This window comes from Athene noctua, unplaced genomic scaffold (genome assembly GCF_965140245.1).
Source record: "Athene noctua unplaced genomic scaffold, bAthNoc1.hap1.1 HAP1_HAP1_scaffold_45, whole genome shotgun sequence".
Taxonomy (NCBI): domain Eukaryota; kingdom Metazoa; phylum Chordata; class Aves; order Strigiformes; family Strigidae; genus Athene; species Athene noctua.
The window spans coordinates 457,130-528,455 of NW_027437541.1; the positions used below are offsets into that span (position 1 = coordinate 457,130).

Sequence of the window (71,326 nt, forward strand, 5' to 3'; positions counted from 1 at the left end):
GACTCCAGGGCAGTGAGAAACAAGCACACGGAATCAAACGCAGCCTGACCTACCCCTACCGACCACAGACTGCTCCTCGGTGTCACCGCTCCGGGCGCTTGGGAAGGACATTTGCGTGTCCGCCCCTCGGTTCACTGCCGCAGGTTCAGGATACACCGGCTGGAAGGGGAAAGGGGAAGGGCACGCACTTCCCTTTGCTCAGGCAGCCCCGCAAAACCGGCCCCGCAGGTCAGGTACTTGTAGAAGCCTTTTCAGCATCCAACTGTCAGCCTCCTCAGGGAAAAAAGCGGTGGTTTTGAGAGGAATGACAGAATTCTCCCTGGCACAGTAACCCGATCAGAACACTCAGGGCGCGCCGCATTCCCCCGTTCGGGCCGGACACGTACCCCGACCCCAGCGCAGAGCCCCGCCGGGGCAGCCCGCAGCCAGCCCCGCCGCCGGGAGGGGGCCGGGTCCCCACCGCGCGGAGCCCGCACCCAGAACCGCTCCGGGCCCCGGGCCGCACACCCGGGGCCGAGCCCAGAGCCCCCAGCCGCGCCCCGCCTGCCCCTGGCCGAGGCCGGGCACCTCTGGAGAGGAGCTTTCCGCGGCGGGGGCAGGGTCCGCCCGGGGCCCCGCCCGGCCCCGCCGGGGCTGCGCGGGAAAAGCCCCTCGGGCGGACGCGCCGCCGCCCGCGCCTCTCCTCCGGGGCGCGGACCCGCGGCTGCCGGCGGCGGGATCGTCCGACCCCGCTCCCCGCCAGCGGCACTGGCAGGCGGCGCTCGCCGGAGCAGGAGCCGCGGGAAACTCTCCTGGGCGGCCGCTGCCCCGCCGGGCCCTCGGCGCGGGGAGCCCGGCGCTGGGGGAGCCTTTGCAGCGGGGCCGGGCCGAGCCCGCCGAAGGGCCCCGCCAGCAGCCCTGTCCTGGCTCCCGCCGGGGGACGCTCCCGGGCCCGGGCCGCCCTCCGCTCCGAGCGGGGCGAGAGGAGAGAGCCGTCACCCTCCGGTCAGCTCCTCCTCACCGGGGTGGTCCCGAGGAGCCGGACAGGCGTCGCCGGACTAACGGTGGGACTGGGAGATCTTCAAGGTCCCTTCCAGCCTGGGTGATTCTGTGACTCCGGCGGGTACCGGGAGCCCTTCGCACAGGCGGTTAATGGCGGCGGGGTTTGAGCACTCGCCGCAGCTCACTGCCGTGGGGATCGTGGGCCGACAGAGTCCGTCACAAGCCGGGCTCTAACGCCACCGAAAGACCCTGGGCTTCTCCGCACCGTGGCGTTTAGATGACAGTGCCCTGCTGACATCCCAGCCTGCAGAAGGTTTAAGGTAAAACCATAATGCTTCTGTAAAGTTGAAGGTGTCTTTGGAAAAAAGCTTGCTTCCCGACTGCCTTGATGTCTTGTCATACCAGAGCCTTTCTCTGAGATTGGCACGTACATCGCTTCTGTACTTTTCTGGGTCTGTAGTGCTTTTGTTTAAAAAAAAAATTTTTTTTCTCTTGCAAGATACTTTGAAGAAACACAAACTGAACTTTTGTCCTGAAGTTTCAACAAGCTAACAAAGCCAACATTTGCTGTTCAGACACAAAGGTACTTTCAGCAGGACAGACTTACCTAACCGAATAAAACACCGTCATAGTGTGGAAATATAAAAATTACTATTTATTTGTTGAATATTTGCGTGACAGTACTTGTGCTAACATTTCAAAGTCTTTGAAAATCAGATGCTTCTGTAAGAAGTTGTGGTGGTAAAGCCAAAAAAGAAAAAAGTTTTCAAGCAGATTTCTTGAGAGATTTTTTTTAAACCTCTGGTCATGCTTTTTATATTTGCAGGAGTTCATTATGGCTTTTAACACTTTATGATCCTCACAGCACTACTGTGATCCTAGAATCGGGAAGAGCTGTTGTTTGTATGTTGCTTCCTGTGCTTTTCTCTCAAGTTGATACCATCTATTTGGTGTGAGGAAAACACCGGCCTTTATTTTTTCCATTCTAGATGGCTAATTATCCCATTTAAAAAAAAAAAAATCTGTTTCTGCTGCGTGCTTTGGTGTTGCAAGGCTGGCTGTGTTTGCCTACAGATGGGATGGAAGGTTTTTCACGGGGAGGTGATGCCTTTCTTTAAATCATCTACAACTTTTAGGAGGAAATTAACAGCTCTCCAAGCACAGAAGATTTTCCTCAGGTGCAATTCTAATGTTAAGTGGAAATGAAGACCAGTCAAGCTTATCTTGAATCTTATGCTTCAATCACGTAAACTATTGAGGAGAAAAGGCAGGGGGTGCCTGAGATACAAGGGCTGTTAGCGATGGTTGAAGTGAGATGGTCAGGTGGTGAGTTTATACTCCTGACTAGAGCTCAAATAGAGAGGATTTTTTTTTTTTTTTTTTCTGGAGAAGGGACAGTTCTGAAGTGCCATGAGAGCAGTAGTTCAGCAGAAACACTGTTGAACTTTTTCTCGAGTTTGAATTCTAGTTTCTGGTATTATCTTTCTTTATTTGAGAGTGTTTCTTGAAGGACAGAACTGAGAGGACAGATTGTGCTGGCTACTCTGTGAGTAATATGTTTGCATAGAAAACAAGGTTCTTTTGGTTTTTTTCGCCAGCTATTTACGTAAAATTCTGTCTAAGATGTCACTGCTGTGTTCCACCTCCATTGTTTCCACAATATTATGTGTAGCAGTGGTTAAAACCTATTATGTTTCAGAATGTGTAAGATTTGGGAGGATTTTTTCAAGGTAATGCTTTCCTCTGCTGTGTGTATTAACTTTAAAACAGTTCTGTGTAGTGTCTGGCTTATAGAAAAGCCCAATAACCAATTAAATACTGTTAGTTGGGCCTCTCTTTTTTGGTGTGCATATGTGCTATCCAGATAGCATATTGAAAAAGTGAAATCTGTGTTCTTAGAATCATATAGGGTGGGGGAGTGTTTTGGGTTTGTTTGCTTAGTGTTGTAAACTGCCGGTATGTTCTAAAGGAATATTTCTAATATAAATGAGGTGATACCTGAGTATTTCTAGTCTGTTAGAGGGTATCACTGATTTTATGGAGATGTGCTTTATAAATATATATACATCAGCTCTGTGTTCTCATATGTTATGTTCCGTGCATCTTGTATTTTAAGCTCGTCTGTAGAGTTAATGGTAGGGTGATATGTTTTAGAAAACACTTAGAGCGTGTGTTTGATAAACTTGTAAAATTCAACAGTCTAAATGTTTATTCTTGGCTAAAAGTAATTGTTTATGTACTCGCTGTGGACTTTGCTGTCGCTGTTTCTTACCTTTTTCAGGTGCTGCCCCTGTATGCCACAGGGGATACTTGCTTGTAAATGCCTGTCCCTTTTCAGTAGAAGATGGCAATCTTGTCCTATTTTTCCTCTCTTACAAACTCTTCCTGTCTATTCAGAGTGGGCTAAGGAGCTTTCTGCTCAGTGCACAATTCCTGTAAGTTGTTTAGGCTAATCTTCTAAATGTAAGTCTTTGCTGTGTCAATTTTTGGCTCGCTAAGTCACTAGAAGTGTCTGATCATGTGGCTGTGAGGTCAGAAATACTGACCCAAGGGAAGAATTGTGAGGAGAGAGGAGGAGGAGATGATTTCTTTCAATATCCCCAAGGTAAATCCTGTACCTTGTACAGACCAGATCCTTCTCTCTTACTTAAAGTGTATCTCCATAGAGTAGTTCTGTGGCAATTAAATTGGTCTAACCCAGGCCGAGGGGATTTTTCTCCTTTGGCTGAGCGTCTGTGCTGACTTGGTGCTGAGCTAGACGGGTTTCCTGACTGTTGGAGTATGTGCAGGCTCCTAACGCTGCTGGAGATGCAGGGAGAAGCAGAGCCACAGACACAGCTGTGGAGGGGAGAGGTGGGATGAGAGACAGCAGTCTGGATTTACATTGGTTTACAGTGCACCCAGACACTTGCATCCTTTTCCAGTATATCAATTAGTTTAAGAAAGCTTCTAATCTCTGTCTACAGTTTCTCCGCTGTTATTCTCCTCCTGCAGTTGTGAAATGTGTACAGCTGGGTGTGCGTGTCTGCCTGTCCCAGCTGTACGCAGGCCCCTGTAACCGCGTCGGTGAATGCGAATCCTGGTGAAGTACTTGGAGCTGCTATATTGGCGAGATAGCTTGAAGGTTTTCTGATGGGGCCAATACGACTATTAGCTCTGTAGGATCAGCTCTTACCCATAGAGGGATGCACATTAATATTACCGCAGGTAAATATTTTGATGATGCCTGTGTCACAGGCTGAACTGTATTTTAGGGGTATGGGGAAGATTATATGCTCAGATCTGGGCTTTAACACCCGTCCCATCTATCAGCTGACCTTCTGGCACTGTTGGTTGTGTTTGTTTGAGATAGTTCCTTTACTAAGTGGGGTGTCTCCGAGGGGCTGATATTTATGAGGGAGTGTGTTGCTGGAGTCATACAACAACGCTAACAGTAAGCAATGTGCTGCTGTGAATGGAAAAAGTGTGATATTTTAGTCTGTCGTTTTCTTACCGTGTAGCTTTTTCTCAGATGAATTGTGTTGCAAGCTTTTAAAAAGAAAAACTTCATCCGGAAGGATTTTTATCGTACTGTATTTGGCAAGGTGCTTCATGACTCTTGTTAGAATGTTAGAATATTAAAATGTAATGATTAAAGGAGAGTGAAGCTTTAAACAGATTTTTGAAGGCAGTTTTGAGGAACTTTTTGTATATGCATGAGAAGTCATGTACCAGCTATTGTACCTGAACCTTTCTGCATCAATATACAAAATCTACTGAAAGGTGAAAAACTGCTGCAGAGCAAATATTGGTGTGATATTCAAATATTATCCCCAGAACAGAGAAAAACTTGTCAAAATTATTTTCATCAGACTTCGGATTTTTCTTACAGATGTGGAGGATCTTATCTGTGTAAGGTACCCTGTTTCACTGGAGAGATTTTTGTCAGCAATAATTTGTATATATGCATGTAGGCCCTGAAGAATATCAGCTAACAATAACCTGAAATTCCGTACTGGAAAGCTGCCTTTTGTAGTCAGTGTTCTCAGGATTTACCGATACATCGCATTGTGTGGGCAGGTATATGGTAGGAGATAACAGTGAACAGCAGAAGGTGGGGTTGCTGTAGACAGGTTTCAGGTGGGTGGATTTAAACAAATAGTGGTTGGAGGGTTTTTTAGTTGGTTGCTTGTGGTTTTGTTTTCTTCCTTTTATCTTTGAATCTCATCAGTTTACTTAAGGGACATAATTCTATAGAATGTTGGTATTGGTAACCTAACAAGCTGCTCAGAAAAGCGAATGCATAAGCCATTCATATTTTAAGTTGGTCCAGACTGTCGCTGCTGGAACACTAAGCTTGCCTCGGGGGGCATGACTGGCACTGTGGTGCTCTGTCTGTCTCTGGCTGGCTGCTGATGGCTCTTAGCTCCTGCGGCCACTTGCAGGGGGCTCCTGGCTTCCCTGCAGTCACCTGGTAGGATTTCAAGTGGCCACTGCATGCTGAGCCAGCAAAACAGTACCTCTGCTCTGCTGCTTTCCCCGGGAGGTCTTGAATGTTTGTGCCCCTCCCTTAGTGGAAAATCCGTCACAGCTCATCACCGGGGCAACGCCACCAAAAGACTCGAGAGAAACTTGCACGGGCTTGTAGGGCAGGTACAGTATCATCAGGAGGCGGACAGGTTTCACTTCAAACTGAAGCTAAGGTTAATGATGGTGTTACCAGCTTCTAAAGCAGGTTAGTTAATGGGAACTAGCTGCAGGTTTGCTGGAGCAGCGCTAATCTGGCTGCTCGCAATGAAGTGTCTGTCTCTGATCATTTTCTCTCGGCAGGCTGAAAAATAGCCCCAGTATGAGTGCTTAGTCTACAATCCCGTTGATTTTGCTTTAGGTTTGTCTTTAGCTGTTGGAGATTAATGAATCAAAATGGTGTCTGAGTTTACAACCAGTTCTCATCACTTAGCAGTGTAATTTCTAGCTGTTCTCTCCTTGGCTCCCCTGAGCCCATCAGCTGAAGGACTCTGCTCTTCTGCCCTGGGGGAGTGGGGTGCAGCCTTCAGCGTCTAGGAACTAGTGAGATGATAGCAGAGGGTGTTGAAGCCTTTTTTGCTTTTCCAACTGTGTAAGTACTATTACTGTGTATTTGTTGGAACCATGTCCAAATCTGCCAGTGGCCTTTCCCCTTGTCTTGTTTTTGCCCATATCACAGTCTTCCCTGAGCTCAGAAGAGGAGCCTCCCTTGATTCCACCAGCAGCCATCAGACACAGTGACAGTATGTCGGAGATATTCACTGATGTGGAAGTGCAGACAGCGCCTTAGATGCTTGATAGCAAACCACAAGCAAAGGCTCTGCTTGGGAAGGTCTGTGTGTGCTGGCGTTTGGATAAGCAGCTGCCATATGGATCACAGGTTTCTTCAGTTTCTTGGGGTTTCACTCGAAGGGGAAAGCTAAGGTGGTAAGTTTGAGTGTCTCTCTGAAGTGTTCCTCTCCTGTAGACAGCCTAGATATTTTGGTTCTGTAAAGGTTTGATTTGAACTCTGGTTCCTCCAGAGGTTTTACACACAGAAAATTCTTTGCCACTGCAGTTTACCCTTAAGGTGTTTCCTTTGGGGGAAGAAGGTTGAGTGGAAAGTGCACTTGTTCTAGAGAAACAGTGTTCAATTAAAAGAACAGTGATCTCTGCTAGCTAACACCTGAAGAAGGAAAAAACCTTTTGTGGTAGGTGTTGGTTTAGAAGTCTCTTGGGTCAGAAATAGTTGCCGGGCAGGTATTGCCCAAATTTAATGGGATATGCCTCCTGTAGTAGTTTTGTTTTTTTTTTTTTTTTTTTAATACTGCCTTCATTTTATAGGTAATATTTGTTTTATAGGAAGTGTTGAAGAGGGGGAACTTGTTAATGTTTAAAAAGGGGTTTTCTCTGACCTGAATGGTAGTTTCTACAGATGAATGTGTTGTATCTTTTTTTATGAATAGCTTTAAACAGAGAGCAGAAACGATTACTTTTTTCTTGATAGAGGAAGAGAATTAACCTGTTTAGTTTTATTTTGGGTGTGGACCCAACTCCTTGGACAGCTGCTGTTGTGTAGCACTGGTATTTGTTCTGGTTTGAAAGTGGCTGTAAGACTGCTTGTGGGCATTAAAGCCTGATCCTAATACCCCCGATGCGCTCTCTCTTCTCATGCTGAGGAGTCTTTGCCATTAATTGATTGATTTTGTGCAGAGACTGCGTCTAGTTCTATTGCTTGCAGGGAAACTCTAAAGAGAGGAATGGATACTGATAATTGCTGGAACACCTCAATGCTGTGTGAGAGCTGGGAGAAGTGTTCCTATCCATTGACTTTGTAGTAAGACCTTGCTGAAGTTTTTGCTCGCCTTTTTACACGACAGCACGATGCTCAGCTTCATGCAGAAACTTAGCATCTGTCAAAAAACAGTCAGTTTGAATTGTCAACTTGGGCCCAGGGCAGGGAGCTCTCAGCTGGCCAGCTTTATGTAGCTGGTCTCCTGTGCTTGAGGAGGCAGAGGCTCACCCCTTCAGCTGGCAAGGCGCTAGGGAGGTTGTGTAGGTGTGCTTGTTTTTAACCTGTTCTTGATAGTGCCCATTGTTTGAAGGGAAACAAAATAAAACAAATAATTCTGCTCTAACATAAAACACAAGTGAAAGATCCTGATCCTTTTAATAATTGTTCCTTTGATGGCCGTGTGGCTAGGCAGTGCATCCCAACATGGATAAGCATTGTCTGGGTGGAGCTCTTGTGGAGACCTGCTGTCTGTTTGTTCACAGTCACTATTTTCCCATAGTCTGTGTGTTCCCATAGTCCTTACACTGAAAAGGGGAGGGAGAAATCGAAAGGTAAAGACACTCTCCTGATGTTCTCTGTATGCTTGCTTCCATTCTGGTCTTCCCATCTGATATTTCTATATTTGTGCTGTTCTTCCTGGGTAACTATGAAGGGGCAACTCGCAGGGGATACATGAGCTCTATTACAGAATGACAAAGGGGATGAGAGCTTTGAAATATGATACAGTGTGACATAAAGACTGTTTTGGCTTTTCCACTGTATCTATATCTTCAAATTTAGAGGAAAAAATGCTTAAAATTAACTAAAGCCTACCCCCATATTCTGAAGCAAAAATGTAATTTAGAGTAGTTGGAAAGGAGCTGTAAAAGAAGAGTACAGTCATTGCCTGATCTCATCTTCTTTTAGAGAGCTTTGTGATTTTTGACACCTGTACCCAGCCTGGTGTGTTGTTCATGGGGCTTCTTTGTTGTAGTTGATAAAGTAAGCCATAAATAATTGTTCTTTTCTGTTTGAACAGTTGCCCAGTCAGGGAATTGGCATGTGCAAGGTAAGCAAGGAATAGTGCTGACTTTCTCATAAACAAGTCGTTTGGTTTTGTGTTTTTGTTGTTTTTCTTTCTTAAAAAAACCCCACCTAACTAAAAGAGAAGATGAAGCATAGGAGAATGACAAGTAATGGGCTGAAAACTTTGGAAAAGATGAGCATTACAGAACAATTATGTCGCTTATGTGAGTATCCTTTCGGCCTTCTCGCCTATCAGTGTTTGTCCATGTGGTAATGCATAGCCATTTTTGCCTTGACGACTGGCAGACAAACGTATGGGACAGAATCAATATCCCATACGAAAGTGCTTCCAGTGATGTTAAAATTGTTCTAACGCATCTGTGATGTATTCTGTCAGCTACAGGTAAAACTTGAGTGAGAGAATAGAAAGCAAGAGTGAGAGCAACAAAAATGAACAGTGGAGAAGACGAGCGTGGTGTTCATGCAACTGCTTGTAAGTCAGGCAGTTGAGGGGCTGCCTTCGGGAATGTACTGCCTGGGGTGGGTGTTCCAGGGTGTGGGGAAACACGGACAGGTTTTGAGCGGCTGAATACAGGGTCTATTCTCAGGTACATCAAGTCTACTAAAACACAAAGGGCTTCCAGGTGGTATAAATGTAATTTACTCCTTTTTAAAGTTTTCTTTATGCTGTGAGAAAAGAAGAAAATGTCAATAGTGCAAATAAGCAACAGTCTGTGGGAGATCACAGTTCTTACTGTATATCTAGCAGTCACATTTATGACTTTATTGTACTTTCACCCACCTGGTTTGTCTTAAATAATGTATATTTGGTCTTTTTCTATTAATAAATTTCATTTTAGTCTGAAAGATCTTCTTTTGCTTGCTGTCTGCAGCAGTGTAATGAAAGGGAGGTGTTCAGAGGGAAGACTGCTGTGAAGATTTCAGATGTACTGTGATACTGTCTTCTGAGATGATTGAAAATTGATGCAGTAGGAATTTATTGCCAGACAAGTTTTCCATCTGTGAAGCTCTTGTTTAATCGATGATAACTAGATACGGTAATCCCTTTCTGGGATGGCTCCGTCCACTCTTTGAAGAGAAGTTTCTAGGCAGTGTTCTTAGCTATTTTGTATGGGAATATTTAATTATTTCAGATATTTAGGAAATAATACTACTTTCTTCAAGGTTGCTTTTAATTATGCTCTCATCTGCCAAACTTCAGGAATATTTTATCCTAGTGTGAAACCAGGGACAAGCATGAGCTCAAAAAGTCCTTCTTTAAGGCTCAGCATTACATGATTTGCTGTATCACCTGAGCAAATGACCAGCACTTAAAGAGGTGAAATAGTTACACAGCTAAAATCATACACATCTTGAGAAATAAAAGTATTCTGGTCATTTCAACATGGCCATGAAAATAGTGTGCCATCTTAAGATAACTGAGAGAACAGAAAACCGGGTGAGGAAAAAAAACCCCACGTCCAGTTACAACTGTTGGGGGGAAGTGGAGGGAATGGTGGTCTATGTGTGCCTGTGAATTTGCCAGGCAGTCCCCATAACTGCAAGTATGCTTTTTGTTAAACTCCTGATTCCTTCCCTTGGTGGATGACCAGCAGGTTCTTAATGTTTCTGGGAACTGTTGCATAATGTATACGGGTAATGACACTGAATGTGCTCTGCAGTCTGGAGAAACACAATTTGTTGCAACGATCGTAGAAAGCAGGGGGTGCAGTTGAGCAGAAATTTTGTGAATCATCATCATCAGGTTGAGTTAGGTTTTGGTGACAGGTATACTGTGTCTGTGTCGCTTCAGCGGGGTGCTGCTGAAATGCAGGCTCTTGTATAAACTTGATGCTTATGCAGGGCTTTCTAGTGGGCACGAGATCTTTCTACATGTGCCACCCTGTATGAAGTGGACTCTGCTGTGTCATTCTACATTCTCTCACCTTTCTTTTGCATGTGGTCCTCCTGGCTATGCCATATATTTTGAGGTCAGCTGCCTGAGGAGCACAGTAAGAGAAGAGCTCAGCTCTGAAGCTCAGGGCTGTGATCTTGTAGCAGCAAAACTGCAGTGATCTTGCTGCTGTGAGAATTGTTCTCGATGCGGCATCCACGTGTGCAGCAGTATCTATGAATTGTTTGCTTTGGCTTTAGGGTTTTTTCAATGCTCATGATTTCTTGAGGAAAAAAACCCAGGAAGTAACATTAATTTTTTGAAACATAATGTGACTAGGCGTTTAGATGTTTATGAGATGTGTGATCTGCACCCCTAGTTAGTGGTGCCTGCAGGAAGAACCTACTGGCCAAATACTTGGTTCCTAACTGTGCTGTGCAAATCTTGTTGTCATGTAATGGTCCGAGGTAGAATGCTGCTTCTGAGCGAAGGTCCCTCTGAAAGGCTGGGTCTAAAGTGATAACGTAGACACGGATCTGGAACTGTTACTCTGCAGCATAATAGTTGTACTCTCAGGTGCCTCAAATACCACATACAACAGTAGCATGTTTCTATCGTTATTTTCACCTGTAAGAAAAACAGACTGGGAAAAGCAAAGGAAGTTTAAATGATCTAAACTCTTTCCAGACTGGAAAGATGAAAGGAGACTCCCAGCATGGGAACACCTCTTTTCAAAGACTGTTTCCTTGAGGAGAAGGTGCAGGAGGGAACAGAAATGCCTTTTGGAAACGGTGTAGGATGAGGGGAGAAGTAGGGTGATATCATCACTGTATTTCAAGAGACAAAAAATAACTATTTAGCGATTTTTGAATAGAAGTTGTTCTTCTCCCCCGAGTTGGACATGAAGAAGCATAACAAGCCTCCTGCAGCCTTTTCTCTTAATTTAAAGGCATTGCAGAACCCTGCAGCGAGGCTTTGGCCCTGGAGAGCTGGAATAAAGCGCTGGCTACTGAAGGTTTGCTCTGAGGCCTTGTTCGAGCCCGTTCCTGTGACTGCACTGACCCCTAGTGACTGCAGAGACAGTCAAATAATTTAGAGATTCAGTTGTTTTAAAAAATAAATATATATCTTTACAGAACGTCTTGCTTTACAAGGGAGCTTTTATCAGCAAATGTCTTCATTAGGAGGAAATTGTCAAAATCTTTCTATTTAAGCAATCTCTAAATTCTCAGGGAAGTTTTATCCAGTTTTTATTTTACAACAACCAATTTTTTTCTCATTTGGGTGTTGACTTGAGATGGGTTGTGCTACCTTAATAAATAGCTTCATTAAAATATCAGTGCTGCTAAGATGCTGGGGGTTAATGGTTTAAATTTAGCCGTGTAAGTTTGTTCAGGAATGCTGGATCTCAGGCTGGAAGCTTTGCAAACGTGTAGTACAGTACAGGTGACACCACTGTTAATTTGTTTGCGATTTGATATGATGCACCTACAGCAGATGTCTGATGACCATCTGGAAAACATTAGTATATTTTAACAGGTGTAAGGGGAGAACAAGAAATCATTTCTTTCCCTTGGGCCTTTCAGCTCAGCAGCCGACGATGTACATGCATATGTAATGCCAAGGCAAGTTCAGCTCTTCTTCAGTAGCCCTCTGCCTCTGATGTTTGGATTGTTATCTCAGGACTCATTTTCAAGTAGTGTGAGTTTCAACGAGTGTGAGGGATTTGTCATGCAGTGAGTATGTGAAAAAACAGATACACAATCGTTAGGGCCCCACTGCATGAAATGTACGATATCTTAAATTTTCTTTGACTCCGCTTTGGGGCTCTAATGACAGAGACAATCAGACAGAAGAGCATTAAGAAATATAATAGGGGATGCACCCATGATCTGGAAACCATGCACGTGTCTTGAATATTTTTGTGGATCTTAGTGCTGTTGAGGCTGACAAAACGAAATCTTAGATAAGGATTTGATGACACAACGATCCATGTCTGTTCCTCTGATTTCAGTCAAGAGTAGTTAACACCTCACAGGAACTGCTAATATCTCATTGACCAATGTATTGATTGTCCAGTGGTGAGGTATTGGTTAGTACCTATGACTTCCCGGACTGAGCAATTGATGACTCAAGAGAACAGGATTTGTAATTTCTCTCCAGGAAGCTCTAGTGCAGAGGCAGGAGATAATGTACTGAGGTTGTGATTCCACAACCCAGGACGAGCCAAGTATCGTGCCCCATGGCCATGTCCTTCTCCTGCTGCTTTTCTCTCTCTTAGCTGGGCCTCTCGCGCAGCCCGATCCTGTGCTGGGCATGTCGGCACGTAAAGATGCTGGAAAGTTATTTCCTTTGGGCTTTGGCTTGTTGGGGTGGCTTTTCGGGGTAGGGTGGTGGGTGCAATTGCATCAGGAGGCGCTAGTTCTTCATGATCTCGGTTTGGAAAGGCACTGGGCTTGTATAAAGCGTCTTTTCAGATGCTGGTTTTCTGAGATGCCATTTAAAAGGAAAGGAGGACAGTGTAGCTCATGCTACAGCCATTCAGACGCTGGGAGCCCCAAGTTGTGCGGCAGCGAATGGGCCTGCGACTCTGGCCCAGCAGCCCCTGCACCTCCCGTCGGTGGAAAAGTCACCCCATTTTGGTCCTTTGAGCTCTTAGAGGGTTTTCCCAAAGAAGCCAGCTCGATTTCCTCATTTCCACTGTCAGACAAAAGGGATGTTCACCTGAGAACTTGTTGCTGCTCTCATAGATAAGGGCTAGGCCAGGCCTTGTCTAACTGGGCACAGTATCCCTCTGCGTGAGATTTTAAATTGCCTCAGGCAGACAGCATAGAAGGTGTTGCCGTGAGGCGTCGGGTCCTGCAGTTGGAAACGGCGATGTCTAATTAGAGGGGAGGAAACATTTTCAAGATGCTTAGTCCTTGATTTCCAAAAAGTGTTTCTTGTCTGTTTTTTGACATGTTCTAACTCTCAGCTAACCCAGATGCTCTAGATTTTTCTATTCTTCTCTCAGATAAGGAAAGCGAGACCTAACTGCATGCATGTTTACAATCACTATAGCCTCTATAAATTTCACAGGATCCCAGAATCATTCAGGTTGAAAAAACCCCTTGGGGTCATCGAGTCCAACCCTCAGCCCCACTATGGTGCAAAGTTCTCCCCTGCACCACAGCCCCCAGCGTCTCATCGGAACGACCCTTCAACCCCTCCAGGGATGGTGACTCCAGCCCTGCCCTGGGCAGCCTCTTCCACTGTCTGAGCACTCTTTCTGGGAAACCTGTTCTCCAAACGTCCAGTGTAAACCTCCCTGTTGCAGTTGAAAGCCATTCCCTCTTGTTCTATGGCTCATGACCAGTGAGAAGGGACCAGCACCAGCCTCTGTACAGTGTCCTTTCAGGGAGTTGCAGAGAGTGCTGAGGTCTGCCCTCAGCCTTCTCCTCCTCAAAGTAAACAGTCCCCATTAAATTACTAAATAGAAAAAAAAGGACATCATGACCCCCTGAGGTTTCTGCAAGATATTCTCTGTAAAGTAGGGTAGAGAGCTGTATGAGAGCTGTATTTCTGGGAGAAGGATAGAATTATTTCAGCTCAAAGGCACCCTGGAATGCCCATGTTCTAAACAGTCACAATGAAGAAGAAGCTCCAAGGAGGAAAAACACTTGGACATTCCCAGTTACAAGTGCCACCCGGATAAGTGCTGGATCCCAGTGCTACAGAAAGGAGTCTGAAGGGCTCTCCCCCCAAACTGATGATGTTCTAAGAATGACCAAAGGTCCGGTAAACGCGAAAAGGGAAAACGCCTGCGACAAAGCTAGACGTCACATCTAGGTAACAGCTGGGCGTGAGGTTGGTTTCTTCAGAAGGCAAAATTAAAGTATCCTCCTCCTCAGCCTTCCTCTCACTTTGATCTTGGTCTTTCCCCCATCTTTGCTCCTTTAGTTCAAGATGTGTGTAAAGCCTCTTTCAGTTCATTCGGGGAGTTTTGTTGTGAAGCTCGTTTGGTTCATAACACAGTTCTGCTGCCCTGCTCAGATGTCAGAATCTCAAGAGGAAACTCAGACTGAGCCCCCAAACGTCTGGCAGAGAGCTAAAGGGTCTAGAAATCTGGCTTTGGCACCAAACCAGCTACTTTGTAGAACGCATCGCTCTTGTTGTTTACATGAAAAGTTCTCTGAAACTGCTAAGTGAAGCCAACTTATTTATTCGTTTTAGGAATTATGCATTATTATTACTTATCATAGTCTGTAAAAATAATGTCATCTGTCAGATTTTCCTAACAAATTTAAACGTAGTCCATCTATTGAAGGCTGTTGGGAATGTTCTTGTGTACACATGATTTTTCAGACTTTGTAAGATAATCATCTTCGGATTTTCTACTTGCTAATTCCCTTGTTCTTGTAAATTGAAGTCCTCGCTGCTTCTTTTTCCCGTGTGGAGGCTGGCGGTCTCCTTTTCTATGGACTTGCACATCGTCTTGGCTCTGCGGTCAAAAGAGAGAGACAGAACATTATGTGCGTAATTTCCTAGAATAAAACAACATGCTCTCTCAGAAACCTTTTCAGAAGGACACTTTCAACACTTGTAGAAGCAAGAGGAAGGGAAATAATTTCATCCTAATCTAATTGACCCTCGTTTCCAAAGGTTCCGTTCTTTTTCCTCTAAAACCTTCCCAAGCAGATGCTTGAGAAGCGTGTGGTGGTTGCACAAAGCAAGCAGAAATGGTGGCAAGGCTGGCGAGGGATTCCCGAAGGTGGGTTGAGGTGCTTTGCATCCCTGTGGTGCCTCAGCAGGATCTGCATCTCCGACCGGAGTCAGAATGGCCTAATGCTGCGTGTGGAAGTGCCCTGAGTCAGCTCGGGGCAGCGCTGACAGCGGGGCCGTCCGGGGGGGTCTGAAACAGAGGTGGGCAGGGACCTGGTGCTTTTACTGGAAGGAGGGAATTGTATCAAGCAGTTACCTGAAGGGTGGTTTTCAAGGGAGAGCTCGTTTTTCCATCGGGATTTCTTTTCCTCCCAGCTGTTGAGTTAGAGGCTCCTGATGCAGATTTGTCTGTAGAAAACACACAGACATTGTTTCTTAATGACAGCTGCAATGGCAGGAAAGACTCTCTGAGCCTGAGAGGTGAATTCAGTAGGGGGTGAGCTGACGGACCAAGGAGTGCATGGGGTGAATCCCACACCACCTCTGAAATAGCAGCTCGTATTCAATGCAGACTCCCTCTGTGGTCGTTTAAAGATCATCTGTAACCTCGTGGCGTTCCCAGGGGGCTCACGGGACCTTCCCAGTGGGGCGATCCCGCCGTGGACATCCTTGACCCGAACAAAGGGGATGTTCCTGTGTTGAAAATCTGCCCCAAGGCATCAATTGCTTTTAGATGAAAGGAGTGCCTAAGCCAATCTCCTGTTTTATCCCTGCTTGTGACGGAAGCACCGGGCGCAAGGCAGCTTTGTGTTTTTGTGCCGGGCAGTTGGTTTTGCATCCGAGTACGCTGCCTAAGGACTAACCCTGTTCTGTAAAAGGGGCTTAAAAATGAATATTATTAATACTCCGGTGTTGTGTTAATTCCATCTTAATTCCATTAATTCAAACTGTTGATTCCACAGTAATCCTAAAGTTGTCAGGGTGTACGCTCCATGTAAGTATTACCGTAGTTTTGCACTTGGCTCCCAGGTCTTGTCTTTGTGTGGAGCTGATTCTTTTGCTCGGGGCCTTTTAGACCATGTGACTCGGGCCCTGCTGAAGAGAAAGGTAACAAAAATGCTGATGGTTGCTCTTAGGACAAAAATGCTGATCGAGAAAGCAAAAGACGTACATTCAGGGTTCCATCCAAAAGAGATTGCCAGAAAGATACAAGACCGGGAATCCCCCCTGTAGGCTTCTTGTCAAGTTTATGACCTAGCAGGTGCTATCAAGAGGACAGTCGAGTGTTTCACAGGTGGAAAAGAGGTGAAGGGAAAGATCACCCTGAATGAATGGCAGGAAGAACGAATTCAATCCTCTGTCCAGCATAAATCATATGAACAAAGTGAACATGAATCGCAAAAATGTATGCTACCCTTAAATTGATAGCAGGAGTTTGCTGACGAGATAAAAGAGGCTGTAAAAAGTGGGGATCGGTATATTTGTGCCCCGTGGCCCATCCCTGCATCTGACGCTGTTTGTGGGGCAGAGGACTGCTTTCTGCTCGGAAGGTGCTAAATTAGTGTTCGTGCCTATTGTGTCTGACAAATTGCAAAGCTTTCTAAAGCTTCACCTTTCTGTCTGTGGATCCTGCGGCAGTCTGTTGGTGAACGTGATGCCGGATCAAATTTACTCCTGCCCATATTCAGGCATAAATAAGTGAGTTTTCACCTGCAGGGACCGATGGAAAGCAGCACAATCCAGACAGGCACATTTGAGGCATTTTAAGAGATCAGTGTAAGCAGGAGCCCACCTGTAGCTTCACTGAACTTTGGCGCTGGCTTGGCAGCGAAGGCAGGGGAGACGATGTACGCAGATAGTGGTGGTCCTGCAGAGTTGAAAGAAGACTTTCTTCTCATTTCTGTACAGACATAAAGATGAGAAGAATCAGTTTGACTGCCCTCCCTTTAACCTCTTTGCTGGTAACTTGGTTTTACTCTGGGGTTTGAAGCATGAATTCCTCAAAGTGAAAAAGCAAACAAAACTGTTGCACTGTTCTTCAAGAACTGACATCCTGGCTGGAAAACAAGATGAAAAAATTGTTCTTTGCGGGTAGCCCAGTCCAAAAGCATTGTTATGTTATTTACCCCATGATGCTCAGCAGTGAGAATGGCAGTGCCGTTCCCTGTGCTTACCCACAAGCAGGTAAACCCTTCTTTCTCTTGCCTTTCCAGGTGATGGCAATACAATTCCCACCACACTGAATAGAAAAAAGAGAAGGAGGGCCTTCAGGAAACACAGTAGCGATTGAGAATATTGGCAGCACAGACGGCAGAGCCTTTGAAAATGGAGGGAATCTCCTTTGGCACTGGCTCCCAGCTCTGGGAGCTCGTGATTAGTTTAGTGCAATTGCCGTTAACCTCTCATGTTGTCTGCTTCTTTCTCTTTGGTTAGTTCTTTGGATCCCGCCGAGTGTAACTCGCGCACCTGGCGCGTGACTGCCGTGCTCTCTGATGAAACACCATCATGCCCAGGTTAAAGAAGACCACGGCTTCAAAGGAAGGCACCAGCCTCAGCCACCTGTTGGTTCTTTGGCTTCTCGCTTTTCAGGAATGGTATTTATGCATCCTACCCGATGGAATATGTGGCGGATTGAAAGGTGTGTGTGTCATCCTTGTACCTACAACCTCAAGAGAACTCACTTGAAGAGATGCTCTGGGGAAGCACCTCTCTCCTTTTCTCTGACTGCATCTCATTAGAAATACAAAAAAAGAAGATTTTGTCCCTGACACTAATGTGATTTTTGCCCCCCCCCCCCAATTGAAAGTAGCAGGTGATATTTCTGTGTAGCAATTTCTGATGACTGATCTACTGGTGAGTCCGGTGTGTTTTAATAGTCAGAGCATAATGCTCCCTCCTCAAATGGAATTATACTCCAGTATAAGATCTAATACAGATTTTTTTTTTTTTTTCCAGTCATGCCACTTGCTCAGGAATGAAGGAGAAACAAAATACAGGAGGTAAATATTTCTGAATTGGTATTTCTTTGTCCTGCCTCCTGTTGGATAAAGCCTAGCCTTCCAACCAAAATGGAACTATCTCTTAGAAGGCACTTGAAGGGGGGATTTATTTAATCTGAGTTTAGTTAGAGAAAAGCTTGATGTGTGGCTGCGTTTCAGCATCTAGAGACCCAAGACAGCCAGCAGAGAGCACAGAGCACCTCTGGGAAAGGGACTCGTCTGCCCTTTCTTTGGCACTGTCTGACGATGCAATAAAGAGCCCCGTAAGAGTGCCTGCACGGCCTGATGGGGAATGGAAACGGCCTTCCTACCTTAGGGCGGCTAAAACTAGGCTACACAAATCTTGATCCTGAAGAAAAACTCGATGCAAGACCTAAGTAGTGTATCTCCGGAAAGTACACATAGGGTTAATAGCCCATTTCTACCTTTTCCACCTACACTCCATACAGTGACAGGAGAGAGAGAGAGATGGGGGGGGAAATTCCTGTCTTTTATCGACACTAAATCTAAAAAGTGGGGAGGAGGGGCAAACTCTGTGATAGCTTCTCCCTGTAACAGTAATTTAAAAAGTGGTAACTATTGTGCAAGAAGTTGAAAAGTACTTGCCTTTCTGCAAGTCTGGGTGGGTGGCTTCCACGGGGGACAGCTCTTTTTCCTGAGGCGAAGACACGGTTGTTGTTGAGGGGTGTTCGTGAGGGGGCTGAATCCTGTAATACTCTCCTAAACACAGCCCAGGAGGGAAAAAAAAAAACCAACAAAGTTCACTCTCTTGTCAGAAGTGCTGTTTAGGCAAGAGTGACTAAGTTTGTATTTACCAGATTTATAGCATATTTCCTTTATTGCCCTTTCCTCTTCGATCTCTTCAGCAGTCTTGGGCACCCAGTCAGGAACATCTGTAGGAAATATTTTCCAAGGGTTACTAGACAGCTCTACAAAGACCTTTGGCAATTGGTAATAACCAGCCACCATAAGGAATTTCACTTTGGTCAGAGCCCTTCTTTCTTCCTGACTGCAGGCTCTGCTTCTGGCCAGAAAATGGATTCCTTGCTATGAGGTATTTGCAAGCGCAGTGGACTTGCAGTCACGACACCTATTAAGAAGCGTTTGTTGATGTAAACTGATTCAAAGCCATCTTCAGTACTCATGATCCTTCTTTCCCCCCCCCAAAGGAAATGTTGTGATGAAACATGTCAGCGGGGAGTGCTTGTCAGAAACCCTCTGCGCAGAGTTCCTCTCCTGCAGTGTCTGCCAGCGGAGCTGGCGAAGGGCGTGCTCCTTGGCTGTCTCAGGTAAGGCTGCTAAGATGCGCAAAGCCCCGCGTCTTGTATTGTTGAGGTTCCTGTGGGTTCCTGGGACTGAACACGAGTTAGGAAGCATGAGCAGGCAGCCCTGCCAGGCAGCCTGCAGGGCAGGGGAAAGTGAAGAGCAGCTTGGGGCTGCCTGAGAAGGAGCACAGCGGTTTGCGGAGCGCGCATGTGAGAGTAGGTCGTGCTCCCGCTCTCTGGGAACGTGCAATTCGTCCCTTCCCTGTGAATCTGGCATCTCTGAGTGAGATACATCCAACAGTTTAACTACATTTTAAAAACCGAAAAACTAAATCTCTCTCTGTGCGTATAGAAACATAGACACAGACATTCAGTTTCTGTGGAGAGTGTTGTATGGATTCTCTTTGCTGGATTTAAGGATAACTTTCTGCAATAACATGAGGCTGCCTACAGAGTTGAGGAAAGCAGTTGAAGGAATTATTTAAGTGGAAGTCAGAGCACTGTCTTTTGTGAACAAACCTGTGACTTCAGCTCTATTTAATGGGAAAAAGAGGAATTATCCTGCTGTTGAACTGTACAGCCAGGCATTACCTGGGAGTTAGGGAATGTTGCCTCGCTCCCACCTGGTGACTACCGGTTCCAATAACTTGGGGATTAGCTGGAAACTATTTCAAAAACCTGTCAACAACTCTTTTCTACAATTGTAACGGTTATTCGAGTAAATGAGCTGGGAGGTGTCAACCCCACCCCCCCCACCCCCCCCTTCTACTTCCTTGTAAAAGAAAGAAAAAACTTGTTTACAGTTCTCCTCCTCTTCCTCGTCATCTTCGTCATCCTGGAGGTTTATGATGAGCGGTGGGTGAATTGGCAGTCGAGTGTTGTGTTGATTTCTGTGGGGTTGCTGACGAGGGCCTGGATGCAGAATCCCTTGGTGGGCAGCCTGTTGCAGTGGGGCATCTGCAGAAAAGAACATGGTGTTTCTTTTGTTAGGAGGGAACTAGGATATCAAATGAGGGTTGAGAGCAGCAGGTACAGTTCTGAAACCCTTCTGACACTGAAGGCCTCATTACACAGAGAGGTTGTGCCTTCTAGGGAAAAGCCTTCTGCGGAGGTTGGCAAAAGAACATCTTCCAGCTGCAGGAAGCAGGGAAAAACACAGGTGCCGGCTCCTGCGAACGGAGGGATGAGGCCCTGCTGAACGAAGGCTTTTGAGAAGAGGAACGTTTGGATCATTCTGCAGTCTCTGAGAAAGGCTGGGTATCTCTTCCAGCTGGGGGAGGGATGAATTTCTGTCAGTAACCTTCTTTCTTCCAGTGCCTTTGCAGTTATTGACAACCAGGGAACCCTGTGATTAGTGGTACCCGGGCTGCAGGGAGTCCATGAGTTTAGGACCCCACCTGTGAGAATATTTGAAACAGGCTGAAGAACAGGCAGGCCTGTCTCCCTGCCCGTGGCATCAGTTCTGAAGCATTTAGCAGCGCTAAGCACAGGTTTACCCATTTGTAGCTTGGAGACCTTTCCTTTCTATCAGCATTTTCTGAATCACACCTCTCTTTCCTGAGTACAACGTGTTGATTTTGAGAAAGACCATGAAGTTCCTGAAGGTAATTTACACTGAATCAGAGGAAACTCATCAAAGATACTCTTTTCCTTAGAAATGTCTGTCTACCCGTGATGTTGGCAGCAGCGTGTGGGTGAGATGCAACCCATTTTCCTAACACTCCTGCAGATCAGATTGGTTGTATCTCATGCAAGAGAAGGTAAGATAGAGCACTTTGACTTGATGGAGCCTTTGTCGGTGTCCAGGCTAGGGTATCATTAGCTCCGGGGACTGTAAGGCAAATCCACCTTGACTGAGTTGAAGGAGATTACGGGAGCACAAGGCGCCTGCTTCTGACTGGAGGTCTTTCTGGGCTTCTCTTCCGACACCTGTCTCCAGCTCTGGAGAGGAGGTCCCAGAACAACTCTCTTTTAGTCTGCTTGTTTGTGCTTCTGTGGCAAATCATGCTGACTTGCCTTCAGGCCTGCTCCCGCCCAGTTTCTGACATCTGTCTTGGTTCCCCGCCCTGGACTCTTCCCCTGTTCCAGGTTCCAGCTGCCTACCAGGACTGCCAGTAGGCAAGAGCTCCTCTTAGAAGAGACTGAGGGAAACTTGTGAGGGTGTTCTTTTCCATCACTACTCTGATGACATTGGTACTGCCTTGCAAACTGTGACTGTATTTCAGTAGCCCGCGTCCAGTGTTCAAGCCTGAAAAACGCTTTCAGAGCGCTGAACTGGACATCCGTCTGCACACAGAGGACTGTCATCTGACGTTATCTATACAAGGGGTGTCTCATCCGTGTGACGTGTTGTGCTCCATCCACAGCTATTGCTACTGGTGGCCCTGCCAACCTACCCCCCCGCCACACACGCTACTTTTCGTTTCTCTCAAACGATTACCTGCCTACTGGCCATTTTCACTGCTGGAGAGATTTCATCTAGCCAATGCCCCAGTAAAGCAACGTTTTTACTGCGTGGATCTCAGCAACCTAAAGTGCCCCTTCACCTTTCACGTAACTGGCAGCTATGAAGATTCGTAACGTGGCAGCTAAAAAACCCAATGTGGCGACCCCATTCAAACGCCAGGGCAATTCCCTGCCTTGCCTTGGCCTTGCTGCGATAGCAGATCTTACCTGACTGATTTGCCAGGGTGCATTTCTTGACCTTACTCTAGGTTATGGAAGCACTGGAAGGACATTTTTGCGTATTTTTCCTTAGTCGAGTGAACAAATGGTTGGTAAGGTATTTTTACTCACTGTTAGTGGGTGGCAAAAAAAGTCCGTTGATACATCGAGGTTTGCTGTGATGGAAAGCACAGCTGATCCTCAGGCAGCCTCGGGGTTGTTTTTCCCAGAAACAGGAGATGTTGTGGTACTTTTGCTGCAGGAGAAAAAGAGTTTTCAGGTGTTGTAAATGGCACAATAAAAATGGCCTAAATGGTTTAGTACGTGGTGTACTGAGCTTCATCCCAGCTGAGAGCTGAAAATGCCAGGTTGAGGGTTAATTCTGAATGCGTTTCTGTGTCGTTTTTTGAAGGAAAGCAAAGTCCCCCTTGAAGATCCTTGTGTATTTGAAGGTAAGTTTCACTCGGGTGCAGGCATTAACACTGGGTCTAGGAGCAGCATCTCCAAATCCGGCCACTTTTGGACTGTAGCCAGCACAAGCGGGCCATGCCCTGAGACAGGCTGGGGTCTGGGGCCAAAGCCCGTCTCCCAGGCCTGAACGCCCCAATCCCTGATGCTGAAGCGGATGTAATAACCAAGAGCCCTACACCCACCCTTGGGTTTTTACTCGGTGGAATAGAACAGTACGTCTTTGGAGGACGGACCCGTTTTGAAGGTCTTTCTTTTAAGGAAGTGACTTTACGGGGATCCAGGCAGTTGCTGTGAGCAGAAGCTATAACCATGCCAGGTTTTTTTCAGAATCAGTGTCATGTCACTTCGTTAAGAAAGCGCTGGGTGATCTTTATGCACGATTTTTAACTTTTACGTCTTCCTTGAGTATCTGAACCCAGCTCACAGGAGGAATTGTCTGTAGTTTAGGTAATCTTAGCTCTTAGCACTTGCAAAAATCAGCAGTTTGATCTACAGGTGCTGCCGTGACCCAGAGAGAGGGACATACCAACTTCAGACTTGAGATAGTAAGGCTCCCTTTCAGCACGGTCTATCAAGAGAATCAAGGTTACAAAGCCCTGTAAAATCTCCAGCATTTACCTGTGCATAGGGGGGATGAAAACGGAAGTAGGGGTCATTCCCAAGTGCTCCCATTTTCACCTCTTAGGCTGCTTCTCCTCTGTGCTGCTAACGGCAGGCAATCTTATCCTGAAATCAGTAGTTCCTCTCAAAAACTGGACCTTTGGAAGCTGGTCTCTGCTTCTTTCTTGAAACAGAAACTCCAGCCAGCAGTGAAAGAGGCTTGAAGGGAGGAGGTGGTACCCTCTGCAGGCTTGTGGAACCAGCCAAGGCAGTTGCTAGGGGCTTTAGAATGTTACCCTCCAGCGGTTGCCAAGGGCACCTCCAGCGCGTGCCGTTAGCACCATGGCGCTCTGTAACCTGTCCAGCTTGAATCCCTTCCTTTTTCTCCCTTGCTCCCCAGTAAAGTCGGAAAATCGGAGCCTTTCAGAGAGTCTCCCGTTCTGGTGTTTCTTTAACGTCAAAGGGAACAAACCCATTTGGCGGGGCTTAAATAGTGTCCAACTTCTTGCTGTAGGAACTCACAGTGTCTTGGAAACAAATCTTTGATACCACAAAGTATTATTATTACATGTATTATTTGTCTCTTTTCTTAACCCAAATCCTTGCACCCAGTGTTTCTCTTACTCTCCCTCCCTCTCTCTTTGTATTGAGAATGTTGCTGTTCCCTGTTAGTACAGGGTTAGCTGTTAGCTGCTTCCACTGTTGGGGTGCAGAGCTGCTTCTTGCTTCTGCGATGTCCACTGGCAGGGCTAAAGCAGAAAGAAGAGCGTACACCTGTGTCCCTAACGAACACCAGTGGTCCCGTTCAGGTCCTAGGCTGCCCCTGCACAAAAAGTATCGAGGGGGGGGGAAATGGAGTTTTAGCGTGGGAACAGGGTGAGGCATCCTGTTCTCCTCAGGCCGTGGGGTCCCGTTTACCCCACTGACTGCCATCCGTGACTGGGAGATGAACGCTTGAGAGCACTGTTAGGGCGAAACCTGGGAACTTAGGAGTAAGAAGTCAAAGCAAGGGCAGAAAGGGAAAGGCTCCACAACCTCCAAAGAGAGGTTAAAGAGTAATAGGATAGAGATGGAGCCCAAGAGAAGGGAGGGAGATAAACGGGAGAATTCAAGACAGAGACTAGTGGTTCATAGCATCGAAGCAAAATTTGGGAAAGCAGGTGATGGCCATGAACGATGAACTGTCAGTGGGCAGCAGCAGCAGGCACGGGCAGGATGTGTTAACCCTGCCGAGAGCTTTCCACACCGGGGCTCTTTGTAGCTGGACAGCTGTGCCTGAAGGAGGCACAGAAGAAGGTACGGTCAGGAAGAATTAACTGCGTATGGTGTTTGCGTGACACGGTTTTGGTAGCGGAGGGGCTACAGAGGCGGCTTCTGTGAGAAGGGGCCAGAAGCTTCCCCGGTGTCCGGCAGAGGCAATGCCAGGCAGCTCCAGGATGGACCCGCTGCCGGCCAGGGCTGAGCCCATCAGCGCCGGTGGGAGCGCCTCTGGGATGACCTATTTGAGAAGGGGGGAAAACTGCTGGGCGGCAGCAGCCGGAGAGAGGAGCGAGAATCTGCGAGAGAAACAGCTCTGCAGACACCAAGGCGGGTGTCTTTCCCTTGAGCTGGGCCTCTCGCGCAGCCCGATCCTGTGCTGGGCATGTCGGCACGTTAAGATGCTAGAAAATGATTTCCTTTGGGCTTTGGCTCGTTGGGGTGGCTTTTCGGGGTAGGGTGGTGGTTGCAATTGTCCTTCAGCTAACGTCATACTGAATTCGCCTCTCGGGCTCAGAGAGTCTTCCCTGCCATTGCCGCTGTCATCAAGAAACAATGTCTGTGTGTTTACTACAGACCAATCTACATCAGGAGCCTCTAACTCAACAACTCGGTACTACCCTGATACTCCTAGGAGGATACAGGGGAAATGAATCCTTTTGAAAGTCATTTGTGTGTCTTTCTGAAGTAGTGATTGATCGTGGCTCAAAATATTTGACTATGAAGTGTATTGAAGTCATGAAGATACAAAACCAGATGAACCAGGATCTTTCTGAGGATTGTACTGATGCTCATAACCACAGCCCAGATATCTCTGTGGATTCCATCTCGTACATTTGCAGGAGGCTGAGTTCGTGCCACTGCCTCTGTTTTAAGTAATTCCCGTTCAGGGGTCTGTTGCCTGGCTGTGGGGTTTTTCTCATACCCAGATAAACTGCGCCTGTCACTGACCTCACAGCAAGCCTCATCTGATCTGTGAAATGGCCTGCTCCAAGCCACAGTGTTGTCTGGGGCAGAGGCTGCTCAGGGCACAGCGGCCAGTTACAGACCACACAAGGGCAGCCAAGAAACCCAAGTGAAAGGAGTTTTTGCATGCAGGTTCCTAGGTCAGGCAGGTGCCGGCTTGACAGATAGCTGTCTCTTGTCATGTATATCTGTGTTTCCCTACAGCTGCAGGCTGGTGTGTCTCTTCTGTTCCAGTTTGGGGCTGGAAGACTTCACTGAAGCCTGTTACACCTGGTGTGGAGTTAGCCACAAGGAAGCATCACAGCTGCAGGTGATACAGATATTGTGCCACTTTCATTAATAGGCGTTTTTATCCTGAAGTCATGTTCTCGTTCTCTAGTAGTGCTGTTGATATAAAGCCACCCTAATCTAGGAAGAAGCGAGCACAAGCTCTAAGCATACAAAACTCTTACTGACCTGACCACGTCCACTGCAAGGGTCATACCATGTATTTCTGCTGATGGGAAAGCTGACACTCTTGATGGACTTCATTTAACTACTGTAAGGTGGTGTGTAACACATCTAATTTACAGTATCCACTGCTGTCAGACTCTATATACAGCCGTGTTGTAATCTTGGAAACAAAGTTCTGTTCATTCTCTATCAAATAATTACCTATAAATTTCTTTAAAATGGCTCTTTGGTGCATGTTCCCATTTTCTCTCACAAGTGTGTGTTTGACTCGGGGAGATTCTAAGCCGCTATGAGTCTTTACAGTTGCATTTATTTGAAGTGAAGAATCGATTTTCCTAAGATGAGTTGGACCTTTATTCTAGGAACACAGGAGTGAAGACTTCCAGCATCTGAACATCAGAGCAGACGGCTGTTGTAACTTGGATGGAGGGGGAAGGAAGGACTGAATACAATAGAGATCTCTGCTTGTGGATTTGTTGTAAATTTGAAATGGAACATGGAAATGGTGGTGTGTACTTATGCCCTACTCAGCCTCTTCTCACGGCGCTTAAGGTCCCGGCTTCTGCAGTCACTTCTTTGGACCCAAGTCGTGTGAGAGAAGTTATGGTGTATGTATGAGTGGAGTCAGAGGTGACTTTTGTGGATGGCTGTGTCAGAAATGAGAAGTAGGAATTCTGCTGGGGTGTCTGAAGAGCTGTTAGGAGGCATGTGCCGAGTGGTGTGGTTGGCAAGACTGCTGCAACTCGTCTTCCTCCTTGAGAAGCTGAGGCATCACTAATCTGCAGTGGTTTGTCTCTGCAACAGGCTTCTCAAGAGTGTGTGAGAAAGAGAAGGATGGGGTGTTCTTGTGTTGGTGATATTGGAGGGGTTTACATCTCTAAGCCGGTTTTGTTCATGTCAGAAAATAAAAGCACAGCCTTGCTACTCTGCCCCAGGTAAGCCACTCCTCCCTTATAGGGTGGCTGGGTGTGATGAGCAAAAGGGAGGATGGAACTTTCTTGGTAATTTGTGGAAATTACCTGCAGCTTCCTTACTCGGTATCATTTTCCCTGGGGAAATTATTTGGGAATTACTGTGGTTCACTCGGATCAGTACTTTGTGAGTAACTGGAAGCTTGTGTTTCTGAGAAGGGGACAAAACCCCTCTGAGGACAGTTATCGAGCAATTGTACAGATGTGAGGCTTTTTTCTTAACTAGACCACTTAGTGATGGCGCTGTGCTTTGCAGCATGTACTTTCTTCCATTAAAAATTTGTAGCAAGTGTTTAGGGATGTTTATTCTCTTCCTGAAAATAATTGCATTAGAATTCATATTTCTGCACTACTGCAGTGGCACTACTGTTGTTGCTCCCTATTCCTGTTTGTGGCTTATGGTGGAGGGTGCTGCACAGGCAGGTTGGTGTCACTGGTTTGCTGTGTCTCTGCTCTTGGCCGGTCTGTGCTACCCAGTGCAGGTGTGAGCTTCTGTTGCTTCAAATGTGAGAGGAAAGAAAAAAATAAAAGAAGATTCAAAAGATAAAAGCAACTCTACCAGCAGCACATGTAGGTTTTTTGGGCCTTCTATAGCTGATTGAGACCCCTGGCTGTTCCGTGGTAGTGCGTTTCCCATTACATACTTCTAAAGATCAGAAAGGTTTGATTAACAACATATTCATTATATATTTTTCCATTAGCACTGACAGAGCTAGTTCTGCAGATGCACACGAGCCAGCTTTCCTCTCCCCCAGATGAAACGACTGGGCGCAGACATCCCCTCCCGTGCTAGGAAGGGGTCTGTGCCTCCTGCCTGCGGGGAAACCCGCCGAGGTGTTGGTGGAACCGACCTCGGGCCGTTGTTGTCTTGTCTCCCGCCGAGGCCCCATCCCAGATCCATGCCCCCGCTCTCTAGGGTGGCTGCGCACCCTCACGGCATTTCGGGGATGTGGGAGCCATGGCCGTCGGGCAGGAGATGGCCCACGGTGCTCTGTGGCCTTTCCCCAGCGCCGGCCGGTGCAAAGAGAAGAGCGTAAGAAATGGACGTCCGCAGAGAGGAGTGACCCGGCCCATGCGGGGCCCTTGTAGCTTTGGAAAATCGGTAGCTATGCGTTTGTAAACTCAGGCTGCTTTTCCTCTTTCCTTTTTTCTTGACTACATGCATGCAAGATGCCTGTTGGTAGAAAACTGGATTAGGCAACGTTGTAAATGGGGTCAAACCATTTGATTTGGCTCCAGTCCTGAATTCAAGATTTAGCTGACCCAGCAGGCACACGTGGATCTGAGCAGGGATACCTGAATTTGTCTAGCAGATGTAGGCAACTGTGCATGCTGTACTGCATGTGTGTCCTGCATCAGCAGGGGACAGTCATTCAAAATTGTTAACATAGTAGGTTAATTTGTAAAAATAATCGTGTGTTATAAAAGCAAACAGAAGAGGCTTTACCTTTGGAAGGATTAATAATTATAAAGCAGTGGCTGAGTTTTCTGCAGTGAATTGTCTTAGAAGCAAACTAAGCGAGCATGGATAAAGCTTACCCTTCTTGAGTATGCTTACCCATTACTGAGAAATGTTTTACATAATTTTAGGAGTATAATTATATCTGTTATTTCCTGGAGTAAACAAGTTCTCAGTAAGACTTTAACAAAAAATCAAAACGGGAAAAGTACCATATCACTCCAGTCTAGTAATGAATAATAGCGGGGTATTCCTTTGCTCTGTTGTTAAAGGAGTTAATGCTTAGATTCAGTGTTTATTAAAGCAAGTTCCTAGTTGCTTGTTAGACCCTCTGCTTTTCTGGAATGTTTTCATTTCCAAGAGAGTTGCTCCATGTGGAAACAACTGGCTTAATTGCAGGTGGACCAGAGAATGGCACCCTGTTGCAGAATTGTTGTGTACTACAAACACTCCTTAGGAAACAAATATAACGGAAATTTAGACTGAAATTGTGCATTGTTTTCCATTCTAATGAAACTTTGTGACATTTGATTTTATTTTTTTTTGGTGATATTTTTCCTCTTCTCTGTCAGATCCTGCAGCGCATCTTCTCAGTGGCTTACCTGTTTCTGTGGCATCACTCTGCAATGATTTCTCTGTGTATTTTTATTTCAGAAAAGTCTACACAGAAATATTTACTATATTTCATAGAATACTGCAGTAATACCCCATGCAGCTCTGTAAATATGCAGCTTTATATATACACTCAACTTAATGTATGCAACACTTAAAAATGTTGCTATTGTTGCTGTGTTACTTATCAGCCCAATAACTCCAGGTGTAGCAGAACAAACTCTCTAATAAAACATTCTCTGCTGCTGTTTTACTTCCACGGCAACAGCTCAGCCTGCAAAGATCACCCATCCTGAGCTACCAGCTGGAGACTCTTGCATTTTCAATATACTTGCTATCATTATCTGTTATTCCAGGAGATGACAATTCTGAGAGCGAAGGATTCATTTTCAACCATGAGCTACCTCTGGTGAACTGAGTTGCTGGGGTCATTCTTTGACTCAGACAGAACATTCTATGTGAGACGTGATACGAGTCTCCCTTCACCTCGCTGAGCACGTCAGAAATGTCAAACGGAGCAACCTGTCTCTTTGGAAACAGCCGCCTGTCCCCCGCACAGCTCGGACAGGCCCAGCAGCGGTGCCCCCACTGCGGTGTGCTCAGGGGCTCTGGACACAGCCGCCCCCACGGCAGCGAGTTTTGGTCTCGGCCTGTTCTGAGACCTCAGAACCATTGAGGATCCAGATACTTGAGCGCAGCTGCAGAGGGGACCGGAAGGGCCCTGCAGCCCTTGGCACTGATGCTCCCAGATCTAAGGACGTGGCTTTTTGGGAGAAACTCTGTCTTCACAGAATCACAGAATCATTCAGGTTGAAAAAACCCCTTGGGGTCATCGAGTCCAACCCTCAGCCCCACTATGGTGCAAAGTTCTCCCCTGCACCACAGCCCCCAGCGTCTCATCGGAACGACCCTTCAACCCCTCCAGGGATGGTGACTCCAGCCCTGCCCTGGGCAGCCTCTTCCACTGTCTGAGCACTCTTTCTGGGAAACCTTTTCTCCGAATGTCCAGTGTAAACCTCCCTGTTGCAGTTGAAAGCCATTCCCTCTTGTTCTATGGCTCATGACCTGTGAGAAGGGACCAGCACCAGCCTCTGTACAGTGTCCTTTCAGGGAGTTGCAGAGAGTGCTGAGGTCTGCCCTCAGCCTTCTCCTCCTCAAAGTAAACAGTCCCAGCTCCTTCAGTCGCTCCTCACAGGATTTATTCTCCAGGCCCTTCACCAGCCTCGTTGCCCTCCTCTGCGCTCGTTCCAGCCCCTCAAGATTTCTCTCATATTGAGGTGCCCAGAACTGGACACAATACTCCAGGTGTGGCCTCACCAAACAGGGTGTCTTCATGCTGTTGTTAATGGTGGCTGTGTATCCATCACTGTGTGAGAAGGGAGCTCTGAGCAGGTGCTGTTGTCCATGGGGCAGCTCTCTGGGCTCCCTGCTAAATGGCACCAACCTGCGCTGGAGCCGTGTCACCACAGCTGCGCTGTCGCTCTTCCTTCTGTCAGGGTAACAGGATCACAGAGGTGTATTTTTCTTAGCTTCAGGTACCCCGTAGCTTTATCCTTCATTGCACTAACTAATTGTATACCCCGGGTATTTCAGTCCTTAGGTGTTTTTCAAACCAACTTCATTGGGCAGAAAATGCATGCATACTTTCCCTTGGATTATTTAACAAGAAACTGCTGATGTGTATATAACCTACAAAATGTCATTTCTTGGCACCATCAGGCAGATAACTTCGGATTGCTCTCTACTTACTGAACCCTCTGCCTTTGTGGTTCCCCAAACCAGTACAGGTAGCTGGATTTTTTTGGATCCTTCCCTGCATGGCTCAGTGGGCTGAGTTACTGCAGAGCAGCATAGGAGCTGGGAGAGTTTCTATTTGTTTCCTTATGTGTGGTCTTGGTTCCATATGCATACAGGGAAATTGGTCCATATCTGGAGACATGATTTTTTTGGAAATAACAAATTTTACTGTCTGTCAAATATCCAGTGGCTCGCACTCATCTTCATAACAGCAAAAAGCTCGGTGTTTGTCTCCCATAGAAGAGGATGATCTTTAAATCTCCAGCACAAAACCCACATAGATAAATAGTTGTTTATTCTTTGAGAAGATTTAAAAAATTATACTAGATAGTAATTTTGAATTAAATCTCCTCTCTGCAATATGGAATTGTTTATAGAAGAATTGATGCAAGCAGTTATGTAGCAGAAAGTGCTGAGTGTGTTCAAGAACCGTATTTGTGGAAACCTGAAAATTGTCTTGAGCAGTCAAATGAGGAAAAGTGTAATTGACTTTAATTTAGAGTGGCTGGGGCCATGCTTGGTTGACAGCAGATCTGATACTGAAATGGGACACTGTTGTGACATCCTTGGATTAAAAGTATGGGGGGGGGGGGGGGGGGGGGGGAGAGGAAAGGAGCAGCAAAGGAGCATCCGTATTCCCCTTGGAGGAAGCAGGGGGGGAAGCAGGGCACAGGTGGGTACTTTCCCTGAGACAGTGGGAGGCTGATGATGAGCTGGCAGCCTGCAAGGCAGGATGATGAAGCGGAAGCTTAGAGATGAGTGATCCTGGTACACCTCTTTCTTATCCAGACTGACAGCGTCCTGTCATACCACATGCAGTGCAAACCGGTAGCATTTGTGGGATGTTGAACATTGTCCCTAAACCTGCTAAAGTCAGTGGGATCATAAACACTACAGTTCAGTGTTTAAATTAATTAAAAGAGAATCAATAATGACTGGAAATACTCTTCAGAGAATGTCCTGGTGATGTCTCGTCAGAAGGCTGCCAGCATTTTCAGAGGTTAACATACCCACCAGAGCAGTGTGCATGTATGTACGTGCCGGAGTTTTAGATTCCCAGTTGTTGCTTTACGCTTTACGGTGCTACGGAGCTTGGGGTTTTGGAAGAAGTAGACTCCTGCCGTGGGCTTTACAGACCAAATCCTCTCCAAGTGACCTGTAACTAAACACTGTGCAATGTTCTTGCAATCTAATGTATTGTAACCTACCTGACGGTTGTGAAAAGTTTATTTTGCCATTGTGAATAGCTATGGTAGAGAACTCATTGCTACAGTACACCACAGTGGTTATGTATCTGTATGGATGAGGAGATCTTCTGTAGTTAGGAAAGTAAGTATCCACGATGAACATAACCCCAGGGCCTGGACAAACAAAAAAACAAAAATTCTGTGGTATATCAAGATGTGGATGAGGGAATCAAAAACGTTCAGGGACAAAAATCATTTGGTCTGCAATTAATAGGGGACCTTGTAAACTTCTCTGCTGTGAAAAATGCAAGACAATTCCGTAAGTAAAATGTGCAGTGCATAAATGGTTATGTGATCTCTCGGTACCCTTCGGTAACTTCTTCAGATATTTGTGCCATTGACCGAGAAGCGCCGTAATGGAAGGACCTAGGAAGAAATCTCCCGTAGGCTTGTCCCTTTTGCTTTGGTATTATTTTTTCTTGGTTTGCTTGATAACCTTCCCTAACTGCTTAAAACAGGAGACTTATTAGTAGACTTGGGGGAACTATTAAGCAATAATTAAACAATTCACGCTTCAAGTGTGAAATTACAGGTCCTTACTGGTGGCACCTCATGGCACATAAAAGCCACTGCTGGCTCTGTCTGCTTTGTCTTGATACAGGAATGTAATGGCATGGTGTCGGCTGGGCAGTCTGCAGGCTGCCTTCCTCCTCTCTGCTCTGTAGACTGACAGGCCGCCTCCTACAGGGACAGGGAGTAGAGGCATCAAAGGAGGAGAGAAACCCTGCGCTGAAGTAACCTGTTCTCAGGAATTGTTTCATTGCATTCAGTGGGGCAGAAGTGCTAGAAAAATCTGGGGTTCATGCTTGAGAGCACCAGCAGTAGGTTCTCACACGTGATTTGACTTTGGTTGGGATGACAGACTTGTTCTGTGTTGTACAGATTTCTGTCAGTCTTTGGTAGGTGATGTGTGCCAGAATTACCAGGAGGTGGTTCTCACTACCTTAAATTACATCAGTAACACAGGAAAAATGATGGCACTGATCAAAAGCCTCCGAATACAGAAATTATTAGGAACACCCCCCTCTGTGTGTGTGTGTGTAGTTTGTACATTGTGAGCGTATCTTTGTCATTGATGAAATGACATCTGTGAACTTTGTTTCTTTAAGCTGTTCTCACATAAAATGAAGTGCTCATGTAAAACGTACATTTCTGTCCTTAATTCTTTATTTTTTCTCTTCTTACTTGCATTACAAGGTACAGGAACTAGCTAAGCCAACTTTTGTATGGGATTTAAACTTCTGAATTTCAAAAGGGAGACCACATCTCCTGATTTGTTTTAATCACAAGAAATAGTGCTTCTATAACTATGTGAGAGATGATAGTGTAGCAGAAAAAATTGAATGATTTTACAGTACTGATCACTCTATAAATGTGTTTTGACTACAGTAGCCAAGGGTTTTTTGGCTAACTTTTGACATGCTATAGTTGTTTCTAGAGGTGCTGGGGAGAAGAAAGGAATGTGAAGGGGAAAACAGGAGAGAAGATGAGTGTAGAATGTGAAAATTTGCATACAGGTTAAAAAAGTTGCTTTGCAACAAAAACTCTTTAGAAACTTGCTTTCTTTTAAAACATCCCCCAGTAGTTCTACCAAGATTTCTGAAGAGAAAAGGTACAACGAGTAAGCGTTTTCTTCCACTTCTGTGTAAAAGAATAACCCATGACTAACTTCTACAGGAATACAAGTAAAATCTGAGTAGATCTGGACTTCAGAAATTTTGTAGCAACACGGTAGAGCTGTGAGAGGACAGGCTCACCCCACGCTTTTAACACCTCGCCCGCCCACAGCCTGCAGGCAGGCAGAGCCAGAGATGACCAGAACCAAGATGGTCCATATAGTGAGACAGCTGGGCACAGGTGGAATAAGGTTTTCTTTCCCACATGCATTACCTATTTTGAAAAACATAAACTCTTCCCTCCTCCTTAATGCTTTCTTTCAGCACTGTCTGCTAGCTACTCACTGGGCCATGTCAAGACAGCTACAACTGTGCTTTTTGGAGCAGTCGGGAGGCTGTGTTTTCGGAATGGAAGATTCTGTTATTTTTGTAAAACCTTGTTGGGGGAAACATTATGACATGTCTCCAGTGTAAAAGTTCTCCAAATTACTCTGTCGGTTTGATCACAAGATTTTCTCAAGCCTGGGCTGAGCATCCCTCAAGCCAGGCCACAGTCTGATGTTTTCCCTGCTTGCTCTTCGTGCAACAGCACTAACCACTTGTTGGGTGATGATGTTATCAAGCGTGTAGCCAGCAGGCATGAAGGAAGTGTTTACACACCTCTCTCCAGCACTTCTGAGGCCATATTTGTAGCAACGTGTCCAGCCTTGGACTCCTCGGTACCAGAAAACTATTGACGCACTGGAGTGAGTCCAGCCACCGCAATGATGGGGGCAGGGGTGCACGGGACATGAGAAGAGGCTCTGGGAGCTGGTTTGCTTAGTCTAAAGAGCAGAAAGCTCAGGTGGGGTCTGACAGCTGATTTCAACTACCTAATGAGAGGTTACAGAGAAGACAGAGCCAAGCTCCTCTTGGAGCTGCACGGTGATCACGAGAGGCAATGGACAGAAGCTGCAACATGGAAAATGCCAATTCGGTTGTAAGAAACTCTTTAACTGTGAGGGAGGTCAAACACTAGAACCAGGGCCTACAGAAGTTGTGGTATGTCCATCACTGCAGGTATTCAGAACTCCTCTGGGCAAGTTCATGACCAACTTTATCGAAATATGAAGTTGGATCTAACATCAAAATTGGTCCAGCTCTGCAAGGTGAAAGGAGATACTGAAACTGCTTAACCAAATGACCTCCAGGAGTCCCTTCCAACCTCAATTAATTCATGCCTCTTCCACAGACATGTCATTGCTTGCTGTCATTATTGAAAACTAACAAGCCCGGAGTCTTCCACCTTGACTTGCTTCTGGAGTCTAGGAGAACAAGCCCAAATCTGACATTTCTGCTGATGGTTACAGACAATGCTGTGGCAAATCCAGTTGTGTCTGAAGTAGATGTGATTGTAACAGGGCTGTTGTAGCACCGCTTTGTCTGGAAGCAGTGAGAGCAACATCTTTGTTGCTTCAGTCTCTTTTATGCTGCTATGTGCAAGTCCTAATGCTACGGTGTCCTCGTATTCTGGAGCAAAACCAAACCTTCATTGATACGAGGGCATGGTGGTTTTTTTCTGTGCAGAAGCCACTGTTGAGGAAACTCCAGGTCATAACTCTCAGAGTAGCTGTGTTGTCTTGAGGTATGAATATTTTTCTTCATCCCCTGATTTTCCAGATGAGCCAGTTGAATCTCAGTGGTCTCTCATCGTGGTTGCACCTGACAACTAGGGAAACAGTGAACACTGAGGTTGAGCCGTTTAGCCATTTTTTCCCCTCCAGTCTCCAAAGTCCTTAGTTCCTGGACTGAAATGAAATGTGGGTTCCTGCATGCCAAAAGGGGTTGTTTTACCCGGGTTTTGTGGAGGAGGAAAGGAAGAGGTTCTGAATAGGGATTTAAAATGCACTCAGAATAGCCGTTGCTTGCAGTAGAAGGAATTGGATGCTTCAGTCATTTTGACCTTAGGAAGTAGAGTATGAGGTGGATTTACTCCTGTGTAGAATACTTTTGATTTGTTCACTCTGCATAGATATATAAAGGATATAAAACTGTTCTTAAAACTTTGGTTTGAGGGGTTACAGGGGATAATATGTAATAACCAAATAGATCAGTCTCCCTGGGGACCATTTGCATTAATGAACCACCTGCTACCCTTACCTCCATGAAGTATCGTGGGCAGCATCATGCTCTTTCTGTTGTGCAGCAATAACGGGATATTCAGGTGTCTTTGTAACAGGAGCGTATTTGACTCATTTTTGCTTGTTACTTCTCCCTCCCCAGTGACCGCCTCTTGTCTCAGGCAAGCCGGTCCTGTTGGTTATTATCAATGTGACCAGAGGTGGAAGTAACCAAGATGTCTCAGGTCTCCTTGGCAATATGGTGAGCACGGTACGATGATGTGATTCATTCACAGAGCAGGTGAGTGTGGAGTTGTGAATGCTTTGTTTACGTGGCATTGCAGCATCCAGTCACGTACAGCAGGTTGCTGCTACTTGTATTGCCTTAGCATCTCCTTCTGTTTAAAAAAACCTCCACAAACCCAACAACAACAAAGAAAAACTTTAATTCTTTACTGATTCTTACAAGGTCTGAGGCATCTGATCATCCCCTTGCCTCGACAGAGAAGTACGCACACTCGCTGTGCTCAGAGAGGATTATCCTAATGAATTTGCCTATCTGCAGTTGTGCTATGCTGTCCTCAAACACTGTTTCCCTTTCTGAGCAGGGCAAGCAGAAGTGAAGGATTCTTACACCCATTTAAACAGGATGGAAGTTAATTCTGATTTCTGGGAAGTTATTTTGACTTTACACTGTCTTACCAAGGAGGGAATCAGTCCCAGTCTCACCGCAGTACAGTGACACAGGGAGAGCATTGGTTGTGGCAGGGAAAACTTGTTTGTCTATGCATACTGCGCTGAAGCTTAAACTGTGCTTTGGTTTGGTTTCTTTGGCAGCAGGAGATGCTTAGTTATCAAGGGGGCCGTGGCAGGGGAAAAAGGGCCAAACCTTGCAGTCTTGTCCATGTTGGCTTGTATGAATAGAGGCTGTACCTCCTGGTAGTATCAAATTCAGCTTTTTTGTTTTAGCAAAATGTTAGTTGGGAAGAATATAGCCTCACACAAGACTTCTCTCTGCAGTGCACAAGAACAACAGACCCAGACTTTTATTAAACAGGAAATAGTTGTCTGTTGAAAAATGTGTTCTGCTTAAACACATGATTCTTTACTACTACTTTATCCTGAGGCTCTCCCTTACCCAGTTTTATCAGTCAGAATGTCTTTTCCAGATGGCAGCTGTTTAATGGTGTGTCAGGTCTTGTGGCTGCAGTGGGTCTTTAGTCTTTTAAAGTAAAAGCCAAGTCAATTCCTTCCTTGTCCTAGTGCATGAATCCTCACAGCATGGCTTTTCTTTAGTAGCAGCTCGCAGGCCAGGTAATAACTGGTAGAAATCTCTGATGCGTTTGTCACTCTTGTCTCGGATGCGTGTGTTTTCAAGGGGAAGCCATCATATGAATGGCTTAAACTACCATTTTCCTGTTTTCCTTCCCCCACCCTCATCCATTCACTGTCGTTGGCCCCTCTTTTTGAAAATACTGATAATCAAATTAATAAACCAAGGTAATTAAATCATGAATTCTTTCCCCCAATACCAGCTGTTCTACCAGGTTCTTCTTCCTATAGGTGCTCATAAGCAGGCAAAACTTCCTGCTATATTAAATATCCATATTGTTGGCGAAAGGCAAAAATCTTGTTGTTTGCTACTACCTGAATATATTAGTCATTAATGAAGAAAGTCAGGTGCTTGCAGGACAGCTGGTGCTCTGCATAGTTGTACTTGCTGGCAGCTATCCCTTTTCTTTCTCTTGATATTGTGCAAAATGAAGTAATGAAAAGGTTAAAGAAGATTCCTGAGCTCTGAGAAGTGATAAACTAGCATTGCAGGAGACTGAGAACAGGATAGAAACTGTAAAGTTTCTCCATGCAGCCTCGTCAATGTCGAATTTCCCCCTCCTCCTCCACCCCCTTGCCATGTTATGTATTTTTTTGAACTATTTGCGTACATAAAGCCTGTTGCTAGGCTCCTGTTGCTCTGGGGAGATTTGTGCCTGCTTATAAAAAGCAGGGCAAGTGTGGCTGGTTCTTGGGGATGAAGCGGGTGCAGGAGGGAGTGCTTGCACAGGCATGTCAGCAGCCGTGAGCTGGGGCTGTCCCCTCTCTGTGGGCACAAGCTGGGGCTGTCCCCTCTCTGTGGGCACAAGCTGGCTCCCGTCTGAGCTGGGGAGCTGTGACAGCATGGCTGGCAGCTGCTGAGAGGAGGGATGTCTGCCCTGGCACCCCACTGGAGAAGAGGAAAATGTGTCGGGGAAAGTCAGAGAGGCAAGTTAAGGCCTTTTCCTGAGAAGAGAGAATAACTGAACTTGTGCGATGTGGATGAGGGAGGCTGGGCGTTTAAAAGGTGTTCAGACACCTCACAAAGACGACTCAGACTTTCTCAGTTAACCTCACCTGGTCTTGGGGAGGGCTGAGGGGTCAGCAGGGTTGAGTGTTCAGACCATATCCTCTCTAGCGATGAGCAGGGTCTGGTGATTCCTCCTCTGACTTCGGGCACCCATTTTGAACATCCCTATCCCCCATCTGTAAATTAGTTCGTAATTCCGGTTTCTTCTGTCTAAAATTCTTCGAGTGGGCAGTGGTATTTCGGTGTGTTGCAATTAAACAGCTGAAGAGAGAATGGTGAAACCTGAAAGTGACCTTTTGCTAATGGTCCTCGAGAGTGTTGGAAAGGATTTGTTTGCTTAGACTGTGATCACTCCCTTGTGAGCAGCTTCAACCTATTGAGTTTAATTTGTCTATAGATGTTATTCTCTTGGCTTTATTTAGTTTGGATGGAAGATGATGAGGGTGGGGAGAAGCTAGATGGGCTACTTCATACCTTTACATCTTCTTGGTTTTTCCCATATGCCAGGGTTTTCCATGCTCTGCAGAGAACATTGAAGTTAAAGTATAAGAAACAGAAGGACAGAGTAAGAGAACTCTGTTTGAAACCTGATTTGACGGAGATTAGAAGGGAGAGGAAATGTGGTTATCTCTTTGTCTATAAATACCTTTTTTAAACCTGTTTACCTGCTGGGATCTTGGATCATGTTCCAAATACTCACAGCATTTCTCCGCGCCAGGTAAGCGCTGTTATCCCTCTTGTACAGGTAAGGGCTGTATGTTGGACTCTCTGGTCTGTACCACCCAGGCTTGGATTTTTGCACTGAGAGTTGGAGAGCCTTTTCACTTGTGTCTCTTGATTTTAAATGCTCTCAAAAAGGTCAGTAACCCTTTCAGGTAGTCAATTACATGGTTCAAGACAGAGAAGAATTAGACCCAGAAAGCTTGTCTGGCCAATTCAACGGTGATTTAACGGAGTGGGGAAGAGGAGAGGCAGGAGGCTGGGCAGTGGATATTCCTCACTTGGCCATGAGCACACAGTATGGTATGGGGATTTGCCATGCTGGTGTGGCAAACGTCATGAAACCCTAATTCCTTCTTCCACTTGGCTCTGCTTTTAGCCTGTGTCCAGCTCAGCTGGGGAGAAACCCCAGGGCTCTTAACACCCCACCTTCATAGCCTAATACTCCACCCTAGGTGGGAATCCAGGCCTGTTGCTTGTGAAGGGTGGAGAGACAGTGTTCGTACTGGAAAACTCAGCAGCTGGCACCCTTGAGTTTCATTCCCAGTGCTGCCCCAAGCTCCTCCAGCTGGTTACTCACTCCTTTTGTACCTGTGGAGGGCCCTGCGCAGAGTAAGGCACTTCTGCTGGGAAGGGAACGTCAGCTCTGGGTTCAAGGAAAAGGGGTAGCATGAACACAGGAGAACCTAACCTGCTTGCTCTTCTCCAGAGAGATATAAGAGCTTCTAGTAATAGTCCTCTCCTACTGAAATTTGATTTTTTTCTTGCCTCATTGCCAAGTTTACACTTTAATTCTGTTTAGTAAAAAAGCCCCATATGTAAACTCAACCTTGGGGACTTCTATGTTGATAACAATGGCTTGTTTGTGTGCATTATGTTTAGCTTCCACTGTAAGGGATGGGGTCAAACAATCTGCAGACAAGGGGATGGATGAGAGAAAGGTCCTGCTTCGTATTAAATTCTGCAGTCAGAGTCAGAACTTTCCATTTATAAACTTTGTTGGTAATCTCAGCAGTCCTTAAGACACAGTGAAGCTGAAGACCACAGATTGACTCCGCAGAACCCAGCCAGTGTCTGTTCCTGTTAATGCCTTACCCTTTTTGAGGGTCCTGTGGCAATCAGATATGTGCTCAGGTTAGATTATTCACGCCGTATGCTGTTGGACCCTGAAATAACTTGATTTTATGCATTAAATATATAATCATGTATTAAAGTTCCTAATCAGATAAAAATCTGCAGGAAATTAAGTAGTAAACACTTTATGCACCTTTTTTTCTGTTACAAAAACTTAACAACAAAATGTACCACATCCTCCCTTTTGTAATGACCGTTCTTGCTTGGGGTTTGTTCTTGCAAGGTGTTGATTGCTCTGGCTGTCATCCAGCAAGACTTAAGCATGTAATTTAACTTTAAGGATGTAAGTAGTCCCACTTTATTGAAACCATTTGAGTGATTAAAGGTACGCAGGTGGATAAGTGCTTTGCTGGATGGAAGCCAGAATGCACAGAATCTTCCAAGATCAAATCCTTAATTATTAAATTGATTTAGAGCAGTTCTTGTATCCAAGGCAACAGTGACAATGAGATGGTAATGTATTAAACTCTCTATACATCTCAGAGGAATTTTGTTAGTTAAATTATGCTCAAATATGGGTGGACATGGTCTGCTGTAGTATGTTCTCCTCAAACAGGCAAAATCTGGCTCGATAATAGCGTGCTGGTGAATACAAATGGAGTAAATCAGTCATGCTATAGGTCCTCTATGTAAATGTGTATGGGGTCTTTTGTTTGCTTACTGGCTTAACTCATAAACCAGTCTTCATATTACCTCTTCTTCCCTCAATCATTAGGTAATTTGTCCGGATGATTAGCAGTTTTTTTTCATCAGATAGACGTTGCTCACCCTCATATGTTATCTGAGAGCTTTTGAAATACACGTTTCTTTTGTCTCTCCTTCGTGGATTTCATTTAAATGGGGAAGACTGTTTTCTAGCTCTTTTATTCCACAATTTCATTTACCTGTTAATATGCTAAACTATTAAGTAGTCCAGACCTCTTAAAATATTGAAAGACAAGTAAAAAACCCTCCCCCTCCTTGTTCTATTTATGTTTAAAGAAGCTCTTGATTCTGGAACCTGTCTCATTAATTTTTTTCAATACCTAAACCTAGGATATCACTAACATCATAGCTCAGACAAACCAGTTCAGACTGAATCAGTTCTTCAGTATTTTCATTCAAAAACTCAGTTGCTTTACAACAGCTGAAACACAGTTTACATCAATGGCTGAGGCACAGAAGAATGCATCCCAGGGTCTTTCATAGGGAAGGAAAGATGGGGGGAAAATTGACGTTTTCCACAGTCCTGTTTGGTTTTGCATGGTCTTTCCACCATCAGTAAGATGAAGAATAATCTTGTTTAGGGTGAATACGTTGCAAGAATTTACTGCATCTTCTGAGGTTTCTGTAGTGCCAGGTAGCTGTTGATTTACGTCAGTGATGGGTCATTTGTAATCATACACTATGATCTGTGTTTATTTCCAGTTTGCTTTGATACTGTGTCGTATCTTGTGTGACTACATGTGCTGTAGAAATAGCAGACCTATATTTTTTTTTTTAAACTAGTAGTGAAGAGAGCAATCGGTTTCCAGTAAGAATGTCCTTTTGTGTCATTTTGTGATTTTAGGAAACAGAAAAAATGTGAACTTCAGAATACCTCATTTGTGATGCCACAGGGGAGTTCACAGTTTGAGAAACCTGGGCATCAGTTAAAACAGTGCAGATAATATCAGACTGTAAGCTTCTGGAAAACTCCAGGTGGTAAAGGTGTGATGAATTCTTCATCATGTGAAGATAAGTACAAAGATAAAGCTATTTTTCCGTGTTTGTGGTCCTACATCACCCTAATTTTAAATTCATTTTTGGTTTAATAGAATATATTCCTACAGAACTTCGACAAACTGTCTTCACTTTGTAGCATTTACTTTGCAAGTAAACCCTGAAGTCCTCATTCTTCCATGCTTTGCACATGGAGCAATGATTCCTGTCGCTGCAGAGGAAAGGCATTTAACCCACACTGGTGTAAATGGTCAGTGTCATGGACAAGGAGGCTGGTTTCTTGCATCTTCCTCTTTGTGTTGGTTCTGCCTGTTTATTGCAAACTTTATAAGAATCGTCTCCCACTTTGAACTGCTGCAAACTTGATTGCACCCAGGTTTCACCAATGAGAGGGGACCATTAGCAAATTCAAGGAGCAGATGCACATAAAGTAGTTCTGCTTGGGGGCTAATGTAAATACAGTTGAATAATATGAGGCAAGTGTGGTGTTCGTTATCTCTAGCAAATGTTGTGATTTGGTCTGGGCTTAAAATGTTTTGTAGATTAGCTGTCAGCTAGAAATATGCTAAAAACCAAAACAACCTCCCACATCATGAATGAAGAGAGCTGTGTTGGTAGAAGTTCTTGAACGGACATAATTATATTGGCAAAGGGAAGGAGGAAAGACCCCTTTGGTATCATCTGGTCCATCTGCGGAGCTGGCAAAAGAATTAGAGGTATAGATTACACCTGTATAAACTCCCTCTCCCAGTTTGCCAGTAAACTGGATGGGTAAAACTCAATGTTTGTCAGTGTGGGCTCTTCCGCAGTTATTTATTATCTGATAAAACCCAGCATGTGATCCTTGCACAGCGTTTTGCAAGCTGGCAGTGTTAGGACCGTTCTGTCCATAGCTGTGTGTCTCACACCCCAGATCTGTCTGATGCACTGCTGCTATCGCAGGGCAGCGGGATTTTCTCTTGGAAGCCTGGCACAGTGGCCATGCTGCCGATGCCGCCTGCTGCGGTGGGCGGAGGAAGCAAGCAGTCAATTCAATGTGAATGATAGAGCAAGCTTCAATTCTATTGAAAGAAATCACACCTTATATAAGCACTAACTATAACTATGCACATTAATCATAAATCTATTGGATACCTCTAAAAGGTTACATTATAATATCCCAGCCCCTTGTGGCATTTCAGGTATTTCACAACATCCTCCTTCTTCTGGCCTATTTCCTTCCCAAAGCTGTTTACCGTCATAATCAAGGCCGTTCTGTGCCTCAGTTTCTCCCTTTGTTAACATAACAGTCCTTTGTTAGCATAACTGTACCCTGGGTTTTTTCCTTTGTTTACCTCAGATGGCTGCAGTCAGCTCCTGCACAGACCCATGGCCTTGTTCTGCAAGCCATTCTCCAACAATTCCCCCTTCTTCTTTTTGTGCAGGCTGCACAAGCATAAATTTATTAATATTTCTCATTATACAACTATATGCTATTTTACTAATTACTACAATCAATAATACTATTCCTAGTCACTGCAATAAATTGTCAAAGGTACCCTATGAAGTACAAAGCATCCCATACTATCCACATGCAAGGGATATGACTAAATACTACAAAATAAACAGTAAGGAAAATACGGTACTAACATTCAGATCCGCAATTGCTAGGGAACCCCGAATGCAGTGAGAATTCAGAGTGCCCTTCCTCACAAACTGGAAGACCTATGCGATGGGTCCCATCTGTAGGTGAGGCATCCAACATCGCTGTAAGCAGGTCCGGCCTCTAAATCAACTGGCCAAAATAACTGGCAACTTTCTTTGAGCAGAAACATCTGATTTCATCCTCCTGTTGGGTGCTACCCGGAGCCTGGCCAGTACTCCAGGGGGAAAACCAAGGGAGTTTCTAAATAAGATTAAATACTTGAGCTCTTAATTCTTAATGTTGCTAAACAAAGAAAGTTGAATACACACATTCTTACAGCATTTCATCCTTATTAATAACTATATTTTATCTAAACTACATTTTTCACTAGTGACTAGTAAGCCTATATATTTCATTAAGGAGTTGCAATTACTGTTAGCATTTTCTCTTAAAAGAACTGGCAACTGTAGTGTTTGCTCTGTAGCAAACATTACCCAGACATTCTGCTTAAATATCAGTCGAAGAGATTGCAAACAGTTGGTACAGGGGCACCCACAGCACCCACAGCTGGATCCTGAGTGCTGGCTGCCTCTCACCCTCAGGTGTGGTTGCACACACCTTGTCAGTAATCACCAGGGACTGTGACCTGTGGAGACACAAGCATAACCTCTTCCCCAGGTTATTAAAGGAAATGGTCCTTCCCAGTTACCACTTTCTAGGGTTTTGTTAACACTTGAGCTTTGCTCTGGACTTCTTGTTGATCTGGTATCTGTGATGAGAAATGACACAATATTGGTGGCACCTGTGAGACAGGGGAATGTTTAAAAGGTTTATGACATATAATGCCTTATTTAGCCTTTCGTGAGGTGTAGATTGATACTGTGCATCTCCCCTTTTTTGTTGTTCTAACAGATGCTTTAGCTTTAGTGAGAGTACATTTTACTAGTAGTCAATCGTGTCACTTTCTGAGCCCAAAATATTTAAGGAATAGCTGCTGATCCAAATCCTGAGTAATTGCGGCTTTTCGGCATACTATTAGGGGGAGCTGCAGTAAAGTAAGCAAGCTGAACAATTTTTGACCCTTTTGTTACAGAACACAGGGGTTCAGGCCATAATTCTGATTTTCCTCTTCATAACCAGCATCTACGACCCATGTAAGATTGTAGATGAACTTTTGACAATATTTCCGTCAGGCAGATGGTTCAGAGGTGCACTCTCCCCGCAGAGCACGCACCTAAATTCAAGACAACAGTTAACACGGAATGACTGCCTCCTGCTAGAGGAGGTATTTTACCTGTAACACTGAGAACACTGAGCCCGAACAGACAGCAGCACCGATGACTCTCTGCAGCTGGGTCGCGTCTCACACACACGGAACAATCACACCCCCACACCAAGAGGCCCCTGACACTTATTACTGACACAACGTAAAATGACAAGTACTACAATCTTGAGAACATCATTAAGAATATTTAAAGCCGTTGCTGCATGACAGCGTCAGCACCTTCTCTGTGGAAAAACTGCCGCTTCTGTCGGGGGCGGGGGGGCCGAGTGCGCGGTGCCGGGCTGGGCCGCAGGCGGTCACTCCGCGGCGGGGGGGCTTGGGGGAGCCCTGGGCTGCCACCACCAACTCTATACTGCGCACCCCGACCACTGCCAGACCCCGCGGACTCCTCCGATGCCGCCTCATTCCCCTTCTGACGGCATCAGGTGCCCTTCTGGTGTGCTCAGCTCTGGCTGCGCAGCTTTCGGTTTCACCCCCGCTGCCCGCCGCGGACCCGGCGGCGCGACTGGCAAAGTAAACAGGTTTTTTCCTGAGCTAACGCGACGGGAGCCGCTAGGGGCGCCGGCATCGGGGGCGGATTGTCAGAATGAGATGCCGCTGCGATCCCTAAAGTCTCTCGGATTTGTTTCCAGAGTGTGCTGTAGCTGCTCACTGCTTTTGCTGACCTTCCTCCATCACTGATTGAATCCCAAAGCTGTTTCCCTGTAGATTCCCAAGTAGATACAAGTCCCTTTTCTAGGCTCCACCTTAAACCTTCCAGATGAATATTTTCCCCCTCATAGAGAGGACACACTGGAGGAGTTTCACCACTGCCTGTTCGTCCTTGGCAAGGTAGCCCCATTGCTCCCCGGCCGCCGCCTTTCGCGGGTCTGTTATCTTCAATCTCTCGCTCTATCTCTCCCTTTTAAAGTTAGAGTGTGCTGCTTCTCACCTTCAGACACCGGGGCAGTGTCTGGATATGTCGACCGGCTTTCTCCCCCTCAGACTGCACTCCGACGAGTCCTCAGTGAAGACTTTGTGCCAATCTTGAGGCCCCCACCCAGGGACGCCACTTGCAGGAGAGCTGAGCACGCACACGACCAATGGGATCAAGCAATGCCCGTTTATTACAACTCAGAAAGCCCTTTTATAACGTTCTCCCACACACGTGAGTAACATGCAGTACAAGTCCTCAAGATTGGACAGTTAACTTAGCCCGCGCTTTAAACCTTTTTACGACTGGATAAAAAGTGCCACATCAGCCTTGCCAGGCTGCCTGCCTTGTGGAACCTCCTCTTCCGTCCCAACCCCTGCCGGGGGTTGTTTGTCTCGTCGAGTTTCTCCCCCCTCATTCAGGGTTACGTCCTTATCGCATTCTTGCTCGGCTGAGGCTCTTACCAGTCTTGTTCTCACGCAGGATTGCTCACATGGCCATTCTCTCGCAGAAAGCTCTCTAGAATCCCAACAGTACCTGGTATTCCTGGAAACTGACAGCAGTCCAGGAGGCTCTCTAGGTCTTAAAATACAATAGAATCGTTACAATAGGTGGTACTTGCAAAGTAAGTCCAACAAACATGACTTCTTTTAAGTACACTCAATTATTCTCCGCTGGATGGTATGAAATCTATTTTCTTTATTCATACAAGATATTTTATAAATTGAAACTTATTTAATGTAGTAATTCCATGTATCTGATGCAATTAATTAAAAAAAAATCCACACCTTTCAGATAACTCAGCAACATACTTGTTTTGTCCACCTAGCTGAATAACTTGGCATGCCAAGGGCTATCTAGTTGTTCTGGAGTGTAAAGGAAGACTCGTTACTAGAGGTTTTGTGGGTCTAGAATCAAAGCTTCAGTTACGAAACTTGTATCCTTTTCAGTAACAAGCATCTTTTGTTTGACATACTCTTTTCTCAAGGAATCATTCACCCTTTCTAAACCTCCAAAATAGTAAGAAATACAAAGTCATTTTTATTTCCAGCTCAGTACAGGAACTGCCCAAACTGTAATGCTTGGATCCACTACTCTTGGATCACACTGTTGTGAGCACCCAATTTTCACTCATCTTTAGAGTCAAAGTTTTTGTGTTTAGCTTATGTCTGCCTTGGGTGGGTATGCTTTGTGGTAGAGTACAGTAGAACAACTGTTGTGGCTGTAGTAAGCTAGACTATTCAGTTCATCTCCCTTTGAGTCCAGTGCCATGTGTCTCAGACTGTGGCTTGTGCTGACTGCATAGCACAACCCAGGGATCGATAAAACACCGCAGGAAATAAACACATTTCTGCTAACAGCTGTAGTTAAATATACAGGCAAATGAGTACAACGTTTTTCTGACAAATCAAAAGGTGAAAATGATACCCAGTTTCCCACTGTAATTCAAACACAACAGAATAAATGTGATTGTGTGACCAAAGCTTTTAACAGGAGTTCACTGGCGGATAGGGACTACTGAGGTCTTGATCAGACAAGAAAGGCCCCGTATCTCTTCCTTATGACCATCACAAAAAGCTTCAAGATTCCTTTGATAAAAGTATTTCTGAGCCTCAGTGTGGACCCACTCTCAGTGAAAGCATTTTGTTCTTAGCTTCTATCCTGTTCAGCGTACGCTTTTGTTTCAGCTTACTTGTATGCCTTTCATCAACTAATTGAGGGAACCTAGTTAGAATAGGTTGATACTTGGAAGTTAGTTTGCTTGAGCAGGTTGAACTAGATGACCTCAACCAATTTCTTCCAACATGAATTACCTTGTGATACTAACTCTGGTGAAAGAAATCATGGCCCAGTCATCAGACAGCTCCGATTATTACTTATGCAGTCATTTCCAAGATCAAAAATAGGAACTGTTGCTATTAAAAAAAATCCCAGCAACAAATTGCATTTACTTTCTTCAGTAACATCTGAATGTAAATCACATACAGTTAACTATGCTGACTGAAACCTCTCTCACTGAAAATTAATTCTGAGACCAAAATTCTAACCCAGTTATATTTTAACTCTGCTAACACAAAAAAAAAAAAAAAAAAAAAAAGTGTACAAATGGTAGTTGCTTTGTTACCCCTTACCCACATTTGGCAGTTTGGTTTTAAATCGAGACTTGACAGCTAACAGCATGCTAGAAACAGACCTAACTTGTTAAAATATTATTCAGAAACTTTCACAGCTGCTATGACAGCAGCGAAACACCCAGAAGTCATCTAACCCAACATATTATTTAGTTCAATTTAGAGATGTTACCATCTGCACAGCACTGATGTACTGTTTCTGTTCTACGTAGATATGTGCCAAATTCAGCCACACGTCACTGATATTGGCTGTTGCCTCTCTCATTTGGGTAAAAACTTCACGAGCTTCATGGAAATATCCTTTATGTGCCAAGACAGCTCCTAAGGGGAGAGTGATATTTACAGTGTAAGCTTCCAGGTTCAAGTACCATGTACTCTTACCAAAGAAAACAAAATATTGCCGGAATGAAGTTCCCCATGAAAAACTAAGTGATATAGTTGCACACGAAAGCCATTTTTTCTGTGCTCCACTACATAGCATTCAGGCCCTGCAAAAACAATTCTATACCAAAGCATGAAACATAAGAATATCATCACCTCTGAAGGAAAATTAGAGTCTAATATTCACCTATGCCATCAGCAGCATACACATTCGTTGGATCACTTCTGAGTACTTGTGTGTAGATCTCTAATGCACCATCTTGATGATGCTTCTCCCGCAGAATGAAGTACCTCAGTTGATCCCTCATGTCTATAATGGGGTATTAAAGATCTACCCAGAAGTTTGACAGCCTACAAGATGCCAAACAGGCATCAAGGAAAGGCTCTGAGTAGCTAAGAGCCTACAAAAGGTAAATAAATAAAACACACACAGGGCAGACAGACGCCCATTACCTTTTCTCTGTCCCTTGCTGGTTGATGTAGCATCTGGAACCAGATGTTGCCAAGAGCCAGCATGGCGTAAGTATCATTTTGTGTGGAGGGCTGTTTCAATATCATTTCAAATTCCTTCTGTACTGGACCCCATTCTTGTTTAGCCAGATGAAGATTGCCAGTGAGAGACCAAGCATCCGGATGGTCCTAAATAAAAATTCACTGTAATTTGCAAAAGTATCATTTTCCCTTGCAAGGTTACTTTTTCAAGTATAAAACACTATTTTTCTTAAATAGAATTCTATATTTTAAAAAAGAACAACAAAACACACAGACAGCAGATTACAGTAGTTTTTTCCTCTTCCCCTAGTTTATGTGAACAAAATCAAAACGTAACAAAAGGAAAACAAAATTTGAAGGTCGCATTTCAAGTGTTTTAACTGTAAACACTTAAAGGGTTACAAACCAGATTTATCCAAAGTACTTCTTTAAACCACTCAGAAGCCTCATAAAAATTCCCTTTATCCCTAGCCATAGCTCCCAAGCGCAAGTCACCTAAAAACAGAAATGGAAAAGAAAATAAAAATCAGGAAACAGATTAAAGTTATCTCAAACAAAGAAAGTATTGGCCATGCATGAATTTCAAAAGCAATCTTTTTCTTGGTCTGCCAAGGACAGCAAACATCGAGACACCATTCATACCCTATTCACCATGAGACACACCTTGTGAAGAGGAATGTCCATCCACAGTGGTGATACAGAAATTGTAGATTTCTAACAGTTAAAGTAATGTGAATGTTTTTCATTAGTTTCATAAGTTAAAGACGATTGGGAAACCTCAAAGAAAAGAGGATACACCAGTTACATAACTCTCTCTTATCACTTTAAACAGCTCTCCCATCTCCACAGTCTTTAGGAAGAGTATCAGTCAGCAGGCAACAACAGAAAACAAACTGGAAAAGGCTGTAGATGAGGCTGGGGCATGCTGTGTGCTGCAGCTTGCTGAGCGAGGGCTACCACCCTGCCTTTGCAGCAAATACCACAGGTCCGCTGCTTGAGGGCAAGAGGAAAAGCAGAGTGAGGAGGAAAACCAGGATGTGCCATAGAAGCTGTGCTAACACCCTCAACAGCTCTTCTTCCCTGGAGGAGGGCCAAGGTCCAAGATAAAATGATTCTCCCAAAGGGTCTCTACTTCCACCCACACAGGCAGGGTTGCAAAGCCTGGGTGTATCAAGTGGATGGCCTTGATTGCACCCGAGGGCTGAGGTACTAAGGCTTTGTTAGGGGTGGGGCGCAAGTAAGCAAAGGCACGCAAGTCTAGATAAGCTAATTTTGCTAGAGTTTTGGAGTACAGTATGATTTAACAAGAATTAGAAGGCTTAAAGCTGAATATTAGACTATAAGGATGATGCAGGCTTTAAAAAAAGAAGGTAGGGAAATAGCATGTAGGTAACCCCCAAAACTACTCTGAAAAGAAGCAAAGACAGATAGAAGGTGACCCGAAGACACTGTAAATGGGAAGAGTTTTGGTATTAAAAGGAGGACTGTGAAACTAAAGTACCAAACGTTTCTTACAATCAGCGTAATTCGGATGTTCTCTTAAAATGTTTTAATGGAGTTTTTCCGCTTCATGAAATTCAGACATCACCTCATAGATTTGGGCAAGGTTATATAGTTCGCTGTTACAGCGATAGCGTTGTAATAATGCTCATCATGTTCAGCTTCTGCTTTTGCACAATCCAGCGATGTCAAAAAGTATGTCTAAAGTATAAAAAGAAGAAAAAAGGAATAAAGGACGCTAGAATATTCTTCAAGGAAAACTTCTAGGTGATCAAGAAACTCAGTTCAAACTTTGAGTAGTAACACACCTTTGCTTCTCCTCGGTTTCCCAGCCTGAAGTGCAGAGAACCCACATTATTCACAATCTCTGGTGGGACGTCAGCATGTACTTCCTCTCGCAGAATGCGTGTGGCTGTACCATAGGCTGAGAGTGCACCCTTCACACAGGGAGAGAACGTGGATGAAAGAAAGAAGAGAATGAGCTCTCTGTGCTCTTGTGAGAAGCACACACATCATTTGCCAGGTGTGTATTAATAACACCTGTATATCAGTCTGTTCTAGAATTTGGGCGAGCTCAACCCATGCCTCTACGTCTTCAGGACACGGTTCCGTGACTTTCTTTAGATGACCCTGAAAAACAGCAAAAGATAATTACGCCTCTTTGCGGACGCACAAACTGTTTAAAAAAATATGAAAACAATCGAAAGAAAGAGTGAAGGTATTAACCTTAACACTAGACAGATATACATCACTGCAAAAGAAAACATCTTAAACACCTGCACAATTTTGTCACCAAAAAAATTGCATTAGTTTCCTTCCTTCATTAATGAATTTTTCTGTAGAACATAAACCTGCTTAAAGTGTTAGAGAAACTATTACAGTAACATGAGCGGCAAGAAAAATGATGTCTAACACCTTTTGTATTCAGTTATCCAACACTACATTAAAACACACTGTCATTTATCAAAAAAAGCATAACATCGTCCTTCCAGAGAAGCCAAGACAAGTGTTTTATGAAACTCACTAGCTAATTTGCTGCCTTCAGGAAAACATTAGCTAACTTACCATCTTCAGAGAATTATAACATACATGTGAGGAATTCTGCCCTTTGCACAGTGCCAAATACAAAGGTGAGGCTGGGGCTCCTCGCAGTTCCGGGACTTGCTTTAGCCACAGCCCCGTAGGAGTCTCAGTTCTGTCGAGAAGTTGTGACTCTCCACAGCTCAGAGGATCTCTCATGACAGCCGTATCTACAGCCAAGTAACCCTGAGTTTTATGCAGCTTCAGGTACAGTCTGATTTCAAGTCTGATTTCTAAGTTCTACAGTCGGATGTAAAAGCATGATGCTGGCAGAAGCAAAACTCACCTTTGCAATATCCCGTTTCTCCTGGTCTTCTGAAGCCACATAAAGACATCCAAGGATTTTCAGAGTCTCATAATTGTTTGGATAGGCTTTCAGAACTTTTTCAAAGCATTGTGACGCATTCTCTTTGTCCCCTCGATAAATGTACATTTGACCCAATCCAAAAAATGGAAGTACAAAAGAAGAAGAGGCAAACTGACTGGCCTGGTAATAATACTGGAAAGCTTGATCATAATCTCCCTAATGAAAAAGAAGAATCAAAGAACAGGTAGTGTTTTCACACTTAGAACTTTCATAAAACAGATTTTTAAGTGTAATCTCAATTTGAAAATGGCCCTACCTGTACATGAAAAGACTTAGCCAGCGGATAACAACCCTCTGCCTGCATTGCTTCAACTTTTGTATTATGGCAAGCATGAAGAGCCAAGTTCTGTGCTTTAGCATAGTCCTGAAAAAAAGGAAGTTAAACGAAATTTGAAAGTCTTCACTTTATTCATGGTGCAGTGATTTATTATTTAAACAAGGATAGCTGGAAAAGACAAGAAAGATTTAGCCATAGCACTGACTAAATGAATAACAGATTTAGTTTTATTGGTTACTGTTCTTTATTTCATATTTTAAAGCACGGAAGAGAAAAAAAAACAACCGCCAAACCATCAAACCAAAAACCAAACCCACACAAAACACCACAAACCAAAAACCATTCAGGACACAAATGTGACCTTGACTTAAGAAGTAAGTGTACCCCTTACTAGACCTAAGATTTAAAGCAAGGCTCCTAGGGACAACCTTGCTTTCTGATACAGCTGACTCATTCTCAAACCACGGGCAGGGGAGAAGTGTACTGATACAAGAAAATGATCACCTGCTATGCAACTTATTTACTTACAGCAATTCATAGCAACTTGTAATGATTTCTGAATATTGCTTAATAATCCTGCTTGCCCTGACTGTTTTGTGGAAACTTACCAAGAACTACAATGTTCAGCAAAAATAAGAGACATGTCCTTGGAAAGCAGATGGCTTCTAGCAAGTTTAGTCTTTGAAGTGGATAGATAGCCATGTACGGGTGGTAGAAACCAATATACTGGTGGTTTTGATTAGATAGAGGGGGTAAACCAGCAGGAACCACTCTTGTTCAAGAAACTGGCTAAGAGAATCTGCACATGCTCCATGGAAAACTACAAGGTGAGGAGGACTGTGAGCCTTCCTCCAACAGACCCCCAGAGACACCCACCAGGAGGCAATGGGCTGGTGCAAACAAAACATCGGCTGCTGACACCAGCCTCTAGAACTAACCCAGCCTCACTCATGCATATGGATGTTTGTGTTACGTAACCCAATGAATATGGATATCCACACTCTATCAGTTTCTGGTAAAACGTGCTGTTGGGGTGCAAGCTTTGTGGTGAAATCCCCTTGCACCCCAGTGCCAGAGTAAACGTACCTGCTGCATAACTCTATTCCAGTTGTAGAGTCTGTTTCTGCGAATCAGGTCAAACAGAAATTCTGGGGTAAACCTGGGGAATTTGGTGGTCAAACATTGATCTGGAGACCAAGGGCCATTTTGGGGTGAAAAGGGGGGGGTTTGGCATTGGGGGAACTCACCGTGCAGCACCCAGGTGAGGGTGGCCCCAGTGATGGTGGAGGCGCCGTCCCCCACCCCCATGGCGTCCCAGCACTGGTACTGGAGGGGGTCGGGGCTGACGCTGTCGGGGTACCCCTGGGGCAGCAGCACCCACTGGGGAGGGGACAGGTACCCCTGGGAACCTCAGGAATCCCAAATGCCCCCTGCAACCCACCCAAACTGCATCTGACACCACCAGGTTCCTCCAAAACACCCTCACCCTCCCCCCCCCAACCTCATTAGTGCCCCCGCAGATCCTACTGGCCCCCCAGTTCTCCATTTTACCCCCTAAGACCTCAAATATCACCCTGGGACCCTACCAGCCCACCCCCATGACTCCCCTAAATCCCCATTACCCCTCCAGGAGACCCCAGGACCCCAATATCACCCCCACCAGATCCCCCCCAGGACTCCATAAGCCCCCACTGGACCCTTCTTGCACCCCATTACTGTCCCCAGGAACCCAATATCTCCCCCAGAAACTGCCCCCAGGTGTCCATTAGACACTGTCCCCCCCCCCCCCGACACTAATAACCCCCTCAGTTCCCCCATGACCCCAATAACACCCCCAAGCACCAAGACACTGCCCCAGACCCCAATACCTCCCTCAAGACACACACCCAGGACCCCAATACCTCTCCCAGAACCCCCTCCAGGATGTCCCCAATCCTCCCACCTCGGACACCAATATCTCCATCAAGACACCCCCGAGGACCCCAATAACCCTCCCAAACCCCTCCAGCTCCCCCCTGCCCTGACTCCATTACACTCCCTCTAGGACCCCAATAACCCCCCCAGGACCCCGATAACCCCCACAACTCCCACAGAACCCCAATAACACCCCCCCCAATAATCCCCCCCGGGTCCACAATTACCCCTCATGGCACAGGCAGGAGTGTGGGCAGATGCTGGGGGGGAACAACGTGCTGGAGCCCCCCGGGGGTGCCCCTGGCCCCCACAGGGCCTACTTCCTGCGACACTCTGCCAGGGCTCTATGGTCTCCAGGGAGGCGGCCTAGGCAGGAGGCCTCCAGCTCTCGATGGTCTCCCCTGAGGGATGTCCCATGCACAGATTCGTTCACCCAGCAAGTGGGAACTGCTCCTTTTCAAACACTCCCTTTGTTCTGGGTGGTGACTGAATTTCTCTCCTGCAAAGGGGGCACCAGCCCCGGCAGCCCCAGCACTCGTGGTGGTGGCTCCGGCCCAGCAGTGGGTGAGCGCAGGGACTGGGCCCATTTCCCTGGAGGGGGAGTGTGGGATCGCTGGGGAAGGGGAGAGCTTTGGTCTAAAACCCCCAAACTTTTTAATGGTTCTGAGTTTCTTTAAAAAAAAAAAAAATTGTGGTCACAGCTGGGGCTGTCCAGACGTTCTGATGTGTGACTGTGCTTGTCCTTTTACCTTGAACTTGGTGGGGTTTTGCTCTCTGTCGGGGTCTGTTGTGTCTGCGGGGTTTATCTGTCAGGTTACCCCAGGGAAAGTGAATCTTAGCCCTTTATTTGTACTTCAGGTGTGAAAGAAGTGACACATTTAATATTCTCTGCTCTCTGTGGTGATTTGGGCTGGGGGGGTTCAATCTGATGAAACGCCTCAGAGTGGTGCTTCAGAGGGTGCCGGTCACCAGAGCCAAGAGGTGCTGATCAGGAACAGGCATTAAGCCTGAGAGGTGCGGGGAGAGATGGGGGGGGTGAGCAGGGGGGTGTGCTGGAGCCCAGCCCCTCTGCAGAGCCCTGCTGCTCCTCTGGCTTTCTGGACAGAGGTCGGTTTCTGTGCAGAGCTTCTAATTTGCACCTTTCCCAAAAGACAAAGTCTCTTTTTTTTCAAGTTGGAATGACCTGCTCTGCTTTCAGAAAGAATCTTTTGACATCTGCAGGCAGAGCAGAAATCTCACACAATTAAGGTACAAGAAGTAATTGAAAAGTAATTAAAGGACAAGTTTCTATGTGCTGGGAATCTGGGAGTGCTTCTGGTTGGGAAATCTGGCAGCAGCACTTGCTCTGAGGCTTTAAACAGCCGGCAGAGCTCCGGCTGTGGGGGACACTGCTTCAGCCTCGCCCGTCAGCTGCTCCTTCATCTCCACCTCTCCCCTCTGCACCAGCTCTGCATAAAACAGTCTCTTCTCTCTGCATAACGCTGTGGCTGTGGATTGCTGTAAATGTGCTGTAACCGGTTGCCATCGTGTTTCTTTACAAGCTTGTCCTGCCCGATGTGCTGTCAGTCTGCAGATCGTCACCTCGTTCCTAGGTGAGTGCTGGGGCTTCTCCTGGGGTCTCCTGTGCATCCATTGCGTTTTTGCATCCTTGGTCTGGGCACAGTGCAGTGACAGGTGTTTGCATCTGGGGGAGGGAAACTCTTCCAAGGGCTGTCAGGGCTTGTGGTCCTTGGTGGAGCTGTTATGCACTTGGGGTAGTTTTACTTGTGTGGTGCTTCTTGTTCCCCTCCCAGGTTTTCCCATTCATGTTTGCTCTTTGGTTAATTTTTCTTCAGAGTATTTTGTAAATGTTCTCAATTCATAGCTGGAGAACATTTTTTTTGTTTGGTTTTCAGACGGCTGGTGAAGGACATTTTCTTTTCTTTGAAAATCCATAAAGAGCTCTGGAGTTTTCCTTGGGAGCTCAGAAAATGGGGATCCCTTAGAGTAGAGAAGAGAATTTAATATGAGAAGCACTTCAGTGGTATGCTTCATGGGAGGATACAAGTACCTGCTATAATGTTTGTTGTTGCTTCTCTATTATTTAGCAATAACTGCTTAAAAGTCTGCTTGCTTTGGCAAAGGAAGAAGAGATTGTTTCTGATTTCTGTGTCTGACTATAAAAGAACTAACCTGAACATACAGAAAACTGATGTGAAGAGACATTTTTTGTCATTATTTGGTCCAGTGTCTGAATGGTAGTTCTCCCAAGACGAAGTGAGAAGGAGGGGTGCTCCTGCATCCATTCCCCCTCTCTGGTCTGGGATGCTGGGTCCACATCCCTGCCGGTTGCCAGGTGCAAGGCAAAAGGTCTGTCTTCATTAAAATGACTTGTCTGATTTCAGAAACTGTCCACATAAAGTTCAGAGTTAAACTTTTCATGCTCTGTTTGCACAGAGTAGTAGAGAAGCAGTGGGTGTTTTTTTTTTCAGGGCTGTGCCTGTGAAAGAGTCTTTAGGAGATTCTTGATTCTTGACTCTCAGATGGGGCAATGAAGAGTTTGAGAAAGTCATGGCTATTTTTGATGTTCCCCAAAGCAGTTTGCTTTTATGGAGCTTCTAGCCAGAGGTTGAATATTCACAGTCAGCCTAGGAGTCTTTTTTTTTTTTTTTTTTTTTTCTGTATGATCTTTGTGCACAGGAGTTGTCTCTTCCATTGTCACAGTTCTCTCTGTAGGTAAATGCTGCACACGTTTGTACAGATGCTGGACAGACTAGAAGCTGTAGTGCCAGTACGCAACGGCAGCTCGGTGCTGGGATCCTACTGTAGCTCTCCCAAGTAAGGAGATTTTTGTTTGTTGGTTACTGATGTGTTAGAGGAATTTCCCAGGTTTGGTATCTCATGGGAAACCCCAGGGGTCCTTCAGTGTGTCAGGTCTGGTTAAATGATGGTCCATATCAGAGTGGCTGCCTGAGTCTGGGGGTCTCAGTCCACTCTCACTGAAGTGCTTGGGGGCAATTAGCGCCCTGTGGGGGAGCAATGCAGTGCAGGCTGTGCTGGATCTGTGCAAGGGTCTACAGCTGCAGCAGAGCCAGGATGCTCAAGCCTTAGGTGTAAACCCTGAGTAAGAAAAAAGGAGGGGATCAAGGGTCTTCAGAAGCTGTAGTCTTGATCAGATTTCTTCCCAGGGACCCTGGTGCTTTGTGGGCAGAAAGCTCTCCCTGGAACTCCTCTTCCTGAAAGGGCTGTTCTGCACCATACCTCCTGCTGCCTTTTGGACTTTCTTTAAAGGACTATTGTTTTGTGGGTTTGGGTGGTTCCCTCCCTCTCTAGGATGTGACATGCTTCTGTTTTGGAGAAAAGCAAGTGTAAGAGTGGAAGCTGGGGCAGGACTACGTAAATAGGAGTGGTAGAATATTGTGGGCAAAAGTGGGTTTGGATTTTGATCTGCTTCAAAAATTTCATACCAGCCTTCAAATTCACTTGTTATTAATGTGAAGGTGAGAGTGAATGAAGGGGCGGAGGAGGCAAGGAACTGGAGGGAGTGAGGAAAAGCTCAGAGAATTTGCAACAACTTGTGCTGTACAATCCATTCAGCAAGAGATCCTCTCCCCTGCTCCCACAGCTTTAATGTGCTGCTCCTCCAGTGCCAGAAGTGACTTGCCAGTGACACAGCTGTCACTCTGCATCCCTGGCTTCGTAATTCACTTGGAGGCTAGGGCTGCAGCCTCTCTCTTAAGAATGTACGTTAGAGGTAGGAGTGCACAGGGGCAGCAGTGTGGGCAGTGAGCAGTGAGAACAGGCAATGTCTCAGTCCATGGGCAGGGAACTCGTTATTCCTGTCTTCTGATGGTGGGATGTGGTGGGCTTTAGCGTCTTGTGGAAGGTTGTTCTTGAGAGGGTGAGAAACGGGGAACCGCTCCTCTCTCCTCCTAAGGTGCGGCATTAGGGAGATACAGTTGGGTTCCCAGTGCATGGGAAAATCTGCTTTCATGCTAATTAGCTAGTATGTGTTAAAACTGAATAACGTGGGCTGGTCCCCATGAGGAGCTATTCCAGGCAATGTCCTGGCAGCCTATGATTTCATCGCCAAGGCTTTTCCTTGTTTTGCTTTTTGGTTCAGACTTCCCACCTTGTTTCCTGAAGTGTAAGACCCTCCCAAGGCCATGTTGCCATAACAGTGGTTTGAAGAACACCTGGTGTTCTTGCAAGGGGTTGCAGAAATTGTTGATGCAATGCCACGCTTCCTTGTTCAGTGCTGAGTCGAAGTGGAGAAAATGACTATTCCTGTCCTGGAGTGTTCCTGGGGAAACTTTTCAAACATATTAAGTTTGAAAATTTTCATCATGGAAATTAATTTACAAAGAATCTGGTCCTCCTGAAATCAAAGCACCTTGTGTTATTGCTGTTTTGATGTCTTTCATCACTACAATGTTAAAGACATTTTTTGGTTTGTGGCACACTTGCTGCCTCTCATGCTTCCCCCCTCCTGGTCCCAGGCTGTGCCTTCCTCCCTGTTACCACCTGCATGAGGGTCCCTGCAGCAATGTCCGACGGAAATGGCGGGCAGGTTTGTGTGTTGCAGCCCCTCTGGCCCACAGTGGTGCGTATGAGCCAAAACTCTCATTTGCATAAGGCAGTGGAGGTGATTTTGGAAAAACTTTCTGCTTTTTCATGAAACTTGATATGAAATTTTCCAAGCTGTTTCGGGAAAGGAAATCTGGTTTGGAGCTACTGTGTCAAGTATTTCCGATTGGTGAAAGTCTAATGATTTTCTCTCAAATTTAAAACTTCCTCATGAAAAGCTTAAGCTTTGCAGAAAAATCTCTGTCAGGAAGATTACTGGTTGGTAGTCTGCTCCCATACTCTGCATATACATGCTCGTAGCACAAAGTGGTTTATTCTGTCATTCTGCATCCACTAGTTGAGCATTCTAATCTCATTTCAAGTGTAACTGAGCACGTGTTTAGAAGATATGCATAAGTGAGAGTATCACATTTGTGACAGCAAATAACCCTGTCCTGGCCCTATTGCTCAGGGGTGGGCCTGTTTGAGGAGAGGCGCAATCTGCAATGGTAGACACCCTGCTTCAGAGCAGGAGTAGACACCCGGTGCATGGTGGAAATGGTGGCAGGCTTTGTTTACTTATTCACGTCTAAGCCCTGCACTGAGTTCCTGCTTTGGGGATGGCAATTTCAGTCGCAGCAATCAATGCAGGACAAGGTTCTTGTTCTGGAGGTGCAGCAGGGTCAGTAAGGGACCCAGGCGAGGAGTGTCTCTGGCTGTCTGGGCTCTTGTTCCTCAGCTGATCGTAGGCCCTTGGCAGATCTGGAGTTGTCGTTGCTGGAAATCCCTACCTATTCTGCTCAAATTTCCAGGAGCAGGCAGCCTGCCCCTGTCACAGTCCCAGGTGGAGCAGGTCTTTGGAGCCGAGCAGCAGTGCTGTAACTCTGCCTCTGCCTCCTGCCCAGCCTGTCTGGCTGTAGTCTGCTCTGGGACAGGAGCCTCAGTTCACATGTGGGGGTTGGACAGCTGGGTGCGGGCTTTCTGTCCTTTCTCTGGGTGAGACATGACATGTGGGAGGCTTCAGCCACTCCGTTTTGTCTTGGTGGCTGCATCCCTGTGAGGAAGCCTCATTGGAGAGCAAAGGTGCGCAGCTCCGTGCATCTGGACCCCGCTCTCCTTGCCTGCCCTCTTGCGCTTGGAGGAAGGCTACTTTATTATAGTGAGAACTAAAATTCTGCTTTATCTTGAATCAATAAAAGTAGAACTCTGTAATTAGAGGATTTTGGAATATTTCGCATCCTTGAGATAAGGACATGGATCACCACATGAGAGGATTTCTGCCGCCGTTCTGTGGATCTTGCAGCCTTAAAATAGCCCTTTTACATCTTAATTTTCCCAGGTTATGTCCAGGTTGTGTGTGCGACGTGATGCAATCCTCTAATGGGCGTCTGGGTGCCGTTCGTGTGCTCTGTGTGCTGTTGGGCTGCGGGTCCCTCCCCAGGGCTCCTGCCGTGGGACGTTGCACCCGAGGCAGGTCTGTGGCTGCCGGCCCTGCAGCGGGGCCGTGTCCTGCCCTCGGCTGCAGCTCTGGTCCTGTGGAGAACTGGATGCCGTGTGCGGTGGGGATGGCATCACCTGCATCCTGCACGTCGACAGCATGGCCAGGGGACCAGAAACATCCGCTTCTGCAGTTTGTGCGCTGCTGTGGTGGTGGGGATGCACCGAGTCATGCTGGAGAGGGAGTTGTGTTACTGGGGACCTGCTTCCCAGGAGCGCACTGCCTGCTGCGCTGCTTGTTTGTCCTTCAGCCCTGCGGAGCAGGAAGGCCTAGAAGCTGGGGAGTTGATTCTTACCTTTTTGCACCATCACACAGAATTGTTCAATTTGTGCTTCTGTCTGCTGGAAGGGAGTAAAGGCATCGCATAGGAAAAGCAGCAGCACCCTCCTGGCTGCAGGGTACACACCACGGTGGGGTTGTCTCTTTTCTCCAGAGCTTGCCAGTATGTGGCATTAGACAGAGCTTTATATGGGACAGCTTCCTGTGCTGAGGAGTGTCCTGGTTCAGCTAGGATGGGGTTAAGTTTCCCCAGCAGAGAGGGGGAAGGGATCTCCAGCCGTGTTATTCATACCATGCTGACGTCAGGTCTGGGCGCGGGAGCGCGGGAACTTTTTCCTTCGTGGCTTTGGTGGCGGGGAGCATTGCGAGCGAGCTGTCTGTAACCATTGTGGTATTTCTCTGTATATCTTTTGTCTTGTTTACTGTTATTGCTGTTTATTGCTGTTATCATTGCTACTGTTGTTGTTCAGATTGCTTATTACGCTGTTGTACTAAATTTCTTCTTAATTTAACCTGGGGTTTGTGCCTCACTTCCAGCCTGACCGGCTGAGGGTTGGGGAGGGACAACGGCAACGTGATCTACGGTCTCGGCAGGGCTTAAAACCATCACAGTAGAGAGGGAAGAGGAACTGAATCCATTGCTGGGATTGCTCTGACCTGCCCCAGCGCTCAGAGGTGTTGGTGTTGGAGGAACTTGTACGAGACACCACATGCATGATACCGAAACTCAGCATTTCTGACCGCTGTTCACACTGAAAGCATAGGTGGCAAAAACCTATGTGATCACTGCCTACCTCCTTTTATAAAATTTCCCTTGTCCTCTTTTGTCTGAAGCATTTTTTGTCACTGATTTATTTCCCACTTTCTCCTTGCCTTCTCTCACAGGCTTTGAAGCAGCATTGTGGCAGATGAAGCAAGACTGGTGGCTTCTTCTTTCCTGCGTGTGACACCTTTTTGTGCTGGCTGTTCCCCTGGCAGACAGTGTCATACACAGGGTGCCTTCTTGCTCGGGGCAGAGCTTACTCTAAGGCTTTACTGTGGAGGGAATTCACTCCTTAGCAGCACACGCCTTTTGCGTGGAGCTACTGCTTGTGAAAGGCCATTTGGTTTTGCAGGATCCTCTAGTTCTGCTCCTTAGGTATGGGCTGCAGTGCACGCTTCTGTCTCTGCTTTCCTCACGTCCATTTAACCAGCAGCCTTACCTGAGCATGGATCAAAAGCTGGGGGCACTACAAAACTGAATTCATTTCTTCTCTGACTTTAAATTTCAGCAGGTTCCTGTTTGTGCAGGTAGTACCCAGGCTGAGGACCCTGATGCTGCCAGCGCTGAGTGCCGCTTGCTCCCGCGGTGGGTGCCTAGGGTAACCAGGGGCAGAGTGCAGGCAGGATGCCTGCTGTGACTTTTGGGCTAGCATGCAGGCCATGAATGATTGATGACTTTTGCTTTGTTTCTCCCACCAGCTGGGGTGATTCCCCAGTACGAGGGTAAAGAAGGGAAAGGAAAAGTCCGATGCAGGTCTGAGCCACCCCTCTGCCTGTACAGGCGTCTGCTTGGGGACAGACACATCGGGAAGCACAAGGGGGACGTGTGCTGGCGGTCTGCGAGCAGGTGCTGGTCAGGTGATGTCGTATTCCCTCTCTCCATGCACTAGTCTTACTCGCTTTCTGGGGCAATTTCTCTGCAGCAAGTTGAGGAATGGAGATGATTTTTAATGTCTTCCACTGGCCTGCTTCACCTCTTCTGCTGGCATGTGCCTCTTCTTTGAGGTTACTCTGCTTTTTTATCATTTGGCCTGCTCTTTCTCAGATCAGAATGAGCTGTTCACCAGTGGCTTGCTTGGGACCTTTCTGGTTCTCCAGGCTGGATTCTTCAATCTGCACTTGATTTGCCTGGGGCAGTATTTAGGGAGTGGAGAAGAGTGAACTTGCCTCAAAAGGCTGGAAGCAGGTTTTGGTTAGAGCTGCATCTCTGGTTCACTTCTAGTGGATTTTAGCTTTCTAAAGAGACTAAAATCCAAATAATACTGAATGAGCTTAATAGCAGTCTTATTTACCATGACCATGTATGCTCAGTGTGATTTGCTTGCTGAGCACTGCTCTGAGAATAAGGGTGTTAAAAAGCTGGTGTGCTTTTCTTCAACAGCTGGATACGAACATAAGCAAGGAGGAGCAGCCATCTCTGAGGGAGAAGGATGTTGCAATCAAGAGGGAGATGGTGTCCTGTTATCTGCACACATCCAGTTGCATCTTGTTTCAAGGCAAACCCTCACTTTAGTGGCTATGAGTTTGTGCCATGAGAATTTTTCTTTTTCAGGTGAGTTTTGTTTTTCCTTTAGCCATTTTTTTTTCTTGGAGAATGTTGAACTGCGTAGAATTAGTCTGACACTTTTGTTTTATACTGATGAGATCTGTTGTCTTGCAGTAATTCCTACCAGCACAGGCAAGTGCTTTGGGTTTCAGTATCTGAACTATCCACATACGAGCTGGCAAGTTTGAGGAAACCTTGTGCATTTCATGGTTATGGCACAGACATTTCTTCCTACACGAGTTACCTGCATTTGAAATGTGCCTGACAGTTTTCAGCACGGATTTGGCAGGTGTCAGTGTAACTCCTTGCATATGGGAGATGGAATAGCAGGTGCTGCCTTGTGCAATAGAGTCGGTTTGAAATGATTTAGGGTCCAGCTGTGATCTCTTTTTCAGGCACATGTCGCCTCTTGTGGGAATCACCAGCAGATGAGACAGATGTGCAGTCACAGGGAGTCATAATTCTTTGTTGTCCTGCCTTTATGGGATGGCAGAGTGAGGCTGTGGAGGTGAGTGTGTCTAATAAATGTTTGCTCCTGTCTCTGCAGGTGATCTTAATTTCATTTTGCAGCCATCTCCTCTTGCCTGACTTGATGGAAATCAAGGCTGAGTTTTGTTCTACAGCTTTTTTCCCATATGCTTCTGCTTCCTTGCACTTTACAAAGTCTTGTCAAAGGGCGTGAGACAGGTGCTGGGTTCTTGCTGTCATTAGGATCAGGCAGATGCATTCAGGAGTTCAAGGTGAATGCCAGAACCTCTTCCTGGTAGAGCTATTACACACTCTCCCTTGGAAAAAGGGATGGATTTGTAAAGAGCTGCTGAGGGTCAAGGTACACGGTTCGGGGTGATGGTGGTGCCCTCGGAGCACTGGATCAGAGCACAGGAATTAGCACCAGGTTGGGTGGCAACAGGAAATCATTCAAATAGATGAAAGGATAGGTGATACAAAGGTAAATTCCACTGTTTGTTACCAAATGGCACACTGTGTGGTGAGGACTACTTCCCAGCTGCTAAAATCCAGCCCTTTTTTTTCTGAGTAATTGGACTTTTGGAACTTGCTGCAGCTGCTATAGTTGCAGGTGATGCTTATGAGGGTCCTGAAGTGGAGTCAAACCTTTCTGTGGGTGCAGGTAATGCCTGTGCTTTAGTGGAGGGAACTGCTGGGCATAAAACCCACCAGTGTGTGATACAAGCAGGGTGTGAAGGCGGGCAGGGGAGGTCTGAGGCTGCTTCTCTCAGGTGCCAGATGATCCAAGGCTGTGGGGCCAGGCAGGGGTGGATGATGCACAGCCAGGTGGGTTCGAGTCTGGGTTTTCCCTGCATTTACCCTTCCAGCTGCTTGGTTTTAGGCTGAGAACTTGGGCCTGTTCTGCAGGTTGCTTTTATGCAGCAGCAGAAGGCGATGGTGGTTCCTAGCGGATTTAATGACTAAGTGGACTTCTGACAGTTGTGGCACACTTTCTCTGTCCTCCAGAGTTACTCCCCTGAAATGTATTTATCAGATGAAATGTGAAATCTAATGGGTATGTTTGTAGCCTGCAAGACTGCTGTTAATCATAGGGACACCATTTTGTAATGTAGATTATCTCCCCCAGCTGGGAGATTGTGATAAACTGGGAGGACAGATCAGACTAGACTTGTTCCCAGGGAATGAAATGGCTTTATTAACCTTTGTATTTATAAACTGCAGGCGTGAGTAACAGTAATAATAATATCCTAAAAGTTTTTGGACGGGTTGGGAAGTAATCAAGTAGGCGTATTTTGTTGACACAATTTTGAGATGAACGTTCTTGTTTTCTAAAACAAAAAGTTTCACGATGCTGATAGTGCCATTTGCAATGTAAATATGGAGGGGGGGGCGGGGGGTGTGAGAGAGAGAGCAAGACTGAGACTGAGTTGACAGGAAACAAAATGAACAAAATGTGTCCCGGAGAGCATGTTCAAGACGCTTGTGTCCATTTGCCACAGGAGAGGTTTCCGGGTCCCCTCTGGCACTCTTCCCTAAGAAGTGACCCTACGTTAGCCGTTGACCTCCACGGGGACTGTAAATGGCCCCACTCGCAATGCTTGCTGAGAGCCCTTTGGGAACCGGTGACTGCGAGGGTAGAGAGAGGGTGAAAAAACTTTTCATGAACTTGGCTGGAGTTTTATTTGAAATGGGGCAACGAGTGTTAAGGTATAAGGTGTCTAAGATACAAGGTTTACAGACGAAGTGTTACAGGCAGCACTTTTTAGAGTATGCAAGCACTGTTAGCCATACGTTAACCAAACTGAATAGGGCTGGGGTACCTCACTGTCAAATCTAGAATCAACTGAAAATGATGTGCACATTTAGAGCTCTCCAAAAACTTTCTCTAACTTTGAATGGGTGAAAGATTCCTAAAAGAAAAACATGCTCTTCTCTGCAAGAGCTCAGTGTCTGGGCTAGATTTTGACTTCTGCTACTCTGGTTCAGAATTCTACATTTTAAAATAAGCTTTAAGAAATATCCTCTCACTGCTTGGGGGCTACTTCTAGCATTAGAGTCTGGATTTGTCACAGGGACACTTCACCCTTTCCCATGTTCAAATCTTTCTTCTTTAAACCTGGGCTATTGAAAAAAATTACAATTCATAAACAACATGACAAGAGATCTTGAGGCCTTTTCTGTGTAAGACTTGTGAGTGCCCAGCGAAAAAGAGGAAAAAAAGAAAAAATTACTTCAAAGGTAACCTCTGGCTGGACAGTCTGTCTTTGCCATGTGGTATCATACCGGCTTCCTTTGTAAAGCGCTTTGTGATCTCTGAATGAAGACTTATTTTTGCCTTGGGTGGTAGATCCCGCGTCTCTTGCTGTTCTTTAGTCTGTTATGAATTACTCAGTAAATGGGTAGTGAAGCAGAGCTGATAGATGTAGAAAATTCTGGAAGTCTGAGGTCCCCCCGAGTATTGCGCTTCCTCCTTATTTGCAGCCTTCCCCTGACCACATCTGTTGTTGTTGATGATCAGGGCTGAGCCTGCAGCAGTCCAGCCCATCTGCCTGCTATTCCTCACCAGTGTTGTGCTGCATTTCTCGGGGTGTTTCTCCTGTGCATTTTTTGAAGTTTCTTGCCAGGCGAATGTCACAGTTGAGCAGAAGTCCACAAACCAGTGCACAGAGTAATGATCTGCTGATGGTAATTCCTGGGAGAAGCGTGGAGGAGGTGGCCTGTTGATGTCATTTCTGTATCCAAGGGGAGAGTAGCACCAGGATGTCCCATGGGAGTGCAGCATCTGTTGCCAAATCAAGATATTGCTTGAACAAGGTGTTTTGGGGTGCAGTAAAGGTGTCCCTGTTCTGCCAGACAAAGAGGATTGGTCATTCCGCAGTGTCCTGGTTCAGTTAGGATAGGGTTAAGTTTCCCCAGCAGTGGAAAGGGATCTCCAGCCGGGTTATTCAATACCATGCTGACGTCAGGTCTGGCGCTGAAGCGCGGGAACAGTTTCCTGTGGGCTTTTGTCCGGGTAGGCACGCGTGGCGGGCTGGCTGTGTCCCTTGCGGTATTTCTCTTTATATCTTTTGTCTTGTTTACTGCTATTACTGTTTATTGTTGTTGTTATTGCTATTGTTGTTGTTCAGATTGTTATTTGTTGCAGTGTTGTATTAAATTTTTCCTTATTTCAACCCTGGGATTTGTGCCTCACTTCCAGCCTGTCCGGTCTGAGGGTGGGGGAGGGACAACAGCAACGTGGTCTCTGGTGGCGGCAGGGCCTAAACCACTACACGCAGCACGGCTGGCAGTGAGCCTGCCCACATGTAGCCCCCACTCACACCTCCCGATTTGCTGCCGTGTGCTCAGTGTGGTTTGTCAGTGGCTCTCAACTGCAGAGCATCCACCCTCGCCTTGGTCGGTGTGCTGTCCCGGGGGGTGAAGGGCAGCACTAGTTATGCACCGTGGGAGCTGCTTTTTCTTTCCTGTTATAAGATGAGCCACAATTTTGCTTTCTTTCCTGATACCTGGGCTGCCAAAGCAGGCAAAGTATCGACCTTTCATTGTTCGTGTCAGAGCTGATATTCTGACATCTCTCTTCTGCTGTTGGTTGCAAAGGCCTGGCACGAGGTGGGGGTGGCGTTTCGCCGGGTGCTGTGGAAAAGCAGAGATGGAGCCTCTCCTAGAAGCTTTCTCAGCAGAAGAGCGTGGCGTAAGAGGATGGAAGGAGCCTTAGCTCAGCTCTGCAGAAGGAGCTGGATGCTGTAACATGGCATTAAACTGTTTTTGTATTTCACAGAGTACTTACACCTGTGCCAAACAACACTGCGGGTTTTTCTTGTAATAGCACAGTTCAGCTTTGGCAAGAGGAAATGACGTTCCTTTTGCCACCGGCCTGGCCAGAGCCTCAGTGCCAGCGGCTCATGGCAGGGCGTCTGGGTCTGTGTCTGTGCCCGCAGGTGCTCCCCACGTGGGGGCTCATCCTGACCCGGGTCACTGAGGCTGGGTCCCTGTGAGGGTCAGCACTACCTGAACAACAGTGGGCTGGTGGTTTTTAGGAGGGGTGTTGTTACACATCATCTGCTGTAAACAAGCGTGCGGAAGAGACGCAGGTGTGAAGCGCGAGGCTTTGCTGGAAAAGCAGCTTGTGTGGTTGTGTGTATGGAACTGTGCTTTGTGCCCCTTGAGAAGGTGAAGCACTGAGTCATTTCTGACTCGTCTTTGGCCTGTAATTTTGGGAAGTGGGGCTTTGGGTCTTGAGGGATGTTCTGCAGGACTCTTGGATATCTGTCTCGGTCTGTTTCCCTGAGGGACTGGTTTACATTATCTCACAGTCAGCGAGGATTGATTATGGTAGAAACCAGGCAATTTCCTTTTGACTTTAATAACATATTCTTACGACAATCTCGTGGCCTCTTATCTAATAGTTCTGAGAAGCTGGTTGATGTCTATCACTGAATGGGCTACGGACCAAAACTGTTAATTTGGGTGCTTGGAAGACGTGTGTGTAGCTCCCACTGTGGCCCAAGGCAGGTGGGGAAGGGGCAAACAGGCACTTTCCCACGCAGCTCTGCCCTTAGCACTGACTTCTGCTGGCTATGAGCTTGCACATTGTCTGTGGCAAAACAGTCTTCCTGGGAAGACTCACCCAGGTGGGGAGTTGTTTCCTTGGTTTCTGTGTTCAGCACCTGGAGCACAACAGGGTGAAGATCTTGAGATACAGAAACTTAATCTAAGTGGGTTTGGGAGCATGGTGCTGGGAAGGCAGTTTCCTTCCAATGTCTTTTTCTGCAAGTCAAACTTTTGGGATTTTCTCTGGCAGAGGGAGCTTGGTTTTATTGATGGGCAAACACGTGTACACGCTTGCATTTCCTGTCCTGTTTGTAGCTCAGCAGGGATGTACGGCGTGCCCGAGGGCCTGGCACGGGGCTCTCTGGGATGCCACCAGCCCTCCAAAACGGGCCACATCTCCCCGGGGACACGGGCACAGCGGAGGTGGCCCCGCAGACCCTCCCCAGCCCGCTCCTCTCTGCTGTCTCCTCCAGACCCCCCTGCTTCTGATGGTGAAGACCATGACCGTGTCCTCACCCGGGAAGACATCAAGAAGCAGGGGCTGCTCCTGATCGAAACCAATAAGAAACGTGGCAAGAAGTAGCGACTGCTCCACGCATGAGAGCTCTGGGTGCCCCAACCACCCCTTCTGCTCTGGAGGCCCTCAAGCACCCGTTGTACCCTTTTTCTAAATACAGCAGTTATTCTTAGGCTGAATAGAGCAGGTCTTTGTCATCCCTCCGAAGCCCATAGCAGACCTGGACCAGGAGCTCCTCAGTCACTTCTGTCAGACAGAAGCAGCGGAGTCAAGCCCTGAGGGGAGCTGAGCTGGGTTTGGAGGCAGCCCCCTCCCCCTGCCCCTCGCCCAGCTGCTCTCCCCGCAGACATGGGGCTGGGCTGGGCTGGGCTGGGCTTTCCCAGGCAGAGCAGAGCTGGGGGCAGGCTGGCTTTCTTCCCCTTGGTCCTTCCTGGGACCTCTGCCCCCCCCCAGGCAGCTCTGGGGAACCGTGGGGCAGGGGCTGAGGCCTGGACAGGTATTGGATCTCAGGGGGGTCTTTGTGTGCGTGTGTGGGAGCAGAAGGGCAGGGGCTGCCTGGGAAAGGGAGAGCCACAGTGGAGGTGAAGCCCCTGGCCCGGGCTGTCTGACCTGGCGTGGAGCTCTCGAGCCTCTTCCCTCCCCTGCTCCCTGCACGCACATTGTGCCACTCTACCCCTGAGCTCCGAGCGAGCGTCGGGGACAACCTCTGGGCTGCAGGGAGGTGCCTGGAGAGAAGGGCTGCCCCGAGGTGCCCCAGGCCGGCAGAGGAGGCTGCAGCAAGCCTTTGGCTCCAGGTGGGATCCCCAGCCCTGCCCATGGCTCACAGACACCCGCCCTGCAAAGGCCGAGAACTGGGGGCTGCTGGTCCCCAAGTGCAGCCAAGGCTGGGGGTCACTGACAGGGCCCCGTGGTCCCCGCTGGAGCCCCCGGAGAGCGGCACCTCCTCCAGCTCCGCGGGGGCCATCAGCACCAGCGCGAGCTTCCCCCGCCCTTCCCACCTGGTCCCTGCGCTTCGTGCTGATGTCACCTGGGACATCACCGCGGGGCAGAACGGCTCTTTCTGCCCGGGCTCTCGGCAGACTGGCAGCGCACCCCAGATGTTCATGGTGGGTTTTGTGTGGCTGCAGGGGTGGGGACCGCAGCGCCCAAACACAGAACAACTTGTGTGTTTTAAAGGAAGCTCCAGAAAGACCGTCACGTGCCAGTGAACGCATCGAGCGGAGCTTCCCCCGTTCGACAGCCGTCTGGGGGGCGCTTGGCAATTAAACAGCACCCCAGAATGACACCCACCCCCCAGCCCTGTCCCCTTCTCCCGTGCCCACCACAGCCACGCCGCGGGTCAGGGAGTCCTCTGCTGCCAGGAGCTGCCCAGCCATGGCAGGGGAAATCTGAACCTCCTCTGCACACCAGGGGCCGAGCAGACAGCGAGGGGCGGTGCTGGGACCTCTGACACTGCGCCTGCTCAGCACACCCGGGGTTTGAGGAGCCTCAGCCAGGCCGTGCTGGGCAGGCCGAGCTCAAACAGTGCCGGTGAGAAACCAAACCCCTGCCCAGCGCCCCCTGCCTGCAGCCTGGCCATCGCTGCTGGGGGGTGCAGGGCCTCCAGGATGATGGGAAGATCGGTGCCCCCCAGGCTCGTGGTGCCCCCCAGCCACCCCGGGGCAACAACCTTTCAGGGATTGACCAGAATCTGTGAAAAGTCTACCTGTCCAGGGCTTTTGTCCAAGCCCCCACCCTTCTGTCTCTCAAGACTGTCTACAGCTGCTGCCTAAACAAGGGGGCTGCAGGAGCCAGCACCAACTCTGGTGTTTGCCTTTACCGGGTCTGGTACAGCAGAACCGTGGAGCATCAATGTTTGTCTGAACTGGCTTAGAAGCAGCAGCTGCAGGATGTGTCTGTTAGACAACGGTCACCGCAGCACTGAACAGACAGGAAGGGTTTTAATCCGGTTGATAAAACAAAAAGAGACTCTGGCTTTCTACAGGAGCTCTGTGGGGGTGGTTTCCTCTTGCGATGGCCTCAGGTCGCTCGGGAGGGGCTTCCCTTCCTCTCGGGGTGATGCAGAAACAAGCACACACTGCAAAGGTGCTGTGGGGGGAGCCCTTCCCCACAGATATGGGCCTGGAACTTGGGAATGAAGCAAAGAAAGAGGAAGAAAATGAGTCAAAGGAGGAGGAAGATGAAGGTCCACCAAGGCTAGGTTGCCCTAGACCAGGTATTAAAACCAGTTCCAAAAAGAACCCCAGAAGGGTCATTGTAGTGGGTGACTCCATTCTGAGGGTGCTGAAGGCCCCTCAGATGAGGAAGATCACGGGAGAACTCAACAGATGAGCTGGTGGCTCCGAGACTGGCGTTACCGGCGGGGTTTGGATTGTTCAGTCACGGGTCAGGGTACAGGACGCTGGAGCTTTTGGCATCAGGTGGGATGCGCCTGTCCCAGAGGGGGAAAGGATCTGGGGGTCAGTGAGAGCTTTCAGCTTGATCTGAAGGGGGAAGGGGGCAAAACTGGGACTCCCAGACAAGAGCCCCAGGGCAGGGGACCAGAGTTTGTGGGCTGGTGTGCCGGAGACGACCCTCACCCTGCCCTCTCCCGGGGAAGGGGACAGGCAGCACGAGAGATGCAGGGGCAGGGATGGCTCAGTGGCTGGGCATGAACTGTAGCAGGGGATTTACAGATGTGTCACTGCAGCAGCTCTGTCATTAGTTAAATACTGAGTCTGAGTGGTGAGTACTGAGAAGGAGTTTCACAGGGCGACAGAGCATAACGCCCCGTGTTCTGTGTTAGAGTGTTTGCACTTGAGGTCCCCCCACAAATGAAGTTTTAGCGGCTTAAGATGAGTGAAGCTGTTGGAGAATGGCTTGCAGAACAAGGCCATGGGTCTGTGCAGGAGCTGATTACAGCCACCTGATGTAAACAAAGGAAAAACCCCGGGTACAGTTATGCTAACAAGGAAGGAGATTCAGGGCTCAGTTATGCTAACAAAGGATAGTTATGCTAACAAAGGAAGAAACTGAGGTACAGATTATAATTATAATGGTAAACAACCTTTGGGAAAAAAAAAGCCAGAAGAAGGAGGATGTTGTGACATACTCAAACTACCACAAGGGGCTGGGATATTATAATGTAGCCTTTTAGATGTATCCAATAGATTTATGATTAGTGTGCATAATTATAGTGAGTGCTTATATAAGGTGTGATTTCTTGCAATAAAGAAAAGCTTGCTCTATCATTCACATTGAATCGACTGCTTGCCTTCTCCGTCCGTCGCAAGAAAGTGGTTATGTTCTGATTGATTGATTGATTGATTGATTGATTGATTTTCTATCAGGGAAAACATGAACCTGAGCAACTCTGAGATACTTCACTCCTAACAGTATGTATTCTTATCTATCAGTTACAGATTATGTTCGCTGACAAGTTTATAGTGTGCACCAAATCACAAGAAAAGTAATTATTCTTTGAGGTAGCAAAGTGAATGTTTTCTGTGAGATCGGAAGTATCTTTCATTTTATGATCTCTTTGGTTTCAGAAGTCTTAGCAATTCCATTGTTTGGGCTGTTGCTAGGAAGATTTTTTCCTCATCTGTGATTAATAGATGTAGCTGTGAAAGCATAAAACTAGGCACTGCACTTCAAAATGCATTGTGTTGCAGAACTGAACTGGTGTCTTGGTTTTGTTGAAGGTCTGTAAATGTGGGTGGCTTTGCTGGGTCATGGTCCACAGTTTCTCATTTATTTGCTGTAAGAAACAATGAAACCATTTGCTGTAAGAAACAATGAGACCAGAATGTTTGCATGGTTTGAAACATTTCAAGTGTATAGGTGTGAAGAAGGGGCTTTTTAAAATCTGTAGCTCTCTGCAACCCTTGCACTTACTGTGTGAATAAACTCTGACCTAAATAAAATAGGAAATACAAGATGTTCTTGCTTAAATCTTTTCTTTAACTTCTGTATTAGAATACCACAGATAGCAAAACAGAAGAATGATAAAACATTCAGCTCTTAAGGCAGGTTTCTATGCT

General features: G+C 46.4%; 1 protein-coding gene and 1 pseudogene across 1 annotated transcript; both read right to left on the bottom strand.

Annotated features, from left to right (window-relative positions):
• LOC141954966 (poly(A) polymerase gamma-like) overlaps positions 1–1,611 on the bottom strand; it is an 8,150-nt pseudogene extending 6,539 nt beyond the window's left edge.
• A 37,178-nt stretch (positions 1,612–38,789) lies between these two features.
• Positions 38,790–52,319, bottom strand: LOC141954967 (RNA polymerase-associated protein CTR9 homolog). Its single transcript, XM_074895057.1, is given in 12 exon segments — positions 38,790–38,843; positions 47,300–47,448; positions 47,696–47,780; positions 47,962–48,147; positions 48,407–48,495; positions 49,516–49,612; positions 49,615–49,701; positions 49,809–49,937; positions 50,041–50,130; positions 50,867–51,103; positions 51,204–51,311; positions 52,311–52,319. Coding segments are annotated over 12 exon segments (1,320 nt in total).
• Between the last annotated feature and the right edge of the window lie 19,007 nt (positions 52,320–71,326).